The sequence below is a fragment of the Amblyomma maculatum genome, chromosome 2 (assembly GCF_055883805.1).
Source record: "Amblyomma maculatum isolate TAMU_Amacu chromosome 2, ASM5588380v1, whole genome shotgun sequence".
Classification (NCBI taxonomy): Eukaryota; Metazoa; Arthropoda; class Arachnida; order Ixodida; family Ixodidae; genus Amblyomma; species Amblyomma maculatum.
The window spans coordinates 105,292,336-105,364,424 of NC_139345.1; the positions used below are offsets into that span (position 1 = coordinate 105,292,336).

A 72,089-nucleotide genomic window follows, 5' to 3' on the forward strand; every position below is an offset into this window, starting at 1 on the left:
TCATGTTACGCCGCACTCAGGCCCAGAAATGCAGGACAATTTTCGGGGACGAGTTTTTGAAAGCATTATTTTACTTTATAACTATACTATGCATAACAATTAATGTATCTACAGATCCTCTGTCGACAGGCTAGCAGATTTTGTTATTGTTGCCAAAAACGCATCCTGCTGGTTTCGGTCATAATTGCACCTCACGAGTGCATGAAAAACTTCAGAAGCAAATTTTTGCTACGCATTGGAAGCTTAGACCACAGTCATCAATATGCGCACAGCAGTATCTTGCAACAAATTTGCAGAGAGTATCTATGTTAAATCGATTATAGTACCAAACACAGGCTAATTTTCGTCATCCTTGTTTTAAATCGGTGTCCAGTTTTTTACACGATCGATGCTTACCTGATATAAACTTTCTGTGGCTATGGGACTAGCGCACTGCAGTTTCAACTGTACATGTGGTGAAGTTAAACACCATCAACCAAATAGCACCATGGCTTCCAAGCCAAATAATCACCCCAAATAATTAATCAAGTTCAGTTACATGCTGCACAGTTAGCGCACGAAGCGTAAGCATGAACGGCGTGCTCTGACAGCTTTCAGAATGTGTCGGATACAGGTTAAGAAGAAAACGACATGCAGCTATCAAAGAACCCCCTCCAACCAATAGCTGCCGAGCTACACCATGACGTCACGGCTGACCGCCTTGCACTTACAAGTAGTGCTTGGAACGTGGTTTCTTCGAGTGAGTACGTGCAGGCGAATAGTTCCTAAATGCTTCGTAAGTTCCAGCAAAAATACGTACATTTACTCAATTCGATCGATAGTAGTTTGCTCATCAGAGTACAACAGGCAAAACACCGAATTCTGATTGTGAATTTCAACACTGTCGAGTATTTACTGAACCGCTTTGCTGTTCTGCACTTCATTGCACTCTCTTCCGCCATGGAGCCCTACGAGGTGACATCGCAATGTGTTCCATCCTTCTCGAGAGATGATTGTGAAGAATTAAAGTCCACGCCCCGCATTTGGTGCGACAAGAATAAGGGCTGCCGTATCATCTGCAGTTGCGGACGGGAGATGGTCGGAAATGCGTATGTTCGCTTGAGGTATCAGCACCCAAAGCGTAACGTGGAAAAAACGTGCGCTGTAGTGAGTGACCTCCTTGGAGTCAGCGTGTGATTGATGGATGTCAAAAAGGAAATGAAGGATAACAATGGAAAAATTACAATGCCCTTCCGGAAGCGCCCACGAAACGCAGATACGAGACGACGCACGGAGGTGTACGACGAGTGTATGACGACTTCATGAACTGCGCATTGTGGTCTTGTGCACATCGTTCTTTTTTCGCCGTAAAAAGATCACAACAGTGAAGAAGATTGCCGGCGATTCCAACGCTAGCGGCGACGTTACTCCACTAAAGCCATGGACTGTGCTCCGACTGCTCCATGATGCAGGATTCAGGAGAAGAGGGGCCGGGACTTGCGGCGTATGAGCGAGATGACATCGTCGATTGGTAGCAAAGATACCTGCACAAAATCGTGAGGTACAGGAACGGAGGCCAGAGAATATTTTTCATGGACGAAACGAGGGTGAATGCAGGACACATTCTCTCGACTGTGTGGCTAGACACGACTGTTGCTTCCCACCGCGACGCCTTCATGCCTGGTGTGACGATGGGTCTAAAGCAGCCGTCAGGAAAGGAGCAGCGCCTGATCGTGACGCATATCGGCAACAAGGACGGCTTCGTCGACGGTGGCTTGGACGTCTTTCGCGGTAAAACAAACGGCGACTACCACGAGGAGATGGACAGCACACGCTTCTAGAGGTGGTTTCATGCTTGTCTAGGGAAATTGCCACAAGGTAGTGTTATTGTAATGGACAATGCCTCGTACCACTCGCGTTTGGTAGAAGCAGTGCTTACGACTGCTTCTCGCAAGGAAGTAGTGCAGGATTGGCTGACATTGAAAGGGATTATTTGGCAACCGAAAATGCTGAAAAAGGAGCTCCTGAACTTTGTGGCCTCTGTAAAGCACCAATACATGAAGTATCGTGTTGACAACACAGCTGAACGTTTATGGTGTGTTGCGCTGCGGCTTCCACCCTACCACTGTGAGTTCAAGTTCAACCCAATCGAGCTCATACAGGCTCAGATGAAGAACGGTGTGGCATCCAGGAATACCATATCTAAGCTGACAACTGTAGAGGTTCTCCTTAGAGAAGAAGCCGCTAAGATGACAGCAGAACACTAGGCAAATGCGGTCAGGCATGTCATCGATATTGAAAAAAGTTTACGTAAGACAGAAATGGCAGTGCACATTCCAGCCCATCATCATCCATCTCGATGAAGATGACATGGACTCCGAAAGTGATGTGTCTGGAGTAGAGCCCCTCGAAGACTTGTAGAGCTAGCACCCATTCACGGGGGTCCTACAAGTTTTGGAACTCCTTTGTTACAATGCTGACTTAGCTACTGTTTAAAAAACACTGCTCTAATTTGCTGTGATTAATTCAGTGGTGTGTGCTGTATAGCCGGTTCGGCAGGATTGCCTTCAGATATAGCAATAATCACGGGAAAAGCTGCTTCAGTGCTTCATTCCTGACCCCATTTGCTGCAATTAACTCAGTGATGTGTGTGTCGTATGCGTGGCTCGGTGCCGACAGCATTCAGTTACAGCGATAAGCACTACAAAAGCTGCTTCAGTGTTCATTTTTTTTTTTAACTTCTGTGATTAAATCAGTGCTGCATGGTGTCGTATGCCTGGCTTGGTACTTACTGCCATTCAGATATAGCAGTGGATATGAGGAAAGCGGTTTGATAGTTTCATTCCTGATCTTATTTGCTGTGATTAAATCAACAGCACATACCGAGTAGCTTGCTCAGCCAAGGTCGCCTTCTGATGTAGCAGTGACCAGTGGGTATGATGAAAGCGATTTGAGGGTTTCATTCCTGGTTACCTCAACAGTGCCATACCGTGTAGCTCGCTCAACCAAGGTCGCCTTCTGATGTAGCAGTGACCAGTGGGTATGAGGAAAGCGATTTAAGGGTTTCATTCCTGGTTACCTCAACAGTGCCATACCATGTAGCTCACTCAACCAAGATCGCCTTCTGATGTAGCAGTGAGCACGAAAAAAGCTGCCTCAGTGTTTCATTCAAGATCTCATTTGCTATGGTCATTACGGAATATAATAGGCAATTTTAATGTCATTTTCAATGAGTTCAGTTCCATTCAAGAAGCACCACCTTGATTGTGTGGTGCTATATAGGGAAGAAAAGTGTCATTCAGAATGAGTCATTTTCTGGGAATACACTGTACATGAAAGCGCGAACTGATGGGCGAGTTGGTTTTGCATGATGGACGTGAAACAGCGTGACGGCTGCTGCACCCTTCCATCTGTGACACATTTCTTTTGGCAATGACATGACGAACTCTGGACCAACTTAACTACATACAGGTGAACGTCTTCTGAACCCACAAAGTGCACGCATTGTTTCCGCACCTACCTGCCCAAAGAGAAGCATTCGGTGAACCTGCTTTTTTTTTTTGTAAATAAGGAGATTTAGTGCCATGGTGGCAGTGTGCTCTGTGGCAGATCTGTGCACTGACAGCAAGCGCACAGTTACTCTGGGCTCCACAACACTGGCGTTGTTATTAACGTTTTGTGGAAGTAAGGCATACCCTCGAAAATCGCAAAAAAGATGAGCCGCATCAAAAGTACTTACGCATGTGTTGAAAATACCCTCGAAATTTCTGCGCATGCTTTCTGAATAAGTCACTGTTAGCAGCGGCCGCTTGACTTGGGGTATTCACTATTGTCCTCCGTAGTTTTCTAGTAATAGAGCGTTGTATCCTTCAGTATACACAACCATAACGATCATTCATCGTCATCATCACCCCGTCATCATCGCCCGTCATCATCACTCTGAAGGGAGGGCGCGCGGCAGAGATTGAATGCCATCATTGTCACATTCACCGCAGTGGGAAGAGTCGGAGATTAAAAGCAGCTAAGCCAGCTTGGTAGTCTGCCCTCCTTCTATATTTATTAGTGCTGAAATCCAGGAAAGTATTGTGAGCTCCTCCATCGATCCCTCCTGGAGGTTACAAGAAGAAATACAGGGCTCTCCAGGAAGATACAAGGAGCTCCGACAGCGAATCATCGGAGAGAGAAGAGGGCTTTATAGAGACACCATGGACTCCATCGAAACGAAGCGCGTCATTCAACGAATTTTTCTGACCCGGCTGTGTCATGAGGCAAGTGTAATTCTAAAATCGAACGCATGAACTATTCTTGAGTTAAAGGTTCTTCACGCCCGACTGAAAGCCTGCAACGACGGCTTGCGCTTTTTCAGTGAGAAGATGGAGGTTTCTGAAGAAAACGTTTTGGCAGAAGATGTCTTACCTGTATAGGAGTACGAAGAGACTGCCACAAGAACAATGACGCTCCTCTGCCACCAAATTGACGTCATTGAGGCGTCTGCTCCTGCTGTCGACAGCCGTTGGTTTATGAAAGCAGCAGTTGAGCTCAGCAGGATAGCTTGTTAGGATAGGTGGTTCATGACGATAGGAAAGCATGTACGCAAAAAAGACGATCACGAGAGAAGTGGAGACAGGATGGGACGAGCGCGCTCATACCCTAAAGGCCCTTTCAGGCATTACATAGGGGGGGAGGGGTCACATGAACAAAGTTGGTTATAACAGGCACATAAGTAACAATTGCACTTAAGGTTCAGAGAGGAAGAAAAAAGAAACAAGTCATTCAGGTCGCTATTTTTTTTTCTTTTTTTATATATATACAGAAGTTATATGACCTAAGCAATTTTACATGCTCTCAAGAAACGAGGTATGCGCGCGCTTAATACCAAGCAGTAGGCTGAAATGAACAAGAAATAACACAGCACTACACATCAAGGAAAACAAGTAATAAGCATTGCAAAATATTAAGAAAATTAAGTCAGTTTAACATTCAATTCCCTCCAAAGCCTTGAGGAATGAACTATGGTCAGGTATGGTAGCGACATCTGCTGGCAAACTGTTCCATTGTGAAATAGCAAGTAGCAGTGGTGAATATTTAAACATATTTGTGCGCGCATGTACGGGGTTGATTTTAAATTGATGGTCTACGCGAGCAGATATGTGGGGGGGAGGGCGAAGGAACGTTTTTCGAAAGTCTGATGAACCATGATATAGTTTGTGCATGAAATTTAGGCGGGCATTTCGTCGCCTAGTCTCAAGGGGCAATAAATTAAATCGTTGCTTGATACTGTTTACGCTAGTTGGGTAGAAATAATTGTGGGCAATAAACCTGGCTGCTTTACTCTGTAGAGATTCAATGGAGTTTGCTAAGTAAGCTTGATGAGGGTGCCAAATGATGGATGCATATTCAAGCTAAGACCTGACAAGTGTTGTATAGGCTAGGAGATTCGTTTTTTCATTAGCTTGATAGACAGTGCGTTTTAGAAAGCGTAATGTTCTAGCGGCCTTGTTGATAATGTGTTCAATGTGAGTATTCCAAGTAAGGTCAGAAGATAAATGTACTCCTAGGTATTTAATGGATGATACATGTTCAATGCCAACGTTTCCAATGAAATAGGTATGAAGGACAACGCGTCGCCTTTTAGTAAACGTTTGAGCTTTAGTTTTGTCAGTATTTACTTGCATTAGCCACGTTGTACACCAGTCAGAAATAACGTTTAAGTCATCCTGTAAGATAATGTGGTCACGAGGGCTTTTAATGGGACGGTAAATGACACAATCGTCTGCAAACAAACGAATACTAGAGGAAATGTTATAATGTAGGTCATTTATGTACATGAGAAAAAGAATCGGTCCTAAGACGCTTATGGGATGTACCAAGGATGACCACACTCAAGGCCCACAGAAGCCTAACGATGGAGCTGCGTTGGAGACACTCAACAAGATAGGAAAGGCAGGGAACAGCATATGTGCTCAGCCTCCTTCGAAGACCATCAATAGTGAAACTTCTGCAAAGAATATGCGAGGGCAAGACGCCGTAACAGTGGTTCCAGCTGACATGCCGACCTCTGTAGACCCTACAAAAGAATGTGAGGTACAAAGCGAAGAGCTTGTTTCCGGTATTATACACAAACAAAAAAACTGAGTCAGGCAATGCTACAAGCCCTTGTGCAGTGCATAAGGTCAACGGAGAAAGAGAACGAACCATCGAACAGCTTGAAAAAGCGGCGGACACTCTTTCACAGGCACAGAAAAAAAAAAAGAAAGACCACTGTACAGAAAAAGAACGCAACGGAAACCGCCCTGCACGGCGGGCACCAAGATGACTGAGAGCGAGTAGGAGTTTTACGAAGCGAGCCTCACGCCAGACGTACGGCGGGAACTGCATGGAACCATCAGTGATCTGGGCAACGAGACTATCACTCTTCCAGAAAACGCGGAACAGATCAGTGAACCCTTTTCTCTTTCAAAGTAGCACGTCCCTTGGAAAGTGCAACTGTTGTCACGTCTGATACTAGAAAGGACGATGCGCTTGTCTCCGTCCAACAGAACCGGAACCTCTGGGCATCGTGAAACATTGACGAGGGCCCATGGCTACGATGAAGCTCAAGAATATCAGCGATGATCTGATATCTCGGACAGATAGAAACACTAAGGGGACCACGACGCGAAACTGTAGCTGGACTAGCACTATGAACTTCTGGTCTAGAGCTGTTACGTCAGCAACTTGACACAATCCATCAATCGCAGGTCGTCATCATAGGGGATGCCATAGGCTGTGGAAACGTACCCAGATGCCACAGTATACACTGGACTCCTAGATTACCCGAGGTATTGATGTGTTATGGCCACTCAACCCAACGAATCAGCGCAGTCTGTTGCTGGCCATATATAGCAGAAGAATACTCGGAAGAACGTGAACATAGAGTGTGGGATACACTGTACGATTCGAATCTGTGCAGCCACCCCTCCTTGTTCTCCACTGTTGGTGTCCTGTTGTGGAAGATGGAAACCTGTCTTCTTAGAGCATCTCATGTCATCATTGACGAAGTTCACGAGCGAGAAGTTAGTGTGGTCATCGGAGGCCATTGAGGTGACACTGTTCCAGCTTTCAGCTACGACACCTCAGGGCGCGAAGCGTATTGCAGATTCGCGCAAGAATACGCAAATGGAACGAGGTTTTGGAGGGAAGGGCGCGCGGTAGAGATTGAGCGCCATGTTTTGACCGCCGGGGCAAAATCCGGATATTAAAATCAGCTAGTGGCGGCCTGGTAGCCTGCCCTCCTTCTACTATACATGCATCCAATTAACACGATCTTCTGCCTCACCTAATACCAGCGAACTTGTCTGAACCATTCACCTAATTTTCAGCCGCATGCTATGTTCGTCTTCTCTTGGAATCCGGTCAAGTAACTCTTAGCCACGATCGGTTACTTTGCCTTACGTTGCATGCATGTCCTGCCATTGCCAATTCCTTCTTGATTTCCATTAGAATGTAATTAACTCGCGTTTACTCTCTGATCCACCCTCCTTCCTCCATGTCTCACTGCACATATATGGAAACATGTTCGCCTCAATATTTTTTATATCAGTATATCGTAAAAACCAAAATAACTAAAGAGTGGCGCTCACATTTCTTATAGCCGAGTATCAGTATCGTCGGCCAATTTTTCCCCCATTTATTTTTCTGTTTTCTTTTCATCATACGCTTGTTTGCAATTTTGTTATTTTAAATTTCCTCTGGGGTACACTATCCCACTGTTACCTGTCTACTGTCTCTCTGACTTTTAGACGCCTAATCTGAAAGGCTTAAAAAGTGCCTTTTTGAGCAAAAAATTAACAGCTAGCATAATGTGTTTCCACAATAAATGTCGCAAGTGGCACCAGTGAGAAGTGAGAGGGGGGGGGGGGGGGGGAATTGATTGTTGCAATTTCCTTCGGGCCTAACTGCGCAAAACGTGCTAAAGGAACGAAACAGGGATGATTCGTTCCGTAGCCTGTTGAACTTTAAGGCAGCGCTGTCGGCCAAAGTCGTAGCCCTGCACCGAAAGGCCAGTTAAGGACTGCTATCGCTTTCTCCGGCGTCGGGCTCTTAAATCCTGATGTCTGTGCCATAAATAAGGTCTTGGGACCCTCGAAGTGACTGCGTTGTTACCGGCGATGACATTATAATGAACAACTATCACACATCACATATGCACGCTGCCACGTCATGCTGGTTTTTTTTTTTCCTTTATTTGTTCCTCATACAGTGTCTAAGAAGAGGCCAAGGCTAAGGACTAAAATCCTGACGAGGCATTGGCCCCTTTCACAAGTTTTTGCATCAAGAACAGGACTAAAGACAACACTTCGGTCACCACCACAGTTCGGTTTTCACCAATAGGCGCACTTTTAATCGGCATGCAATGCTGTGCTTAGAATATAAGACTAAACGCAACATTTTGCTACTGAAACTCATCAATTAAAGTCAGCTTGGTCGAGAAAGGCCAGCCGTCGCGGCAGTAGAGTGTCTTCATGTTTTTGCGAATATTGCTCTTTTTAATATATCCGCAATATGTATAAAACGACGCGCGCGCGCGTGTGTGTGTGTGTGTGTGTGTGTGTGTGTGTGTGTGTGTGTGTGTGTGTGTGTGTGTGTGTGTGTGTGTGTGTGTGTGTGTGTGTGTGTGTGTGTGTGTGTGTGTGTGTGTGTGTGTGCGTGCGTGCGTGCGTGTGTGCGTGTGTGCGTGCGTGTGTGCGTGTGTGCGTGTGTGTGTGTGTGTGCGTGCGTGTGCGTGTGCGTGTGCGTGTGCGCGCGCGTGCGCGCGCGTGTGTGCGTGTGTGTGTGTGTGTGTGTGTGTGTGTGTGTGTGTGTGTGTGTGTGTGTGTGTGTGTGTGTGTGTGTGTGTGTGTGTGTGTGTGTGTGTGTGTGCGTGTGTGTGTGTGTGTGTGTGTGTGTGTGTGTGTGTGTGTGTGTGTGTGTGTGTGTGTGTGTGCGTGTGTGTGGAGAGAGAGAGAGAGAGCAAGTGAGCGGAGTGGTGTCGGTGCTTTTAAAATTTTAAAATGTTTCAGCTATACTTGCTATAAATGCACAAGGCCAACCGTGACAAGGCAAGCATGCTATCGAGCAAGCGGAGTGATGTCGGTGATTTTAAAAAGTTTCGGCTACACTTGCTATAAATTTACAGCGCCCACCGGGACATAACTGCGTCAGTAGCAGTTCTTTTAGGAGAACGGCTGATTGGGCGAGTTGGTTAACCATGATGGACAGTAATATAAGTGCGCAGCAAAGACTAGACAAAGAGGAGAAGTGGACAAAGACGGCGCAGTTTGAAATCTTGCCATGTAGTGCAGCGGTGGAAAATGGGAGTGTCAGAGGCTTAATAAATGACTTCAAAGCTTCCAATGCAAGAACAAGGAGCAAAACTAGCCAGCAAGTCCACTCTCTTCGGTGGTCGCAATGGCTCCGCCTCGCACACCCTCAAAGGGCAACCCTTAGTCGAATGACACCGCATGTATAGTACTCGTCCTTTTGTTGAAGAGGTGCAGCTCTTCGTAAGTCTTCCTCTTTTTGTGTACTATTCTTTTTCCTTGAAAGTCAAGTGCCTCCTTCTCCTTTGTCGGCGACAACTCGGCACTTCGATCGAGCACTTTCGAGTGGTCGCTTCCTCGGCGATACTACCTGCGGCACCGGCACTAGGGCGGTCCCTTTCAGCGTCCCAGCCAAAGGGACCGCGGCAGCGCTGGCCTTTGTTGTCCGTTTTGTGCCGCTATCGGCGAGAAACAAACGGTCCACTCCGAAGGCGCATGCAATGGCCAGCTCGAACCTTTTGTCGCAATCACCAGTGCGCGTCCCTCACTCGCTCTCCGTCTGTCTTGCCGACATCATCCGGCTTATCCTCCTCGCTCGCAACTCTATTGAACGTGGTCACCTTAATCTTTGTTATTCTAACATCTCTCTCTCCCTTCCTTCCCTTATTTCTGCAGTGGGTGCTCTGACGAATCCGTAGCCTTCCTTTTCACCGGCGCTTTGTGCGTCGTAAGAGGCCGCCCGATTGTTTTCTCCCGAAGCGGCCAAAGCTATCGTCACTTCTCTGACTGATAGCTTTCCGTAGCCCCACGGGCCGCCGCCTTCACCTCTGTTTTCCATTGTGAGCATGCGCCCATATCGCGGCCCGATAACCGAACGGAAGAAGAGGATGATTCGAGCTTCGAGCGGTGTTTCGGCGGCAGCGTCCTTTTTTTCTTCTACGACGCTTAATCTACACCGCCGCCGGCAGCTTGCACAGTGTGGGGGCTCTTTTTCAGAGCCGCCGAACACTCCAGAGCAAGCGTTGTTGTTCTTACGCCAGTGTGCCCTTTCTTTCTTTTTTTTTTTTTTTTTTGCTCATCTGTGCGGCGTTGCTGCAACGACGGCACTCGAGCCCACCTTTTAGCGTCCTTACCGCCCTGTCGATTGTTTCGAGTGCGCGGTTCCTTTATGCCTGCTATCAATGCACCTTTGTTCGAAGCCGCGACCAACGGTCAGGCGGAAGAAGCAACGGTTGACTTCGCTTCTGAAGTTTTTGTCCGTTGACAGTTTGCGCAGAATCTCTTCTTTTACACGTGTAATTTGGTAACGCTAGGGCTTGATCTTGCAGGACATGAGTATAGCATTTTTAATGTGGAAAATGTAGAGTAAAATGCCGCAGTCTCTAAGCTGCCCTGTTTGAAGTGATCCAATTTGACCATTCCATCAAATCGGCTCGCCATTTTGGTCCGACATTGTCATGCCCACTCAATATATGATGTGTGAGTTGAGACTTTCTGTGCATTACACCTCTTCTAACAACTAGGTGTATTTTATAAGTGCAACAAGAAGTTTTGGTTTACCTGCGTTTAACAGGAGTAGAGGAGAATATTAGGGCGACACCAAAGCTGACGCTGTCCTGTGCACTGCTCTCACAGCGTACTGCTTTGTACCATTTTTGCGCAGTCTGTTGGGGCAGTGACGTACATAATTATACATTACAAATAATATAATTATAATATAACTATATATTATACTATACTATATTATAATACAATTCTCTGCTCGTTTCGCAGCCCCTGTAAACACCTCATCTGGTTCGCAAACCAAAGGTAGTGGAATCGACTCCCACAGTTTTGCTAACTAAAAATCAATCTCTCTGAAAAGATATCATTTTGAGACATACGGCAACGTTTAATTCAGACTGCGAGTCATGATTAATTACTGTCATTCCGTACGTGACGTCACGTTTAAACTGGGTGTCGAGGGGTTTTTGAAATTTGCACGCGGGGCATGCGTCTGTGGCGTCATCAGGGCGACGACGCCGGCTTTTCTGCGGCACGGGGTACCCCAGTACAGATATCTGGCTGGACAAGGTGGTAGGAATACATAGCTAACAATAGCGCAGAAACACAGACCCAGAAGACAGGATAGAAGAAAGCGGGAAAATAGGGAGCGCTTGTGTCCCTACGCTCCCACTTCTTTCTCCTTCCTTCCTTCCTTTCCTTCTTTTTTTAATTCCTTCTTTCATTTTTTCCTTCCTTCCTTCCTTCCTTCCTTCCTTCCTTCCTTCCTTCCTTCCTTCCTTCCTTCCTTCCTTCCTTCCTTCCTTCCTTTATTTATTTATTTATTTATTCAGTATTTCTGCGCTCTTGTTAGCTATGTACAGGGTTGTCCGCTCTTACAGGTAAACACTTGCTCTCTTCGAAGCGCCGTTGCCTCCAAAATGGCCGCGCGCCGAGGGATAATGGCACACGTTTTGAGGGCCCTGAATCGCTGGAGGTCATGCTTCAAACTGGCTGTCATTTCAATGCGATGCGGAACCGGGTAGGAAGTATTGGTGCTCTGAAAAAGGCGGTCCCGCGCTCGCGTGTTCACCCTAAGATTGGACGAATCTGTAACCCTATCGCACAAACAGTCAGCGCGGTCAGCCAGGCCAAGCAGGTTCTCGCTCTCATAGATGGCACTGTGGCATGTTGGCAATTCTCATATGCTTCTTCACACAAGGAACGGTTTCTTAGTTTATTCAACGAGTTATTCTTATTTGCTAGTTCCATCACAAGTTACCTGCACGATGCTAATGAAGGAAACTAGCACGGCATGATACGATGTCTGCTAAGCTTCGCAGTAATAAGTTCTGCGACCAGGAATAATTGCCCATCGTCCGCTTTCGTATACCCCTGCCTTGTGAAGCGTGTCGATTATATATGGAGAGATTTGCAGCGGAGACGGTGAAGTGCATGCTTTGTGCTGTGGAAATAATGTTGGTTTTTCGAGCATCTTTGGACGCACGAAAGACAACAATTTATCCGCAACGCGCCACATTAATCAGCAATGATCTTCCTGGCTCAATTGCATTATCAACCGACCTTTCTTCATTCCATGAGCACGCGCTAAGCTTGTACTGCTGTCATCATTGCTACCATGCTAGTCTTCTTTCCGTTGGAATTCTGTTACGTTTTGCAATCTTGTACTTGTTGTTCACTCGCCTATTGTTATCGACATTTACTTGATACTGTATATCCCTTCTTACACAATGCTCTCTGGGGCCTGTATGGTTCGACAAATAAATAAATTAAAAGCAGCAAATGCTGAAAAATTTTTCATTCATCGCGGACTGCCGCATTGAAATGTCAGCGGAATTATTTGAGGCACCACGGAAGTTCAAACAGTCTGCCTTGGTTTTTGCCACAAAGTGTCACCGCGAAGCTTTCAGTAAAACCACGGCAATAATTCTAGTTTACAACACATACATGCTCTACACCACGGGAGTCTTGTGTTCATTTACGCGGTGAACCATGAGAAAGCTGCGGTGCCTGACGTGTAAGAAACAAGAAACTTTTTTTTTTTTTTTTTTTTTTTGAGCTTCAACTCTCTTTGAACCAAGTTTCACGAGCGTTAGCTGTCGGCCATTTCGCGGCGAGGAGGAAAAAAGCCTCGAACCGGACCGCGCCGCGCCGCTCATCCTCTGGCATGTGGGGACGCGATGATGGCAGCGGGGGCGCCAGGCCTAGAGAGCGCATGCGCACAAAGTGTATTGAATAGCCGAAATGTGTCTAAGCTGGTTATCTGATGCGAGCGATGCGCTATCTTTGCCGCATTTTTTTATATTTTCTACACATTTTCATCCCCATCCTTGTACTTCCTTTTTTTATTCCCCTATCTCCTTCCTTTTCCTGATCGTCCCATCTCCACCGGAAGCAAGGAGCACCGCGGCGAGCAAAATGTTTTTCTTTACTCTGTTGCTCGAATTAGCAACATAACAGAAGATAAAAAGATTAACAGCGGTGGTATGCGCGCATGTAGTCGTATACGCTGTTACAGTTGCAAATCCTGCAATTGGACGAAGATGAGCGGCCTTTGAATTTCTAGCAACAAGCGAAAATGTTTCGCTTTGGCAGCCTTTCGTGTGATTTCCGAACACTGTTTCTAGAGAAGGGACAGGAAAAACTGAATACCAGTGCAACAAGGGCAGCCTTTGGGCAACAAGCGGATGATATTCTTTGCAGCAAATATTTACGAGATGCCGCCTGGAATAGAAAATAATATTTCGATGCAGTCATCTGGGGTTTATGAAAGTATGAAAGAACATGCCCCACTTGAAGACAGCGATGCCTGACAAATTTATTGTCAACTTATTTAGGGAAATAGCGCTACAGCATCTTTATTTTTTTAAACACGCATCTCGTAAGCTTTTGATGCCGATAATAAATGGGAATATATGGTGATGGGAACAACAGCAATTTCTTGAAGTAAGCAAACCTTGCGACCACAAATGGGCTATATATTTGTTAATAAAAGCAACTTTCGCTGAAGTCATTATGGGACATAATTTAAGGTCACTATTCTATAAGTATCAATTGTCCATTTTCTCTTTCATCTGGATGCCAGCATGACGGCAGCATCAGACAAACGTAGCTAGCGGCCAGGCAAAGAAATTGCAGGACAGCAGCTCCCGCCGTCGACAACAGTCATCGCCACTCCCCGAACATACCGGCAGACCGGTGGTTAAGTCATGTAGGCAATGCTGAAATCAGAGTAGTGGACCCAACAAAAGTAGCCAAGGGCAGAGTAAATGGATCCGAAATGGATAATTGATCCTTAATGATAGAACCCCAGTGGAGGTTTGAGAACTCCCGCAGTAAACAGTATATGAATGATCAGCTGACCCAACAAATGTAGCGCGATTAGCATTACTGCTAAACAGGACCTGAAACGGCTACATTCGCTTGCTTTCATTGCTCAAATTGCTACGGTAGCCCATCTCGAGAAATCATTTAAGGATAAAAAGTACATCGAAAACTGCCCTGACTTTTGCTTCACCATGCACCCTCGCGGCCAGTATAGTGCGCCACCGCCTCTCTGTGCAACATAGTTACACACCAACTGTAATCCGGCTTGTATTTCAGCCGGCCCGATCCGGAGCATAAATTTTGGTCATTTCTAACCGAATGGCTTGACGGCTGCTGAAAAACTATTTTTCTTTCAGCCAGGTACTTTCAGAAAGCAAAAATTTGCATGCGAAAGCTGCGAAATTCTGATGTGCCCTACTTGTCGCCTGTTCCGCGGATGGGACCGCACGTAACAGCATGGCGGTTGTTCTCAACTTGGCCGCTAGATGGCGCCAAATACATAAAATGGCAGCCCCCATGATAAAAGATGGCCATGTTACTGCACATCGCGAGATGAAATAAATAACATGCGACGCAGGAGAACGTGGCGCCATCTGGGGTTCGCCTGAGGCACTAGGTGCAAGATTACGCAAAATTCGCAGATGAACGCAGTGGAGCTAACGCTCTAAGAAGAAAATTGGAGGGCCACTTATGACGCCACAACGCGTTAATGGCTCCTGGCTATGGCTCCCTTGCGGTTCCTCTTTCTTGTAAATGTCATTTGCTACTCGCCTAATCCATAATTCCTTAATTTGTGCCTCTAGTACCTCACACATGCTCATTATAGCATGCAGTCGTCAGATACCCCACTATGTGCAACGCCTGCAGCTGATACAGACATAACGCCACGCTTATACATGCCGTACGAACTTGCTCGCTTATAACTTACGGGCAACATGTCTGAATTGGGATCGAATGTTCCCGGAGAATTCGATTCCCCTCACTCTCGAATTTCAAAAGAAGAAGCCCCACTTGGCAGCTCATGCCAACGCGGACGTACAGATCATGGTCCCAATATTGGTACTATGTTGGCGATGTTCAGTTCTACATAGAGCCAGTTAATTTCCAACACACTTTCAATGTTGGGCACATGGTTTGTGCTGCCTGGGCTCGCGACGACGCACAAACTGACGAGAACAAGATCTAGGGAAGCCACAGTAATCGTTAAAACTTTTGTCAGCGATGTACAAACTTTAGCGCAAGCACAGGCATCGATGACGTTGTATTATTCATACCTGATTTTCACTGATGCCGGCTGTATTCGATAACAGCACTTCAATTGTAAGATAGCGGCAGTGACTGTGAAAAATATTGATGTGCACAGGCGCGATCGAGAAAAAGATTCACAACACAATTTTTGTTTTCGTAATGACCTTCTCATCTGCTGTGCTTTCTAGGTATTCTTGTTCCATTAGCAAGAAGCAAGTGAAAATTCATCGAATTGTATTCGACATGAAGCACGTGGTAAAGCGGCAACGTCATAAACAAGAAATTTGAAGGAATACAAGCGCCATATACTAGTCTAGTTATACACCGCGATTTCGCTGGTGTACACTTAATTTTTTTTTTCACGCATAACCACAAAGCACTTTATTTTTGTGTCATGAAAGCAAAGAGGATAAGCAATAGTTTTGTGCAACTGGCCTATGAGCCGGTCGCTTGATGTTGTTTGTTAGCGCAGGGGAAAGCAGAAGTGGTTTCGAAACAAAGAGCCCACTCGCATGCAATGAGCAAAAAAAAAAAAATTATACAAAACAACTTGTCTCGAGCTTGTCATCCTGCGGTTGCAACTGAAGACAATATTCCCTTGTTTTTTATCATCACGTTGGAACAATGAGAAAAGCAGAAAGGCGAAACTGAAAACACGGTCATCAAGGCAGTTAATCGATCATAAAAGCAATGCGTTGAAAACAACTCCAACTAAGAACGCCCTGACATTTCATGGAGCTCTTGAACAAAGGCGGTTAAGACATCAAACAATATCTTCCATAAAAGCATCCACACTCTAAAAACAGAAGGAGTACTAGAACTCCATTTGGAGGAGTTTTCGCTTGTCCCATATACGACTCCTTTTTCCAGAGTAAAAGAACTCTCTCTAGCCATAGAGTAATCGGACTCCACTGATGGAGTACTGCGCTACTCCTGTGAATAGAGTAAAGGTACTCCTCCGAAAGGAGTAAAACTACACACTGTAGTAGCGTCCTACAACTCTTCCAGGAGGAGTTCAAGGACTCCACTGATAGGAGTGCCTGTACTCCTTCAAGGAGAGTTTTATTTTACTCCTCCTGATGGAATTTCATGGCCTGTTTTACATATCCTACCATTTTTTAAACCAGTTCCAGCCATATGTTTTGTAGGACTCACTTTGGCCATACCTTCCTCTGCAAAACGGTGCATAGTATTTCCACTACACACTGTTCAATGGTGAATGTACAAATTTTTTCCACACTTCTTGCACCATACACACAACAGTCTGTGATGTGAAATCGGTGCTTCAATAAATAGGGATGCAAAAGCACGCTGATGACAGCTTTTATTTTCTCACAATTGCTGTGCATGCCAGCAATACATTTGGGATGTGCTCTGTGAGGTCTAGGCCCATCAGTGTTTTCGACACCACAGTCTAATTGGCATTAGATGCCCAGAACACTGCTACAAGCCAAGTGATCCTGTGAGCAAAGTTTTAACCAAGTGATCCTGCCGCTCGACCACATCGCAGCTTGCCGAGCCGAGTGAAGCCGCTCAAGATATCCTTGCATTTTCCAGGTGCCTGCTTATAGAATAAAAACAATGCAAGGGAGGTTAAAGCAAACCATTATAAGCAACTAAACATACTCCTAATCTCAAGTTTTCATTTTAACCTACAGCTAATGCAACAAAACAAAACTTGGTGTGAACGCCTGGGGTCGCCACCTAGGTATGCCCTAGCAGTGGCACATCATGACAAAGTGTAGACTTTTCATTCCAAATCATTAAACAAAGCTAGTGATCTAGAAATCCACATACTTCGTTTATTCTGACTGCCAATTTGCTATACCTCAAGTGGGAATACCACTATGCTAGTCCCTCAGAGGCTAAACACAAGCCTGGCCGGCACTGGACCGTTTGTTGCTCGAGAATTGGCTTTGGATGTAGAACACATGCAGCTGTACTGGCGAACCTCCACTCCCTCTGGAGTTTACTGAGGCCGCTTCTGCAGAGTGGCATCCATCTACAACTAAAAACAGCGCTGCAGAATCTGAATTGGAGTAATGCAAAAGCACGGAATCTGCTGTTGGTTGCTTCTGTTTGCTTAATTCACTTATTGTTTACCCATTTTCTTTGGTACTTTCAAATTGTGCACCAATCCCTTCCTATGCCCTTCTTCAGCTAGACTTCCGGTTGGTAGTGCGACGTCACAGCCTCTAGCTCACATTATCCACTTCTTGTTTATTCATTTTAGTCTTTGGTACTTTCAAATTGCACAATCCCTTCCTATGCCCTTTTTCAGCTCTATTTCCAGTTGCGTGGTCACACCTTTGACGCCACTCTAATTGACTGCCTTAACTACTTTAGTCTTTGGTACTTTGAAATTGCATGCTAATCCCTTCATATGCCCTTTTTTAGCTCGACTTCAGGTTGTGTAATATCACATACTTGAAGTCACCTTAATTCACTGGTTTAATTATTTTAGTATTTGATACATTCAAATGTGGCACCAAGCCATTAGCTAATGAGACCATTTTTGCCTTTACTGTTTCATTTTTTGCCTCTTATTAATTACCTAATTACCTTAATGGCCTAATTCTTTGCACACATTACATCACCCTCTATCAATTAACACCACTCATTAACCTATACGATTTCTCCATCACTCACAACTGCTACGGACATGATTTTGCATGTTTTAACTCTAATTAATTACCTAATTACCTTATTGGCCTAATTATTATTTCGCACACAACACTACGTCACCCTCTATCAATTGGACTCATTAACCTCTACCACTTCTCAATTACTCACAACTGCTGCAGAGAACTTTTACATTTTTGCCTGTAATTGCAGAAAAATGAAATGAAGATGTGAAAAATGAGTGCACTCATGATACTGATGTACAGGGTCCTTCAAAATATGTGCGAACACGGCGAAGCGTTCGCACATATTCGCATATTCGCACATATTCGAAGCGTTCGCATGTGCCACATTGTTTCGATGCGCGACCGCGCCGGATGCGCTGACGCTCACGGAGCGCGGGCACGCTTCGCCGTGTTCGCACATATTTTGAAGGACCCTGTACATGTACGAATTAATGTGCCTTCCTGACTAAGCACAGGGAGCTGCAATCCGCGCTAATGCCCGAGAAAGCCCTCAAATAGCAAGCCATGTAAAGTAAACCGAGTATGGACTTGAGATGAAATGCATTTTACAAATCAATCGGCTTAATGCGCATAGTATGACGCAAACATCTGCACTTTTAAATGGTGAGAAGAGATATGTTGCCCCACACACACAAAATAAGTAAACAATGGCAATGGAAAGACACACATGATGTCCATCACGAGTGGCAGAAATAAGCACTATCCTTGAGATTGTACGATATGTCATGTTCAATGAAGTACCGCACATGCTCACCACTTCCATATCACCTCTGTTGTCTGCTAGCTACCCAAGCGCAGCCCGCACTAAATCATCCTTGTGAAAGTCTGGCATCCAGCAGCATATCGTCGAGAAAAAATGAACACATTCTGGAGCAACCAAAAGTAGCCCCCCTCCCCCCTACACACAGAAAAATGCAAGAGCTGGCTCCACGCTCGGGCGCCCCGTAGGCTAATGAGATAACTTAAGTGCACTCAAAAGGCAGCACGTATGCAGAAACTAAAATAAAAAAGAAGAGTAAGTGTGACAAATGTCTCAAACGTAATTTATATTCATTATTTTACCTGTTTTTGCTGTGCTTTTGGTCATTTATTTTTAATGTGACAGTATTGAAGGCCCCATTCTCCCCAAAATCTTGCATTATTGTTGACAATGTCGTGAGCAAATAGTCATAAGCAGGGTTCTAGCATTTGGTAATAAGCAGGTGACATTTTTGTGGGTCAGGCATTGAGTTTTGGTGTTAGTTTGTGTGGCATCATGAGGCCGCATGAGATGCCGAATTGCTAGGAGCTCCTTGTGATTGAAGAGTGAGATGGCAATCAAGCCCCTCCGAGTCGCACTTTTATACAATTGTTAAAGCAAGTATATATATGTCAGGTTGTCTTTCGGATAATGTGGTAGCTTATCACTGTATGTTAATAAATGTTTGAAATAAATGGATCCGTGACGAAGCAACTAGCAGCATACCCTTAAAGGCAGACTTTAGGTATCCCTGCAGGTTTTAAAGTTAGGTTTAATTTATTTTTCCGAGATTTTTAACACCTGCTTTCCTTCCGGACTTGGTTTCCATTTGTAGCACCGCGTCGATTTAAGGTGGTCTCTGTTCCTGCAAGGGTGGAAAAATGAGCTAGCTGGTAGTTCATCTCTGGGAAAAAAAAACAGCACTCTCTTGAGACAAGGACAAAGCGTTGTGTTGACATCTTTCTTTTTCAATGTCTTAGGAGTGCAGTTTATTTTTTTCCCAAGCTCTCTATTCTTACTGAGTTTTTTCATTCCACCCCAGATGCATTACCTACAGCAATGAAGAAGATGAATTTGTTTACGCATTATCGCCTACTGTTGTTTATTTTTTTTAACCTAATTTAACAGCTGCCACATGTGTGTGTATTCGATATGTCAGACTAAAGAGAAAATCCTCGACAGCTTGGTACCAGTGAGTACTTATGGAACTTGTTGGTACTGGTTTCACTACTTTTTTCTAGCTCTGAAGTAGAGCCCACCTATATTGGCCTCAGCTATCACAAATGCTTATTGTGAACGAGGGTGGAGCTACTGTCAAAATATGTGTTTATAGCCTTGAGTTTGAGACAAAAAGAACTACTGAGGTCACCCTGCTTTGTTATAACGAACAACAATGCACCATAAAGTCACCCTACTGTCAAAACATGCATGAAGATCAGAGTATATCCTAACTCCCATTATCATCCTCAAAGAAAGTGTCGAGCATGTAAAAAACAGTGCAAGAAACTATAAATCAGAAGCACTAGTAAAGTTAACCACTGCCCGAGCACATGCTTACAGGCTACAAGGTCGATCAGTTGGTCCGTCAGTGTGCCGGCTAGGCAAAACTTCTGAAGTGTGAGCAGGGTCAGGGTAGCAGCAGCTTCACTAATGCTATTCTACACTGGCAGTGATCAACCACTAACAGGGCTTTGAGAAGTTTGAATACGAGCCACGAAGTATGCTTTGTTAGCCGAACTGGTCACATGACAATGTGTCACCTGCCCAACTGGATCTGCACCTTCTCAATTACTGGAGCGTGCAGATAGCACACAGAGCAAATAATCTGCACCTCTCCTTTGTAGGTAGAGCAGTGCACACTCATCAATTGAAACTAGACAGCAGCCGATGGTGTTATGCTAAAGAGCCACTTCCTACCAGGCTTGTTGGTATGTGCAGATCTACTTGTGCAGAAAGGTTGCTTCAAAAGTAGAGCAACGGCGACTGGGTATCAGTTTATTTAAAGCTCGATGTGCAGCTAGAATGCTTTAAACAAAAACTATGCGTACAATTGATGTTCTGCATGCACATCTGCTTGGTTAGCCTTTAACTGTTGAGGGTTGATGACAAAAACACCGACCCACCTAACCACCAGCTGTCGTGAACACCTCAACTGCTTTATTATTGCATTCCTAAAGCAGCACACCCACAACCAATGACTGCATCAGGCGCCTGAATGCTTGGATATCTGACTTTATTTGTATTTAACAGTAAACAAAAAGACAATGTGAAGGTGTATGTATCCATAGATAGCTCTGTTGCTGACTTTCAGTGGTCAGTTTAAAGAATGTGTAAAGGCCAGCACTTTTTCACGTGTTTATGTACATAAAATTTAGTAAGGGTTACATTTTTCATTCAGAACTGATACTGGTGTCTTTCTAATGCACCGTTAATGTGTGGTAAAAACTGCAGATTCAGTTCTTACAAAATTAATGCAGTCATGTGATTTATTTCCCAGCAGATGACTGCGGTTTCACCCCCAGGGCACATATATGGCAATTTTGCAGTGATCTTAACTGAAGGTGTAAGGAAATAGCATCATGAAAAGGCAAGCAATTAGCTGAAAGAGCATAAACAAGACCACTGTAAAGGCAAATTGCTTTACGTTGCTAGTGGGGACGCAATAAGTATGCTTATTACGGTTGCCTGTGCATAGTGTCACTTTTCCTAGAAGCCTGAAACAACAGACGGATGCATTGCTACAGACATACAACAGATATCTTTCAGCAGGGTGGCAAGAAGGGAGAGGTAGACTGCAGACTATCTTTGCATAATGCAGTCTAGCACTTTGCCAAGTGTAAATAATACTGAGAAAGGGCAACCCTTTTATGCAATACATTTTCTCAAAAAGCCTAAACGACCTGATCATCCATACCAAGGAAATATAGAGTGCCTTTTACACTCGACTAAGGGCTACATTTATGTATGAGCCACTCCTTGTAAATTTGGAACCTGTTATTTGGAAGGAAATGGAATCTGCATAGTACAGTGGCCCTGCATACACCCCGAGGTACTGCCCCTGCCTGCTGCCATCATTATCATCGTCTAGCTCTGTGGTATATAATGAACAATTCAGACACATCTGTACTTTGCGCATGGCAGCAGTCAACCACGTAATGACACCATGAGGTTAGCTTGGAGTGTCACTTTAGCCTGTCTGTTTGCGTATTTTCAAATCTTTGCATGTGATGTCCCCAGATGCTGTTGTTGTTCAAAGGTTCAAATATATGGGTATTTGAGATGCAGAGACTGTAATTGATTACTTCATATACCAGGGAGATGAGGAGCCAGGTTTTAGTACTGCAGACAACAATAGCAAGAAACAAGAATAAGAGCTGGGGCGGCCCTTACCCTATCTGTAACATGCTGATGGGAATCTCAAGAAGACATCGGACCCGCCACATGCCCGAAGTGTTGCACACCAGCTGCAGAAGTGGATGTTCGCCACCTGCTGTGCACTTGTGCAGGGACCATCAAGGACAGATTCAGCAGGAAGTAGGACTAACTGCAACAAGGCAAGCGGACTTCTCCAAATGGCTCACCGACAACGATAAGAGCAAGAGCCTTCTTCGGTTACTTATGGAAAACAATTTAGATGGGTTTTTATAATATGCCTTATGGCGAGCTTGCAGAATAAAAAAAAACCTAAATGTATGTGCAATTAGCCAGTTATAGCATCATACTGTATTGCACAGCTGATTCCACCGAATATATTTGCAAAATTGACTGATAATTGCTACTTTCATGCAAGATCCACACAGAAGTTATATCTAGCAGAGTGTAAAAGTTTTAGGATTGCCACCACTTCCTTTTTTTGCATGATGCTTGCCATACCAAATTCAGTAAGCACCCTGACCCTGTCAAGCTAACGTCTAAGCTCTCTGGAGTGCTTATGTTCTTTTGACCGAGTCATTGGTTGTGGATAAGCCACTATAGCAACGCAATAATATAGTAATCGAGGTGTTCACAACAGCTGGTGGTAGGTAGGCTGGCATTCTTGTCATCGATCCTGAATAGTCAAAGATACTGCGGCAATGCTACCAAGCACATGTGCATGCAGAACATACATTATACATGTAATATTTGCGTAATGCACTCCACCAGCCCAACAACCTTTAAGAAAGGTGATATCGGATCGCTGTTGCTTGGACCACAAAGCAACCTTTCCGCTCAATTACGTCTGCACAGACTAATAACACACTGCTACCTACACTCTGCAGTAGTGGAGAAGGCAGAGATCCAACTAAGAAGGTGATGCATTGCAATGTGACCAGTTGGACCAACACAGCATACTGCGTGACAAGTATTCAAACTAATTAAAACCCTGTCAGTGGTTCATTTCCTGGCAGTGTAGAGAAGCTGCTGCTACCCTAATTCTGCTAACACATCAGCCCTTACACACATACACACTGAGTGGCTGACCTCGTAGCCTGTGGGCATGTGGTCAGGCGGCAGTTAACTTCACTAGCAATGCCTACCGCCTTAGTGTTTCTGCATACTAGGCACTTTCTTTGAGAGTGATAACGGAAGGTAGGATATGCTCCGATGTTCATGCATGTTTTGACAGCGGGATAACTTTATGGTGCATTGTTGTTCAATATAACAAAGCAGGGCAACCTCGGTCGTTCTTTTTATCTAAAACACAGGGCTATAGACATAAGAAAAAAAATATAATACTACAACATTAAGTGATAAGGCATAAACAAAGAGGCATGTCCTTCTTCATTACTGTAGGTCATGCATCTGAGGTGAAATGAAAAAGCTCAGTAAACAGAGAGCTTGAGAAAAAATAACAGCGCATTTTTGAGACATGAACAAAAAATGACAACACAGCACTTTGTCGAGTGTGCAATCATTTTTTCCTTTCCCAATATGAACCAGCAACTAGCCCGTTCTTCCACCCTTGCGAGAAATGAGACTACCTTAAATTCACACAATTATAAATGAAAACCAAATCCGGAAGGAAAACAGGTGCTAAAAACAGCCCTCGGATAAATAAATTAAAATTAAGACCTGGAGGGATACTTAAAGTCTGCCTTTAAGGGTATAATGTGGTAGTTTGACTGTCTTCAGTCTGCATTTCTACAAGGTGACCCACCTTTTCGTACCTGCATACTGCTATTCGCTTCGTCACTGATCCATTTATCTCAAACATTCATTAGCATACAGTGATAAGCTACCACATTATCTGAAAGACAACCTGACATAGATATATATATACCTGCTTTAGCAACATTGCACAAAAGTGCGACTCGGAAGGGCCCATCTCACCCTTCAATCGTAAGGAGCTCCAGGCAATTTGGCATCTCATGCGGCCTCATGATGCCACACAAACTAACACCAAAAATCAATGCCTGACTCACAAAAATGTCACCTGCTTATTACCAAATGCTAGAACCCTGCTCATGACTTTTTTGCTCACGACGTTGCCACCAACAATGCAAGATTTTGGGGAAACGGGGCCTTCAATACTGTCACATTAACAATAAATGACCAAAAACACAGCAAACACAGGTAAAATAATGAACATAAATTACATGTAAGAGACATTTGTCACGCTTACTCTTTTTTATCGTTAGTTTCCGCATACGTGCCACCTTGTCACTGGGCTTAAGTTATTAGCCTAAGGGGCGCCCGAGCGTGGAGCCAGCTCTTACATTTTTCTGTGTGTATGGGGGGGGGGGGGGTCATTTTTTCTCTGATGATATGCCACTGAATGCCACACTCTCACAAGGATGATTTAGTGTGGGTTGCGCTTGGGCGGCTAGCAGACAACAGAGGTTATATGGAAGTGGTGAGCATGGCGGTACTTTAGTGAACAAGACATTTCATACAATCTCAAGGATTTAACAAAACTTGAACTTGGGCTAGATGGTGCATTGTAATTTGACTGAAGATAAAGCGCACGGGAAGACGCACACAAGAGAAGAAGACACAGGACACGCGCTAACTCACATCTGGTTTATTGCAGCAATAACAGCAAATATATGCTGAAAAGGGTTCATGCGCAGTACATAAAAATCCCATAAAGACAGAGGAAAAAAAATATAAGGAATATTACAAAACATTATCAAGGAATATCACAAAACCCGATCAAGAAAACAGATCTCTGCCTTCCAGAGCCGCACCGACGTATCGCTGACACACCTATCTCCCCTTTTCCCGATATGGAATGCCTCCAACAGCTCACGCGCTGTCTTGTCACGGCCTCTGCCCAGAATCTTAATGTCAGCCAGTCGCGGCTCGCACGCAGTGCAGTTCGCGCAATGCGCTGCCAAATTTGACCCTCCACTCCTTAAAGCCCGCAAATGATCCCCTGCTCGATCATTAATACAGCGCCCTCTCAGTGTTTTTTACGGCTAAAACACATAAGCTGAATGTGCCTTTTAGGTCTGTTGTTAGTGAAAATGGTACTTGGCAGCATGTTTTAAGCAAGTACCTTCAGAAGCATTTAAATTCACTGCAGTTTCAAGACCCTTTTTAACGAAGAATTCGAATGAAGTGGTGAGCTTTCTCGAGGATAATAAGTCGATTGGCTATGTATTCTCTGTAGACGTGGAAGATTTATATTATTCTGTGCCTCATGCTGCCCTGTTCGTTGCTGTTAGAGATGCTATTGAAGAAAGTGGGGTTGTGCAATTTCAGAACTCTAGTGGTCTAACAGTGGATAATTTTATGCGTTTGCTTGAGTTTTATATTAGTGTTACGTTTATCTCTTTTGAGAACAGATTTTATCGCCAGAAACAAGGGATATGTATTGGTTCTTGTGTTGCCCCGGTTCTTTGTAATGTGTTTTTAGCTTTTGTTGACCGCGCCCTTGAGCAGAGCTTTAATGGGAAAGGTGTTCTAAAGGTATTCCGGTACGTGGATGATTTTCTGATTGTTCTTAACAAGCTACCAAACTCGACGTACACTGACGCGGTGGGTGGGATTTTGGACAACTTTCGGCAGAATGGGAGAGGTCTGGTTTTCACTCATGAACTTCCTTCACAGGGTTCATTGCAGTTTTTAGATATTAACGTTACTTTAGGGAATGATCATGTTTGTTGGTTGTACGCTCCGCGGGCACAGAAACAACTTTTGCCCTACTCTTCGGCACATTCTAAAACTGTTAAAAGAGCTATCGCTAGCCAAAGCTTAGGGTCTGCCCTCACGAAGTCGTGCCCGCATGCTGTGCAGTCGAGTTTTAATAGGCAAATACAGTGGTTGCTGTCTGCTGGGTACCCCTGCGCCGTCATTATGTCAGTGACGGAAGCCCTGCTCCGGAAAACCAAGCGAGCCATGTTTGGAAAGAAAACTGTTCCGGTGAGAAATACGGCTAAACCTGTTGTGGTACCGTATATGCATAAGGTTGCGCACCACGTGAAGAAAGTGGCGAACAGACATGGCGTGCCGGTGGTGTTCTCCGCTCCGAAGAAGATGGCGGAGCTTTGCTCACGCATTTCGCGTGCTGGAAAACCGAGCGGTTGTGAGAAAAAACATGCCAAGCGGTTTGTCGACTGCTGCATGGGGGTCGTTTATGAGATCCCGCTGACCTGTGGGAAGGCCTACATTGGCCAAACCGGGCGCTGTATTAATGATCGAGCAGGGGATCATTTGCGGGCTTTAAGGAGTGGAGGGTCAAATTTGGCAGCGCATTGCGCGAACTGCACTGCGTGCGAGCCGCGACTGGCTGACATTAAGATTCTGGGCAGAGGCCGTGACAAGACAGCGCGTGAGCTGTTGGAGGCATTCCATATCGGGAAAAGGGGAGATAGGTGTGTCAGCGATACGTCGGTGCGGCTCTGGAAGGCAGAGATCAGTTTTCTTGATCGGGTTTTGTGATATTCCTTGATAATGTTTTGTAATATTCCTTATATTTTTTTTCCTCTGTCTTTATGGGATTTTTATGTACTGCGCATGAACCCTTTTCAGCATATATTTGCTGTTATTGCTGCAATAAACCAGATGTGAGTTAGCGCGTGTCCTGTGTCTTCTTCTCTTGTGTGCGTCTTCCCGTGCGCTTTATCTTCAGTCAAATCTCAAGGATAGTGCTTATTTCTGCCAGTCGTGGTGGACATCTTGTGTGTCTTTCCATTGCCATTGCTTACTTATTTTGTGTATGTGGGGCAACATATCTCTTCTCACCATTTACAAGTGCAGATGTTTGCATCATACTATGCTCATTAAATCGATTTATTTGCAAAATACGTTTCATCTCTCAAGTCCGTACTCAGCTTATTTTACTTGACTTGCTGTTTGAGGACCTTCTCGAGCATTGCCGTGGGTTGCAGCTCCCAGTACGTACTCGAGAAGGCACATTAATAAGTGCATGTACCGTCTTTGCCAAAAGTAACCAGGCTGCATGTTTTGCTTCTTGCTTGTATTCTGAAGCTAACATGGATCCCCTGAGGATCATAACTTTTTGGCAAGTGAAGACAGGAGCTCTCATTTATGTTGCACCAATTTACAGCATCAGAAGTTTTATGAATTCTCTGCTAACCGACTGAGAAGCGGAACACGCAGCCTGGTTACTTCTGGCAAAGACAGTACATCAGTATCATGAGTGCATTAATTTTTCACGTCTTCATTTCATTTTTCTGCACAGTGAAAAAAGAATGTGTTTTCGGAAGCACTCAGAAATATTTGAGAAATGCCAAATGCATGCACTATCTATCGCCTTATTTTTTCCCAATCTTCCCCGTGTGAGCCATCATGCATGAAAAACAACATGCAAGGCCGTACTGCCACGCTGGTCATGCTAGCAGTTGTTCCCCACAGTGAAGGCACAGCACACACCATTGGCTGCTTTTGTACCAGCCCCAATTGCATAATGAATTCAAATCAGAGGTGTGCTGCTAAAGTTTTATTAAAGTAGAGGCGCTTTCATATTAAAAACATTCTTATCACTGCGGACAGGAGACTATGCACGGTGGAGCGTCGTCTGAAATGCAGGCTGCAATATCAAAGGACTTTTTTTTTCTTTGCAGGGAGGGGGGAGGGAGTTGATTGACTCAGTGACCGACCCTCAGAAGAAAGCGCTTGATGAAGATGCTACTGCACAAAAGCAATATAGAATAAGGCATGTTTCCTTCAGCATAAGGCATGGTCAGTCAGCTTATCAGCTTTAGCTTATCGACGCATGATTTTTCGCATTACACTGGCGACGACGCCAGCACGACCAGCACCTATCACCGTAGTGTGAGGTTTTCGGCCCCGCGACACCGACGGAACTGATCAATGGAAGGTCGTCAAGAGGTACTGCTTTGTTTAAAAGTTTTGTCTGCTCCTTTAATGTTGCAAGGTATGCTCTCGCCTCAAGGTAATGCTTGCTTACTCTTAGTTTTTGGACCGAAAGAGCAACGGCAATACCTCAGCAATCAGGAACATAATGCTAACCCCTCCCCACTTTCGTGGCGCGGGTACACGGCGGGAAGAAACGGACAAGTACCTTTTTATATGCGTGAGTGCTTGTTGCTAAAACAAGCTAAATCTCATAGTGCAAGAATAAGATGCTTCTGATTGTATACATTGAATTATACAGCATGAGCCCGTCCATTTCAGCCTCCTCGGCAATCTCTAGACGAAGCCCAAAACAAGTCCGAGGATCACTAAAGTCGCATATTATAGTAAAGGCTTTTCAAGGAAAAGAGAATATGCGAATAAAATATTTTTGCTGAAAAAAAAAAAATCTGTGACCACCATCCAAGCATGAATGCAAAAGTGCAGCCTACATAGACTACATCGCGAATAGCAGACGACATGGGAATGATATCTCATGACGTCAGCGGCCAATGGTTGCCAGACCAGAGAGCCAATTTCAATAATAATAAAAATTATTTTTAAAACTATCTGCTGCACCGAATGAACTCAAATTTCGAGGATTTATAATTTAACGTGTGAGGAGTGAAATGCAATAACTAGTTTATGCTCAGTTGTTAGCTGTCGTGACCACCTTAATGAATCAAGTGAAACGTGATAGTGCATGCATGCGTTACATCTTAAAATATTTCTGAGCAATTACCAAAGTATGTCCTTTCCACTGCGCTACAAAAGTAAATACCGAACACTCGGACCGTGTATCGCATGCTGACGATATACTTGCATGAATGCGCATGCCTGAGTGCACAGGGAATTGAGGTCTGCTCTAGCGCTCGAGAAGGTTCTCGAACAATGCTGTAAAATAAGTTGATGCTAGAACTTGACAGATCAAATATAATTTGCAAATCCGAACTCATTAAGCTCAATATGGAACGAACATCTGATCTTGTAAATTATGTGATGGGAGACAATGTCACACACATACAAAATATGTATGCGGCGACAGTTAAAGATGTAATAAATGAGCACTGCAGATCAGCTGAAATGAGCACCTGCCTGCACATTATTAAAGACACCCTTAAAACAAAAGATAATTTCACCCGAAGCTCTGCGGTCCTAGTCAATAAAAACAGCCGCAGACATTCCTCACCTCCCCATCACCTCTCCGTTGTTTGCTAGTTGGATGCGAGTAGCCAACATAAAATCATCCTGGCAAGTCTAGCAGCCAGCAGGTAGCCCGGAACTGTCCACCTGGAGAAAGACTAACGCCAGAGCAACCCTAGTAAACAAATGGCTGGGCTGTACTCAGGCGACCTGCGGACAATGGATAATCTAAGAGGCCCACTGATATACACAATGATAGTCAAGGAAAGAATACATATCATCAAATATAAAGCAAAGTCAACTAGTGTATTACAAAAAAAACAGCATTGAAGAACTGTGATTGAGTCCCCTTGAGTACAATTACATGTTTGGCAACAGAACAGATACAGTGACTTATAAACAAGAATCACTGATTCTCATGTGCTGCCAAGCAGAAGCACACCTGCTGGAAGGGCACAAGATCAACCAGTTCACTAATTATTGCCATTACTTAACACAAGACAATGACAACAAAATTATTAAACCAAGCATTGGCTGAAGGAAGTGCTTGAGAACAATACACTCAATCAGTGTCACATGCTGCATGGCAGCAATAGCAATAAATCAGTTGTCAAAATAAGGTAGTGATCCATTTTATGCAATTACCTACACAGATCATTCTCTTAAGATTAAATAAGGAGTGCAACAATTAACACACACATAGCATGGAAGGTAATAGTAGGCCTGTAGTAACTGCACTTAGCCACAAAGTGATTGGTCAAGAGGTTGTACATGGGTTGAATAGCATGCCCACATCTGCTATACTGTTCTTTAAGGATGTTACTCCACATTAGCACACTTCAGATGAACAGGCAGCATGAGCAGACAAACGGCCTTGCTCATATTTTATGTTCTGAAGACGGTCCTATACAGCAAACAATTGAAGAAATGCAATTTAAACACTGGCCAAACACACCCATTTATGGATCGTTCATTTCTCACTTTCTGATGTGAACGCTTTTTCAATCTGTAAAATGGACAGTTATCAACATGCATTGCTTAGAGCTTCAGCATGGCTACGGACCTATAAGGCTGCCGCGATACCTCAAGCGAAAAGATTCTGAATTAGAGGGACATCACTGGACAGCGCACTACAGAAAAGCAACTGGAGTGGCTGAGGCTTCAGAGGGCATAATCATACATACTTACCGGGATGAAGACCAAATCAAAGATGCTTCCCACTATCTCACCAAAAAGCAACCAAAAAGAATTTACAAATTGTTGCCTCAGTTAGTGACAGCCTGTTCGTAACAGGGGGTGAGATAAGGGCCTTAATGTGTCAGATAAATTTATTAGGCAAAGGCGTGACAAAGCAGGATTCAGATAGGATGGCTACACAAAAGCCCTAACTTTAAGGCATTACTGGGTGGGCCTGTACTGGGTGGGCCTAGAAACAAAAAGAGTGCTGCCTAGTTGCTAAAAAGTAAATGATTATACTTTTGTCTTTTGACCTGTGGCTTGCTTTCTTATATACCATGTTTGTTTTGCTGCCAAGGCTGTAACTTTCATTAAATACTGCTATTTTAAGGTATGATCCCCTTTATGTCAATGGCCTCAGGCCAAGCACTCAAAAATCCTTAAACATGTGAAGGGGGGGAGGGGGGGGGGAGGTTACCACAAAGACAGCCTCTCACCTCTTCCCTGCATTGATGGTCAGCTGAGCTCCCAAGCTTATTTTGTAATCATTGCCACCAGCTCCTTTCTCACCTGCTAAAAGGACCTTGCAAGGATAGAAAAAGTTGTCGGGCTAATGGTGTTGATTCATGGTTGACAGTGCTTAATTAACCACACGGACAGAGTAAACACATAAAAGACGAACAAAGGCTCTGAACTTTAACCTTATTCTGGAACCACTGATACTCTGCTTATATACCCATAAAGGCACCGACTAGTGGTGATTTTCGACACTTGTGACAAATAAAAACAAAAAGAAGTACCGTAAGAGCAAACCCGAACAAGGGGAGAACAAAATAGGCAAATCATTTTTTAAGCCGCCAACACGTGGAACAACGGATTAATAACAGAAAAAAAAATGCAATGGTTAACAGAAAATGGGTAACAGACGTAAGCTAACAATTACACAGCAAAACGCACGAGATGAAGTACACTAAAACTGAAAGAAAAAGTGCATGACAAGAAAGATGAAGCCAACAATTGACCGCTAAATGCAGAAGATGAGCACTAAATAGCTAAAACAAAGCAAATTAAGGAAATGCTCATGAGCAACAAGGGTGAAGTCTACAATTACATTGCGAAAGGATGAAGATGAGGTGCATAAAACGAAACAATAAAGATAAAATGTCAAGAAATGAATTCAACAAATGTTATAAAGCTAAAACCAGGCTAGATTAGAGAAGTCCATAAAGAAAGGCAATCTTTTTTTCCAAGAGTGAAATGGAGGGGGTACTAACACTATCATCCTTGAGCCTGAAAATCTTGGCAGCTTTAACTATTTCATGTGTCAGCTTATAACGATGAGTTTTTAACACAGTTTTTTTTCGAAGATTGGGTGGCATGGCTTCTTTAAGTCGGTTCCTGCAGTGGACGGGCAGATTCCTGGGGGATATACCTGATAAGTCATTTTAATGCTCCATTAGCCTTCATCGGCCAGTTTGGTCCATGTATAGCTTACGGCAAGTGAAAGGCTTAGAGTGAGCGCCTTCCGCACGTGCTGCTAAGGGTTTTCTGTGCTTCTTAGTGTGGCCTCTTTTTTATTTAATTTTTTTTGCTTTTCTTCTTCATTAACGATTCATCAAAGCTGCAATAGTTGCTCGAGGGCAGAAAACAACGTCAACTCCTGCTTTCTTTTCACTCGTCGTAGAGTTGTGGGAAATTTGGTGCATGTAAGGAATCCCTGGAACATTATCGTGTTGCCTATGTGCTTCAGCACTTTTTCTGAGACAGTGGAAAGGACTTGTAACGGGTACCCTGATTGCGTGAGCCTGCATACCTTTTTCAAGAAGCTTTCTTGTAATTTGTGCTCGCATGACTTGTTCAGGGCATTGACAAGGGCAGACTGGATGATATTTCTTCTAACCAGCTTTGAACAAGCGGAGTCATATTATAGGAAGGGCTAGTTGCCCCTTGGTTCAAATGCCCAGCTCACGTGACTGGGTGTGAAGATGCTTAGTTCCAAGAAGCACATGGAATCATTGTCTGGCATTTCTTGCTTTAATTCAAGGGGAGCCAGGATACTCTTAAAGACACTCAAAACTTCAGGTACTTCATGAAAAAAGGTTTCTACGTCACGGTCTAAATTAACTGAGAAGTCGTCCCCAAAGTAGAAAATTTTTTGAATTCGTGAGTTTTCAAAGTGATTCCTGAGACTACTGTCATGCATAACTAAGAACAGATCACTGAGCAAGGGAGTAAGTAATACATGATATGATGCAGATCCCGTGCTTTTGGATAAGGTGTGAATCATTCCTTTCTGCAAATGTTTATTTTAGATACACAGAAAACAATTCTAAGAGACCATCTACAGAGACACCACACTCACTCTGGGAGGATATGGTTCCATGTTGGTCAATAGCTTTGCGAACGCATTTCATGAGGTCCATCTTGAGGTATAGAATAAAACAAGCCTTTTGCATTTATAGAAAAGGCATGATAGGCTTTGTTTCTTTTCCCGTTCAAAAACCTAATGACTACATCTGCATTCTTTACCAGAAAGGGATCATCGATAAAAAGTAATTTCAGGTTGCCATGCAAATACATAGTGACGTCTTTCTGCCAGATATACCTCTCGTGCCCTCTGTGCGTTATTGTTTCGGAGGATACCTGGCAGAAAGACGTCTCTATGTATTTGCAAGGCAACCAGAAATTGCTTTCTATCGATGATACCTTTCTGGTAAAGAATGCAGATGAAATCATTAGGTCTTTGAACTGGAATAGAAAGAAAGCCTACCGTGTTTTTCTACAGATGTTAAAATTATTTTATTCTATACCTCAAGATGGGGGACCTCATGAAATGCGTTCGTGAAGCTATCGACAAACCTGGAGCAGTATCCTTCCAGAATGAGTGTGGTGTCTCTGTAGATGGTTTCTTGGTTATGCTTTCTGTGTACCTAAAATCAACATTTCTAGAATGGAATGGTTTACACTTTATCCAAAGTCACAGGATCTGCAATGGATCATGTATTGCCCCGTTATCAGTGATCTGTTCTTAGCTATGCATGACAAAAGTCTCAGGAACCATTTCAAACACTAACAAGTTCAAAATATTTTCTGCTTTGTGGATGATTTCTTGGTTCTTTTCGACTGTGACAAGGAAGCCTTTTTTTTCATGAAGTACCTGAAATTTTTAGTGTCCTTAAGAGTGCCCTGGCTCCCCTTAAATTTATGCACGAAATGCCGGACAATGATTCCATGCACATCCTGGAACTAAGAATCTTCTTTACACTTAGTTATGTGTGCCGGGCAATCCGCCTTTTGCGCGAGGATGTGGCACCATCATGCGGGAGCGGGCGGGAAACACATTGAGCGGCAGTGTAGCAGACGACGCGAGAGCGCACCATACGAAATGGCCACGCCAACGCTGGTAGAAAGCGAAAGCTTCCCCCCTTTTTTGGCCTCGGAGCGGAAAGTAGTGACAGTGATTGCAGCATATCATGTTCACGCAGTATGGGGGAAGGTAGAGCGTTTTCACAATCCACTCATAACGCACGTACGCATATACTATCTTCGTATTGTAAGAGCGTGTAGCGCGGGCCGTGTTCGACGCGTGCAGGTTTTCGGCAGACAGGAGAGCGTGGGGGCAGAGAGAGAGAGGGATCTCAAAGGGCAAAGCAGCCAGGGGTTTGTTGATGCTGCAGAGCTAGGTGGAATCGTATCCTGTGACTTTGAGCGGCACATATGCGCGGGGTGTCTTGAGTTACCGAGCACAATGCGGTCACCGCGGCACCGGCATGGTGCAATGGGCGTCGCTTCCTCCTCGCGTCATCTACAACCGTGCAGCTATAGGATTTCATCCACGAAGATCGGCAGAGAGTCACACATACACACCCCGTGAAAAGGGCATTGTCCTGGCCGAAATGCACACCTGCAGGAAACGCGCTGCATTTTTCTGGCAATGGATGATTCAGAGCTGTAGCCGGTTTCTGGCCTCAGGAGTCGGAACGGATGTGGTCGCAGTGGTGAAAAAGTTCTCGGTGCGCAGAGAATGGTCATTCTGTTGTGAAAGGATCTCCAACGTTCATTTCTGCCTCCGCCGCGATTTCTGCGGAATCAACAACTTGGTGACACATATGTGAATCTCCTACATATCGGATGCGCATCTCGGTCAGGAACCAACCCTGTTTTACGTCCAGAGCGATCCACTCTGCAAGTGAACGAGCATGAACCCTCCAGGAGACTCATTTATTGTGCCGGGCGGTTTCCTTGCCGTTGTGAACGGTTGAACGAAGACGACGATTATCAAGCTCCCTAACGAAGTGCATCTGATTGCGTACATTAAAGGAACAAAGTCCGGATGCATTGGCGTGCACGAAGGCGAGCCTTTAATTAAAAAAAAAAATACTGTGCGTCGTGCAAGTGCGTCATATGCTCCGAGCGGCAAAAACACAGATACTACAGGTATGTATGCATCTAAGCGAAATAGGCATGATGAAAAGTACCTACTGGTTTTCACCCAGGCTGTAGCGCACCAGTGATAGCTGCAATGAGGATTTCTTCGGTGCGTGATTGCTTCAGTTGCACCGGGGCCTGAAGGCGATGTATTTTGTCCCTTCTTATCTTTATGTGCGAAAGGGCTAGGTAGCTTAGATATCACAGGCGGCTGTGTGCGCTAGGCCGTAATATTTAGCATGTTTTATCGTGACTGCCACCTCACTAACAAGAAAAAAAATAAATACGGCGTTTTAATGCACTGCCGTTCGCGAGCCTCATGACCAGCTCAACCACTCGGCTCGCTGACGACGGTGCATCACAACACCTTTTTTTTTTTCTTCTTTTTAGTCAGGCGGCAGTCGCAATAAAACATGCTAAATATTACGGTCTAGCGCACACAACCACCTTTGATATCTGCGCTACCCGGCCCCTTCACAACAAACGACAAAATTCATCGCCATCAGACGCGCCGAACAAATGCTTATTGCGGCTATCACTGGTGGGTTACAGACTTGGTGCAAACTCCGGTAGATACTTTTCATCACGCACATTTCCTTTAGATGCATACATACCTGTAACGAAGTGTTTTTCGCACAGTCGAGAGCACGCAGTCGGCTGCCAAGGTCGCCCATTCACGTCTTGACGCTTGGTTGCCCTAATCCAAGCTTCACGCCGTTGCAGGTCGCGGCTTGCCGAAGGAAACCTAACAAAACGCGTCTTGCATCCCGGCACGCCTCGAGAGTGGCAGACGTAAGCGGCACAGGTGGTTGGCATCGTTTTACCGAGGCTGTGAACGTACCGCGCCTCCAGCCCCCGTGCGTTGGCTATGAGTGCGGCGACGAGAAGCGCCGTCGACGCCTCTCAGTGTGTTTTCATCAGTCGCCGCTGGGGCTTCGCGCATGCGCAGAAAACTCGCGCAAAAGGCGGATTGGACCAAGGGGAAACAATCCCTTCCTAACATGTAGCTCCGCTCGTTCCAAAGCTGGTCAAAAGAAATATCATCCAGTCTGCCCTTGTCAACGCCTTGAACAAGTCATGCGAGCACAAATTGCAAGAAAGCTTCTTGAAAAAGGTATGCAGGCTCACGCAATCAGGGTACCCATTACAAGTCCTCTCCACTGTCGCAGAAAAAGTGCTGAAAAACACCAAGTGCAAAAACACAACCACTGGCTGAAGTGCACAGGCCACGCAAAAAGGTTGCAGTGATTCGTTGCATGCACCAAATTTCCCACAACCTTACGATGAGTGAAAAGAAAGCAGGAGTTGACGTTCTTTTCTGCCCCTGAGCAACTATTGCAGCTTTCGTGGATCGTTAATGAAAAAGAAAAGATGCCGCACCAAGAAGCACAGAAAACCCTTAGGAGCAGTGTACAGAAGGCGCTCACTCTAAGCCTTTCACTTGCCGTAAGGTATACATGGACAAACAAGCCTTTTTGATGCATCAATGAAAGGCTAATGGAGCATTAAAATGACTTCTCAGGTAATCCCCCAGGAATCTGCCCGTCCACTGCAGGAACCGACTCAAAGAAGCCATGCCACCCAATCTTTGAAAAAAAAAAAAAAACAGTGTTAAAAACACATTGGTAAAGCTGACACATGAAATAGTCGAAGCTGCCAAGATTTTGAGGCTCAAGGATGATTGTGTTAGCACCCCCTCCATTTCACTTTTGGAAAAAGAGATTGCCTTTCTTTATGGAATTCTGTAATCTAGCCTGGTTTTAGCTTTGTTACATTTGTTGAATTAATTTCTTGACATTTTATCTTTCTTGTTTGGTTTTATGCACCTCATCTTCATCCTTTCGCTATGTTAATTGTTGACTTCACCCTTGTTGATCATGCGCGTTTCGTTCATTTGCTTTGGTTTAGCTATTTAGTACTGCTTGTGTTCTGCATTTGGCAATGTCAATTGTTGGCTTCATTGTCGCTGTTCATGACGCTTTTTTTTTCAGTTTTAGTTCACTTCATCTCATGCATTTTGCTGTGCTAATTGTTACCTTTACCTCTGCTACCCATTTTCTGCTCTCCTTCCACATTTGTATTTTTTTTGTACTTATTAGTCCACTTTCCATGTGTTGGTGGCTTAAAAGATAACTTGCCTATCTCGTTCTCTCCTCGTTCGGGTTTGCCCTTTCGGTACTTTTTTTGGTTTTTATTTGTCACATTAGTTTTTGTTGCCACAAGTGTCAAAAATCGCCACTTGTCTGTGCCTTTATGGGTATATAAGCAGAATATTAGTGATTACAGAATAAAATTGAAGTTCAGCACCTGTGTTCGTCATTTATGTGCTCTTTACTCTGGCCGTGTGGTTAAGAGCTGTCAATCATGGCTTACAAGAATGGGCATTTTCTGCCGCAGCATTCTTTCCCTATCCTCACGGCGCACATTGTGAAAGTGCACCTTGAAAAGCTTTGTAGCCCATTACACTAGCTTGGCTTCCTAAGGTCGCTGATATGAAAGTCACTGAAAACATTTCAGGCCTTAAAAGCCATTTTGCAAAAAAGGGTCCTGCACACTGCAAATTCTGATGAGTTATGGAAGGCCATCAAAAGTGCGTGGAAAGAGCTGAAGCCGATGCAACACTGTCGTGCCAGTGCTCTATGACTCCTTGCCATGCCAAGTCTGCTGTCATAGAGCTCGGTGATGACTTCCTCCGCTACTCAACTTCCTGTGTGCACTCAACATTGGTCCCCACCCTCATTTTCTTTTTTTTGTGTGTGTGTGTTTCAGCAAGCACGCAGCAGGTCACTGAAATGTTTACAGATTTTTTTTTTAGATGTATGACATTTTGCATTATTTTGCACAGCAACAAAGAATATTCTTTATGACTCGACAATTAATTTGTGAGCCATTCTTAGCAGCTTCTCTTTCTTATGAGCATGACCTAAATAGCAACTTTACTTCTTTGAGGTTTCAAAGTGGCTTTATAACAGCATGTCCATGCTGCAGCTATAAAAAAAGTATGCATACTGTTTATAAGTGACTTTTCTACAGAAGAAAAAAAGTATGCCAGGAAGTGAAAAATGAACAATTCATTTTCTTCGGATTAACTCACGATTAGTTCCTTGATTGGCTGCTACACACGACACTAATCTTCAGAACATAAAGTGCAAGCAAACACATTCGCATACTCAAGCTGCTTGCCCATCTGAAGTGCCCTAATATGCAATGACGTCCTCAGACAGAACAGCCTAGGAGACCATGGCAACAGCTGACCGCACTTTGTGGGCATGTGCTTAGCCTAAGGCCGCGGTTCCTCCACTTGTACAGCATAGGTAGGCAAATAAAGCATTTATCACCATTAATCATGGTAGTGCCTTTTGAGAATCACGTGACGGAAGAACACACTTACGAGCTTAATGCTGTTCACGGGACGCCTTTAGCAACCAAGCAAGCATCCACCCTGAGCAAGCAGCTGTCTTCCAGGAGAACATTTTCAAAAACAGTGTACACCTGGAAGTGCAAGGAACAAAATTGTAATGCCTCAGTCAACCGGACGTAAACGTGACTGCCGATGCATATTTGTGATGATAAAAAATGGAAGTTATTAAAGTATGTATGCACAAGAACACATACTTCTGTGTCTACGGAAGAAAATTAGCGGTTACAGCACTGCCAAAACAAATAGCGCCTACGCGCCTCCCATGTTCGAACAAGCGACAATGCCACTGCTCCCAGTACAAGAAAATAGCGCTTGGTAAAACTGAGGCTTCAAAATATGTGCTAATGAACAGAAGTCTACACGCTTTTGCGCGTTTTAAACTTGCAGTTGCGGAAAAAAAAATAGAAGCGAACCTTACCTGAATGACTCCATTATTGTCCGGAGACCGTTGATGCCGTTGGCGAGCGAGCATTGAAAGCAAGTTGCAGGTCATATCCTGTGTGCGCGCTGCAAATGGTGAACACTGCGAAGGCTTGAGGCTTGCGATGCATTTCATAATGATATAACAGGGTAGTTTAAGAGGTCAAGCCGGCGGTAATAAAGGATTTCTAAGCGAAATACGATGTAACTGACAGGCCGCAAGAACAAACAACGCACAGCTAACGCAGCGCTTGAACTGAACAAGGAGAGCAACAGTTGCGCAACGCAAAAAAAAAAAAAAAAGAAAGAAGAGGGAGCATGAGTTTGATAACTATCAAGTATTTGTGAATGCATAAATTATTTTCAAATAATAAAGTTCATTTGTGAAGTTAGATGGTCGTAGGTTATTCATTTCTTCAGGTAAATTTAGTTTGAGCAGTTGACAGTTTCGTAGTTGAAAACAGTAGCAGACGACACGCCTGGAAGCCTTTACCCTTGATAGCTGATTACTACTATTTAATGCGGTATCACGCAGACAGGAGGAAAAAATGAAAAAGAAGCCTGCTTCAATGTCCAATACGGACACTTGTGCTGCCCGAGCAACAATCGAAACATGTGTGGTACGGAAAGTTATAATTTCTTTATCGCAGGAGTAAAACAACCTTTAACGCTATCTAAATCTGCAGGAGTAGAATGTTCACTTTACTCATTTTTTCTTGGAAGATTGAAAGGCCATTTCACTCTTCCTCGCATATGGCAGGAGTAAAGTGAGATCTGCAGGAGTAATTAGGCTCTTTGACTCTTGAAATAAGAGTTCCAGTTCTTAGAGTGCAGATGAAACGCAAGTGTAAAAAGAAAGCGCCAATTGTGTTTTTTTACAACAGATGCGCAAGCTTTTCAGCGAATTAAGAGAATTCTCGGGCTGTTGTTTTGGAACGTATACGTTCATATATCGTTTAGCACGTTGTTTCTTGCCTCCAATTCACGGAATCGCAGCTTTTCAATACAAAGAAAATAATCTTATTTAAGGAACAACAGATTTTGCTTGCTAATCTCAGAAAGCGGCTATGATCGAAACACACCAAAATATGTCACCATGTCTCCGCGTTTTGCGTTCATCGTATTGCTGCTGCTCCGGGCAGATATAGAACCCCGGCTTTATACAGTACAGTATGCCATGGTCAGTGTGATTGCTGTCATTTGCAGAAAGCAAACGTTGACCCCGCACTCGCGGGCAGCCCACACGTGCACGCACGTGTCTGCAGGCGATTTCACACATGCCCTCACGAATATTTTTTAACGTCCATACCCTTGGCGGATAAGGCGCAAAATTTGCGAGAGATTGTAGCGCGAAATCATTATAATGACAATGGTCAAATCAAACCATTAGACTGTTGTGAAGCCTCTGATGATCTGAGGGTTGAAAAAAGAAAACTTTCGGAGTAGAGCGAATGCGATCTCAGGAAGGTTTCGCGCGTTCCGAGTACGGAACCCACAGCAGCTATCGCCGAAACCGATCGTCCTGCTCGCTAAACTGAAGCATGCTTTCCCGCCGTGCGTTGCGAATGCCCCCCCCCCCCCCTCTCTCTCTCTCTCTCTCTATTTTTCTTTTTTTTTTTTTCATTGTCCGTAAACTTTCCTTCATAGCGCCATCGCAATTACGCACCTGATGGCCTCATGGGGGCGCCGCGTAAACAAGGTAAGCCAATCTAACGCGTAAACACGCAAAACCAATCTAAACTGGAAAAATTAAGAAAAAATTGTTCCTAAAAGCACATCTACAGGAATGGATGAAATTCCAATCAAACTGATCAATGAACTTGGCCCAAGAAGTAAGGAAACGTTGTTAAAAGTTTTGGAAACAGTCATAACTAATAAGCAAACTCTGGACATCTGGCGGCAGAGCAAAATGAATTTGATTTATAAAGAGAGAGGAGATAGGATGCGCATAAAATCCTACAGGCCGATTACCATAACATTTGTTATATACAAGTTGGCCATGCAGGCGGTTAAATTAACTATGCAATCATGGATAGAAAGTAAGAAGAAACTCGGAGAACTTCAGAACGCGCTTTAGAAATGGTAGACGCTTAGATGATAGCCAGTTCGTGCTTACCCAATGCATCGCAATAGCTAGAGTGGGAAATGGACCTTTTTATTTGGCCTTCCTGGACATGGACGTGGCGTACGACAACGTAAACAGAGGACTCCTGTGGAACATATTAAAAGAAGGTATCGGTCATGAGATAGCAGAGTTCCTACAGGAGATATAGCGGGATAAAAGAGTAGAAATTACATGGGAAGGGATAAGAAATACGGAAGCTGTCAAGGATGTGCAAAGGATTAAGTCAGGGTTGTCCTCTGTCACCGCTGCTGTCCATGTTTTATATGATAAATACGGAACGGAGGATACAAGAGAGCAACCTAGGTTTTATCCTCTTATATAGATTAGGCGGAAAGGTCGTAGAGTTTTAGGGCATTTGGGTCGTCTCTGATGATTTTCAACGACTCAACTGATCAGAGTGTTAAAATACAAGGCCATGAAATACCTAGAGTAGCAGAACATAAATATCTCGGGGTATGGGTAAACAAAGGATTGGCATACATCGAAAAACGTGAGCAATCACTTAGGGCAAAAGGGTGCAGAAATGCCGCGGGAATGAAGCATGTGGCATTGTAGGGATACGACAGGTATCAGGTGTTGAGGGGTATTTGAAAAGGAAATATAGTGTTCGGGCTTACTTTCGGAAATGCGGTTTTGTGCCTAAAAGAAGAGGTACAGTCGACATTAGAAATAAATCAGACAGCCGTCGGACGATTAGCATTGGGTACCCAAGGCAAAACCACAAATGTGGCGGTACAGGGAGATGTGGGCTGGGCATTTTTCGAAATACCGGAAGCTCAGAGAAAAATACTATATGAGAAACGCCTGAGGAAATTGGACAGTAGAAGGTGGGCAGCTAAAGTATTTAAATACCTATACCTAAAAAGCGTTGACTCACAACGAAGGAAAAGAACTAGGAAACTAACCAGTAAGTATGCTAGTCACAAGGACGAAGAAATAAAGAGCGTTAAGCAAAAGTTGAAGGACTCAGAAGGTAAAAATTGGATAAATTATATGGAAAAGAAACAGTGTGTGGAACTATACCGAAAGTGGAAAAGGCAGATCAGGAAGAAAGGTTTCTTTGATAACTCAAGAGGCAGTGCCCTACTTTTTTGAAGCTAGATCAGGGTGTCTTAGAGCACGCAGCACAAAAAGAGAGTTAACAAAGAACATGACGCATGCGCTGTATGAGGTAACTCCACTGAAACAATTGACCATATTATACTCGAATGTAATGGTATCCATCCGGAAATTGATGAAGGCGCAATCACTGTTCCTGAGCTCTGCGGTTTAGAGGTACCAGTGGCCGGGTGGATGAACCTGCGGTGGAAGCTAGCAAAAAACGATGGGAAGACTGGTGGCTTAAAAGGAGAAAAGAAGCATAGGGTCAGTAATGTAGAAAACAAAAATTCAATATATAGAATTATGGTATAGTTAATCGATCTAAAACAATGATTAAGATATAGGGGGGGGGGGGGGGGGGGGAGCATGATAGCAACTGCTACCCCCCCGTTTCAAAGGGGACGCTCCTATATTCCATCCATCCGTGATTCTGCACCTGCTGTAGTGCACGCGCTTCGTTCAAAGCATTTCAAAGAGTGTCGTCGCAGCTGCTGTAAATGTTTCCGGTGCTTGTGTTAGGCGGTACCAGAATGTGCTGTCGTGTCAATGCATGACTGATGTGAACTAAAATGTTTTGTTTCATTTATATGCGCAAGACGCAAATGAAACGGAAAACCTCAGGGCTATATTCCATCTACGGAATTCATCACGCATTGAGTCGAGAAGCAATGTACGTCCGTGATTCGGCGAGGTGGGTGGACGGCGAGTGATAGGTCGGCTATATTAGGATGGGAAGTCTACACCTCAAAGAAACGTTTCTTGAAGGAAAAAGATTACGTCTGAGAAGGAATGCTTTATACACTTCCCATTTCCAATTACTGTATACCCTAGTATTTGCAGCAGAAGTTAATGCGAGAGCGGAAAATCGCAAACATATAGACAAAGGACGTGTTTTACAGAGTCGATGGTCACTTGCACAGCATGCAAAACGACCGTGATACCACCTATAACCGTTAAAAGCCTACGTGGATGGCTGAAAAGGGGAATTTCCTGATGGCCGATCAACTGAAATCCAATAAATCCAATAAACAGATCGCGCAAGCTTGGACAAGTGCGCGTGCTAGAGAAGCTATACGAGCATGTCCTGGTAGGCTATACAAACACGTGCTCCAACGCAACAGAGAACGCAGTACAAAGGACACACAGTGTTCTGAAAGGAAGAAAAGCTACAACGTTTTGAGTCTCTCTTCAGTCATCGCATGGGGGTATTGTGCATTTATAAGTGTGCAATATCATTTCTCGTTCGATGTATGTTAGAAACATATTCGGTTTTCTTTTCTGCCTCGGTGCTTACGAAATTCTCAATTTTTAGCAAAGCTGTTCTTGAACTGTACTTGAGCAAGTTAGCTCTTTGCATAAGCATCTGCAGTCTCCATGCCAGGTGACAGGATTGGGAGTGTCGAACTTCTGCTGAAGTAGCCAGCGCCGACGCCTTGGCGACGCCGGCTGCTAGGCGCCTTTTGTTTCATTGTTGTTGTTTTTGTTGTTAGACGAAAGCCTTTAATGTCTCACTGTTGTCAGCAGGAGCTGTCGGCAGAGGCTTTCACGCTTCGGAGGGAGATAGTCAAAAATAAATAAATAAACCTTGACTCCACTGGGAATCAAACCTCCATCCCTTGGATCCCCAGCCGAGCGCTTCGCCAACTGCGCCACACCACGGATCCTGAAACGTTTATCATAATTCCCCTTGTCTAGCGTGAGGATAGCGGGATTCCTCGAGTGAAAGGTACTGCGCCTTTAATTTCCTGTAAACAAATTATAGAACGCCAGTGAACTTAGATGCGTTCAATCGAATGCTGGTTGTGTTCGACAAGGGGCGCGCCATGTATGCCGTCACGACTGGCCATGACGTCACCAGGCGATTCATGCATAGACGAAGCTGACCCCGCCGGGCGTCCGATCCAGGTATTCATGCGTCGCCTTTTATTATTGCGAAAGCAATACTACTTCCACTTTCAAGCCTTTGCGGTGCGACGGCGGTGCACATGAAATGACCTTTCGCATGACCTCTGTGTGATGTCACGCCTCAAAGCTGGGCGACCAACTCGCGCCGTCCGTGAGAGACGGCGGTGCCGATGAACGGCGGCCTAACTCCCGCTCTCTCCGCCAGGAGCGCCACAGGTGTTATGACGTCACGCCTCAAAGCTGGGCGACCAACTCGCGCCGTCCGTGAGAGACGGCGGTGCGTTCATTCATAAACCTTTATTCATGAGGATGACCTGAGGCCTAGAGGGGAAGGGGGTGGGTTAGGTGAGGTTGAGGGCGCCAGACTCCGACATGAAGTCTAGCAGGGCACTAAGCTTGCGCTTGGCGTTGGTATTGGGGGCTGTCCAGTCTTCGTAGCTCTGAATGTGGTGAGCAGATGTGTAGCGTGCGCGGAGGCCAGCCGTGCCAGGACAGGTCCAGACCAAGTGCTGCAGGTCAACGGAGTCAGCAGGGCAGTTGGGGCAGCTGATCTTGGTTCGGCGCCATTGACTCAGGATGTCCGTGTGAACGGCGGCCTAACTCCCGCTCTCTCCGCCAGGAGCGCCACAGGTGTTGTGACGTTATACAGCTGTATAAAGCGGCGACCGACTCGCGCCGTCCGTGAGAGACGGCGGTGCGCATGACTACGATGCCGCCTACTGCTAAGGATGCTTTCGCAACCTACCGGGCTTAACCAAGCTAAGCCTCTGCCAATTTTTTGCCGTTTCCTCGAACGCCGCACCACAAAGCAAACAGAAGCACACCCAGATATCTGCTTCAGCGGCGTTTGGAATTGATTTACGGGATAGAAAAGGCGCAGTATCGGTCACAATTCTCCGCGGACACATGTACCATACCTTAAAGGAAGGAAGGAAAGTGGGAGGGAAAGAAGAGAGGGAGATAGAGGTACCGTAGTGGACCGCACTATAATGGCTTTCGCCTCATCGCACTTTAGTGGTCCAAAGTGCCCTCTAGAATTTTATTGCGAAAGCATTACTTCGCTATGTTCACAGATTTCTGTGCGCAGAACATGTCCGCAACAGTTGAAATTTAGAAGTGGTGGAGGTTAATGAGTGGTGTCAGTCGATAAAGGGTGACGTAATGTGTCCGAAAAAGCAATTAGTCCAATACCTTAATTAGATAATAATAATAATAATAATAATAATAATAATAATAATAATAATGTGCAATAGATAATTAGAATAACTGGTTAATATGAAGGGAACGCAGCATCTTTCACACTTGTTCTGTGGACACCTGAACCGCGCCGTATGGGAAGGGAGGAAGGTGACAGTGAAAGCGGAATGAGAGAAAGGGGTGCGTAGTAAATGTGACGTAAAGGATGTGACGTCTCGCAATCGGAAGTAGAGGCGAAAAAGACATGGTGAGGGACTGGAGCGCAATTTGAAAGTACCAAAAACTAAAATAGGTAAAGAAGTGAATTAAGCAACTAGAAGCAAGCAGAACTAATAGACAGCAGCATCCGGGCTTTCGCATCACTCCAATGCAGATTCCGTAGTGCTCTTTAATTTTTGTTCTGTTATTATTATTATTATTATTATTATTATTATTATTATTATTATTATTATTATTATTATTATTATTATTATTATTATTATTATTATTATTATTATTATTATTATTATTATCATCATCATCATCATCATCGTCGTCGTCGTCGTCGTCGTCATCATCATCATCATGCGACAGTGCAAGGAACCCGTTGAGGCGTCTTCGCTGCGGTATATCGCGATGATGCTTGGCGTGGAGGCGGTTACTTGGGCAAAAATTTTGGGCCGCCAAAAAAAAAGCGTTTTAACGTGATTAAACCAACTAGGACGTGCGAATGCTTTTGCGGGCAGATGGAAGCTGATAGAGACGACGACTTCGAATGCACCGCGCGAGAGTGCATTGCAGTTTAAGAAGCTCATGGCCGGCTGTGGCGATAGCCGCGAGGGCTTCTTTTTTTTTTTCTTTACTGCAGCTGAGCTGACAGTCTAAAAACAACAACCATCCTTTGGCAGCTGTTACATTACTAAAAGCGCTTGAGATTATCCAGGACAGCTAACACAGAATACGGTGATAGTGGCTCTTTTTGAGCCTTGAAAACTTCTCGAACATATATGACACTCTCAATAAAGTTAACTCTTACAGGTCGAATATCGACATCAGCGTGGTCGTAAGCTCATTTCACCACACAAGGCACCATGCTTCATATTAACGAAGAAATTCTATATCCGTAGCATCGAAACCGTACGAGAGCTTTACTGGGTCTGGACCTCGCCAAAGGATTTGATAATATGCAACATGACAATCCTTGACGCCCTCTCTAGCATTCCTGACTTCGAATTAATCCACTCCGCTCCAAGATTTTTCTCTTTTCTCCCGTGCTCGGCAGGCAAGCCACAACATATTTCTTTTTAATTGAATTTGATTACGATTTCACACACTAAAACTGCCGCGCGAGTGTCGGACTGTTTGCTTTCGCATACTCGCAATATATGAAACAGAATTTCCAGTCGCAGCTTACGAAAGCCATCGGTCGGAAATTCGACCGTAAGCTTATTTACGCGTCGACGCCTGGCAAACGTTGTGAGTTGACAAATTGTCGCCGAATTGCGAGACTGATGACGTTCCAATCTGCTTGAAACACACGATTGACATCTTGCGCTATCCATTGGTCGGGAGTCGAAGCGTGAAATGACACAAGCAAGGACATCTGTGAAAGCAGGTCACACTACCGGTGTCATAGCATGGGTGTCGATGCCTTTTATTTCTTGGAAAAAAATATAATTTTTCAGTGCTATGAGGCCCTTTTCAGAATGGGCGACAGGCCTCTGCACTTTCTTCTTGTTTCCTTGGTCTAAACAGCGTCATCTACTCAAGTAGGCTGAATTTGGAAGCATAGTCCGGGTGTCTGAACAGCCTCGAAATTTTTTAGTGCTTAATCCCGCCCCCTCCCTCCTCTTTCCTCCTGCCTTTCTTCTCACATGCTATTTACATACACCGCATCGACATATATATTAAGACGTACAAAAGATAATAAGAACAGTTTCGCAGAAGTTATTGCAGAAACGAGTCAGTTTTTTGTTCGTCCCATATTATGCTAAAATACTGCAAATAACCACTATTTTTAGCAGGAGCGCTTTTCTCGTAAGAAAATAAACATTCTCTACGAATGAAGTCCTCGGAGAAATAACAGTGAACGAACCGACTAGCCATTCGGCTTTATTAATCTAAAAGCAGAAAAAATGATTAAGATATTGTCTGGACGTGGTATCTATTTTTATTTAATTTTGTTTTGCCGTCGGTGTATAACACCCCCTGAAAAATATGTGTGGCTACTCCACTGGCTCTAACAGGTTTGTTGAGTGCTTTGTTGCCGCTATCCGTACTGGCACCCGAAAGGCGTGAATTCAAATCCAACTCACACTTATACCTTTCCGTGTGCTATGGACGGAAGAATGGACAAAAAGAGGTGAAAATGTACCCACTACATGTCTTCCTGCATTAAAGCACATAGACAGGGTTGATATCAGAATTCATAACGGATTCCGTAGATCTCAAAAAGTCTGCAAATTTGTGCAAACCAAGATATGTACCAAACTTAATGCTCTTATATAATTCAGTGTAACGCTATAGATATAGTTAACCACAGAAAGCAGGCGCGGGTAAATTACTGCCCATAAAAACTGCCAATAAATGTCCTACAAAGAAAGCCTAGATTAGACACCATTGATTATATTGCCGGAAGTACACATTTTCGCAACTATGTGTAAGAATTTTTACCGCGGATAACGAAAGCATTGTTCTCGTTTAATAACTTGTTATACAACCACTCCCTGCTACATCCGACAACAAAAGGGCCTAAAAGTGAACGCGCGCCTAATAACTCCTCGCCCCTAAAGCCTCGCCCCTAAAGCCTAGCCCATAAAGTGGATAATTTAATAAATTATTTTCCAAACGCGGATAATCAAATTCTTCGTGTTGTCTTTCTTTCCCACGTGGAAGTCAGTAAAAAGATGAAAGCAAGTACGAAAAGCGGTAGTTGCCAAATGATTACTTAACCTTAACTCCAGTCAGCAGTACGCCGCGCCGAAAGTCTAACGCGGTCCCTTTCGCCTGATCCGCATATACTTGGTAAAGTGCGACCAAGCCGAGGATGCGTTTTCGAAAGAAGACCAATTTTTTATTCAAGTTGGATAAGTTTAAAAGTTGAGTCAAGCACAAAGCGTGTCACAGCTCACGAAATAGCTTACAGTTCTGGCAGAGGGGTCTCACAGCAGGTCGAATGTGTATACATCCGGCCAAAACCACATTCAAGGAAAACCATATGCAGCGAACTTGTGTGCGTAACTGAGCGTGACTTCTTTTCATGCCGCAACGCTACTTTGGCGTTAAGTGTGTGCGTATGCAGTGCTGGCGGTAACGCGTTACAAGTAACAGCATTATCGGTAACGGGTTACTTTTTTTCGGTAACTAACTCATTGCCATTTCGGACCTGGGACGGGTAACGTGCTTGCGTTAACATTTTTTGGTGAAGTGAAGTGTCACGTTACTAGTTACCACTTATTCCAATTGCCCCACTCCCCGCCCCCGCTCCCTACTTCAGGAACAAAAAAAGCGCAGAGCGCCTAAGTTATGTCGAAAATAAACAAAATGTTCAGGTACTCTCGACGACCCTTTGTTGCGGCTCGCATGCAGGCCAGAAAACACCTGCCCTTGACAACGCACCCAAGAACAACCATAAAAAAACAAGAAAAGAAAACATAACACCCACAAAGCACGAAACTCGGGCACGAAACCGCATTCACACACTTGCCTTCCCCTACCTCCTCTTCCCAAACCACTCGCACATACAACTCTCTAATGAGTAAAATCATACCCAGCCACAATTCTAGGGTAAATGGCGCTGAATTTCTTAAGAAGCGCTGACTCCCGGTTGAGACGATAGGGCCGCAGACACTCAAAGCTTGACTAAACCGTGAGTTCTTGCAGCGAAGGCAGACTGATTAGAATTTATGGGCACTTAATTACGTCAAAGTAACGTGCGATACTTTTTTTTTTCGGTAACGATAACGCGTTACCTATTTTTTGTAGCTAACCTGAGCGGTAACGCGTTGCTTTCTTCTTTTTTTTTAGCGTTACGAGTGACGTATTTGGTTACTTTTTTCGGTAACGCCTACAACACTGTGCATACTATGAACTTGATGGCTTTGGTATACAAAATGGCCGTCAGTAAAATTTCGTTTTCAGACAAGACGAGAAATCATGACACCAAACGCGCACCCTGCATTCAGCATACTTTTGCAAGCTCTTGTCTGCATGCCGTGTTGAAACATGCCCATGGCTTCTTAACTAAGCATGTCGCGATTTAGTCTCTATTACGGGAACTCGGCAGAGCAATTGATGTTTCAACGATACTTCCTAAAAAAAGCCTTCATTGTATAAAAAGCTGCAAGAATTCCTCTTTTTTATTTGTGACCTCAGTTCCTTCCCATTCGAGGCCACTTAAATTCAACGATGCTATCGTTCTTCTTCACTAAGAAAAGATGCCTAGAAAACAATGTTTTTTCGATCTCACATGAATGCTCCATTTCGTTCTATTTTCTTGAACCTCATAATTGGCATTCGATTGCGCGAATTGTTGGCGCATATTTTGCATCTAAGTGAAAGCAACAGCAAGTCTGTTCAAACGAAGTGCGCGCAGTTGACGCGGCCGTGGCATTTCTAGAGTTCATGCTTTATGCGCAGTCAACAAAGCACCGGGACTGCTTGTGCATGCTTCTAACGGAAGCTAGAAACAGACGGAGAAACTCGAGTAAAAGTTTTACGATGCGATTGACCGGAAATTTGATACTACTATCGATAAACTTTTCAGCTAAATCTAAGCGAAATTTCTACTAACAAATTCAAGCCCATCATTTTAACATAGAATTTATTTAGCGCAACTGATTTCATTAAAAAATAAACAAGTTTGAAAAAATTAATCATTTCTTTAGGTTGGTGACATTATCAGAAAAATTGCCCATGCCTTTCATAGCCTTAGAAAGAAGGCTAAAATATAGCCTGAATATCGTTGTTACCAAAAAGCATGTTAATGCAATCTACAGTTTAAAAACTTCGAAAGTCATCCATCTTTGACCGCAAATATAAATTAATTATTGACAATTATATTTCATCCTGCAAACAAAAAACAAAACAAAAAGACGCCTGTCAAACACTGGAATATCTGCAAGATGAAAAGCATGCTGCATCATTGCGCTTGAAGAGAAAGAAAGGATCGCATAATTGAGTACATGTTTTCAAATATACTTTTTTTTTTGTTATTAATGTCTTCGACAAGAGAAAAAACATCAAGCATCGTTTTTCGTTCCAGCATATTCCACCTCCTTTCCACCCAAAAGATTTGAATGCATTGTATTCAATCAATGCACATGTCTCTAATATCTATGCCCTCAATGATATTACAAGGATGTCGAAAATGCGATTATAATGCATGTTGTTCAGTAGACTCTTCTTCTTCCTGCGTCAAATACAGTGCCGTACTATGGCATGGCGAAAATCATCGAAGTGGCGCGCTTTGCGGCTGTTAGTTGGCAGCCATATGAATGCCCAAGATAAATGTTAGGCAGCTTTAGAATAGGGGGCGCCAAGGCTTGGGGGACTAAGAAAATAGCGTGCCTCGTTGCGATGTACGAGCCGACCGGCGAGTTTTAGTATATGGGTTTTCCCGAAGCACTCCCCTGATGGGGCTGGGACAGGTAGGTCACCGCCGCTTGCGGCGGGGGCTAGCCTGCCACAGAATTTTTATCTCTTGTAGACCGTCATTGCACCCGCCACTGTTTCGGTGATGGACGACAGCTGTTGTTGCGGCGCGCGTCTTTCTCTCCCTCTTCCTTTTTTTTTTCTTCTCTATTTCCTCTTCTGTCTGCAAGAGGCAGCGGAGGTGGCTCAACTACAGAGCCAGTAGCAGGCCTGTGCATTTTATTTTCCTTCTTCCTACAGCCACAACAACAACAGCCAGGCTTGCCTTCATCGATTGCAGCGCCCTTACGGTAAACCATGAAAAAGCAATTTAAATATATGAAACAACGCTACTTTATTCCCTCAAAAGTATTATTATTGTACAAAGCTAATCAAAGTACCAGTGATATAAACTGTTGTTTGTTTTGTTTTTGTTTTTTCAGACAAAACGGAATATGCAAATCTTACCCAACCCAGGCTAAGTCGGAAAGGCTTATGACCACTTTTTAATCTACACCAGCTACAGCAGCGTGGCAAAACTTTAATACTTCCAATGGAGTTTTGCTATACTAACGTAAGTGATGTAGGTTTTGAAAAAACGACTCTTTTATTTGAATCTTCCGCGCATTTCGACGTCTGTTCTCAATAGCAACCAAACAAAGCAAACTTGCTAAGCCTAGCAGCTTGGTATAACCGGAAACAATCAGAAAATATGATGCGTTTTGTCGCTAAAATTTGGTGGTGTGGGCATATTTAGACATATAGCACAAGCTTTGTACGCCTTTCGTTTGTCGTGAACGCACGACGTCGTGCAGAGGTATACAACGACGAATCGATGTTCAGGCGAGCGACCGCAGCTTCACCAGACACAGCCATGTTACCTTAACCCAAGCGACCCTAGGGCTAGGAGGCTTGGAGCGAACGCTATTTACGAAAAATGGGATCCGCCCCTAGCGTTAACCCAAGACCCCAGACATGCATCACGTTCTGCGCATGCGCATTTCGACGCCCCAAGTTCCTTGGGGGCGCCATTCTAAAACAGTCTATTATGGCTTAAAAACATCTTCGCGTTTAGCACAATCTGATTAAACATAAAATAAGACCACTATGAGCGCGTATAGCGGTGCTCATCATGCAACGTGATGCAAAACATTTCCCGCTTCAAAACTTTACGTGGGCACGTGATGTCCCGTATTGGCACAAGCCCATCGCTATCTCCACGGGCTCATGTTTACTTTACAGGGAGTTCAATGATGGGCAAAACCGCAGAACATACATGCAGATATGTTATCGTTATAAAGTAACACTGACAGGGCACCAGGTTCTAATCACAAAGAGATCATTATCACCGCGAAGCTTTGATATACTATTAAAGACCACAAAATAAAACATAATTGGCGCCGCCAGTGGCCGATTTCTGAATTAAACTGGCTACATTGACACCCTTTCTTTTTTTCTCTCAGCGTGAACCACAGGGACAGCGCTGCTCTGCCAAACAAACTACAGCAACCTGTCCTTTTCTGTACAGATGACAGGAAGTTGAATCTACCGGATCTAGCTTTCTTGTACATAAATGCAACTTTTGTTGTTGGCGAAGGTAAATATATAGACAAAAAGAGCCAGACAAACAGCATTTTAAAGAGAGCCATAATTAGACGACGTAGTCTTCAGCGTCCCTTTAGGTCGTAGCCAAACCAAATTCGACTTTGTAAACACAAAAACAATAGAACGGTGTGTTTGTGTATATTCCCTTTTCCCCGTAGCGCTCTTTTAAAACTGAATCCTTTGAAAAATAAACAACGTACTAAAGAATACGCCGACTTCTAACATTTAAGCTGCGTCGTCTCTATTCCTTAAAACATGCCGGGTTTCCTAACATCTTATTATCGAACAAATTAGCTCTAAATATTGCTAAAATGCATCGAACCGGCATTTAATAAAAAAAAATCACTTTTGCTTGTTTCGTTCTAAAAATTTCCGCCAGCGGTAAGGTTTTGACTCGGAGAGTTCGACATAAATCCACCATGCAGCACTCCTATAGTTTGCTAAGGCCTGAGCAGTACAGGTTTTACAACACCTGCGGGAAGAATAACCCGCCTGTATAATGGAAGAAAAGGGTTTTGCATTCTGATTTTTCTTACTTCGACACATCTGGTTCGTAAACAATAGATCAGACTAGGGTTTTCAACCACCGCAACAAATTGGCGCAACAACATGTTCCGGAAGCGTTGGGAGCAAATTCAAGAAACGATGACACTGCTGGGAGCACAGATTGTGAAACAAAAATGACAAACCCACTTAAGACACCTTTAGTGGGACTGTGGTAACATTCGAGGACTCAACTGCGTTGCCGCTGTATATCTGTGCCAGTTTCTCTGCTTCCCGTTGTCAGACGGGCGATAGTTTGTACCCCAAGGTGTCGCATAGCCTATTGACCCATCATCATTCATACGTCATCCACGACAGGCCCCTCCACCCCGGTCACTAAGGAGAGAAGGTTTATGGTTTAGAATGAATGACAGCCTTTTCTTTGCTGCATTCTTCAGCACATTACTCGAGTCGACACCTGACGGAGGACCCCAAAATGTTGGGCTGGGCAAAGGGGTCATTTTAAGTCTGACATCTGTGAGCAGTACTCTGCGATTGATGTTTCGCGGTCAGGTGCCCTATGCAACATCACCACTGTCTCGGCCAATCAGGAATTTTCTTCTCTCAGGACTGCGGAACTTTGGTGTGACCGAAACTCTAATGCTACCTATCGCATTAAAAAGAGGGCAACCGCCATTCGACGAAATCTACCCGGGGCATACCTCTGCAGTATCTTGTTCTCCAGGCGAATATCAAAGATAAGTAACAGTGTGCATCGAAGAAATAATGCAGGTCGCATCACTGCCAGCAAACGCATAAGAGTACGGATACGAGGTACACGCTCATCCTGCTTTGCATCGTCACTTTTCGTTAGAAAAAAGCTGCCCACGAGACTTAGATGTTCAGCATATGGAGCTTGTCATATGGAGCATATGGAGTTATATGGAACGGTGGAGCAGTGCCACCGTTCATTTCCCTCTGTTGTTAACAACCAAGCTGCTGACGCCGCGTAATAAACAAAAGTGCCATTCTAACTGGTTGAAGCCGATCTTGACCACACACTCCACTTGCGGCCTCACTTATTACGGCGAGAAAATGACCTAATATTCCTTGCGTGGGCAACTGTGTACACACGTCGGGACACCCGCTCGGCTTTCCCGCTGTGCAGTTCTCTATGCTTTAACGCCCAGCTGCACAACAGCAACTCTATCTTTGTAAAGGTTTTCATTGTAGCCTGTGCAAGAGGTGGGCATGGTTTACCTCGGTTCCTTTCTGCGGTGGGAACCTGTGCAGCAATTTTAACAACTTTACTTTTTACTCACACGAAAATTGGTATACTTGGAGCCGTAGATCCCGAAATAAGCTCGCAATGAGACGAAATGTTCTCAAGCGTTTTGGACTTGACGTGCATATGTCATATCTCAGAGAGTTTCACTGCCGCAAAAATACAACTATATGTTGCAATACGCAGAGGATGTGAGCGCCTCATAAGTTATGCTGACAGAAGAGTTGTGTGCGGCCTGTATACAAAACGCGGCACAGTTTGTTACTGAACACATTCGCCTACCGAGACACGCACGAAAACAACTATCCTTTTTAAGGTTTGTAACTGCCCGTAATGGGACTGTAGCGGGCGAAACAAATGCAGTACTCGATAAAGCAGTATACCCATGGCAAACATCGTGCGCAATTTTGTCGTGAAGCTGGCGTGTTACTTTTGTTTTGTTTTTTTAGCAAGGGTTACTAAAGTAATCTGAAGATTCTTGTCTATCCAACAAAAATCAGTCACCAGGCACTGAGGCTCATCTAGTAGTCAGTATCGTTTACAATGGACAACATACGTGGCGTTCAGCTCTCGATAGCCTAAACCATGCTTTCATGACGCTTTTACAGTCAGAAATAGGAAGTGTTCAAAATATTTTATCACACGTTTAAATTACGAATTTCAGAATAACATTTTACCTGATGTCGTATTTTATATGTGTAACCATATATTATTGCACACTGGTCTTCTTTAATTAATGAGCTGTTCTCAACATGTAACCTCTCACTGAGAGTTAAAAAAAAAAAAAAAAGAACCTACAATTCTAACATGCCAAGCGAGCATCGTGGCGTATAAGGCAAGCCGTAATAGATAACAGAATTATTCGGACCGTCTGGTGTCAGTTTTTGCGGACTGGAAGGTCGCAACACTCGTATCACATTTCGCCTTTATAAAAATGCACCCACTGTGGCGCCGAATCGAACTCGCAGCCTCGTTCTAAGCAAAATAATGGCCCGACATCACTGACCACCTTCGAACTTTGACACTTTCGACCAAATTTTAATGCGATTTCAACGTTGTACTCTTCCGTCGCTGGCGTTGAACGCGTGCTGCACGCTACCAAATACTGAAGGGGTATCCTATAATGAGCGTATACTTATTTAAAAAGCCATGTTGCTCAACTACGAAAAATTGTTTTACGCCGGAAGCTAGTGAGTACACCGTGCAAAAGAAAACGGCGTCAAATAGCGCATATTTCTTGTTCATCACCTCATCGAAGAGAGCGTTTGTCCTGGAAACACCTCTCTTTTCTGTGTTTCTGTTTGCCTGAGTAAGTATTTCGCCACTACGGTGACGTGGTTGTTGGCTGCGCGCGCAAGCAGATGTAAGAATGAAAATATAAATGAGCGAAGTGCTCAGCAAGAAAGGCGAGGAGGTTTCCCCGCTTATGAATCCGTTTGTGCACGCTGTTCGCGGTTTTGGACTCGCAGGCAGGTGTATGAAGCGAGCGTCCGTGTATTCAAAACGTTCTACAAAACAGAAGAGCACAGAACGAAACATAAAAAAGAATGCTCTAACAGCTCCCTTATTTCAGCACAATAATCTTAGTAAGCTGTAGAGGCATGTCACAACGCCTTGGTCCTCCAGTACGCGCGAATGAAGCGACCGAGATACATATTCACAGCACTGAAGTGTGAGCAACGCAAAACAACTAAAACGGTCGGCGCCTACACGGAGAGTATTGCCAAAACGAGTTAAAATGACGGAGAGACAAGAAAATGAACATTTCGAGGCCGCTCGGAAATCCATCTCGCGCGGGCTCAAATTAACCGTGAAGTTCATAAAGGCGTCAAATGGGAAAAGTCGTGCCACGATGTCGAATGGAGTGTTCCGGCACCGGGAGTCGAAGATGATAAACGCGCGAAATCGACCGTATCAGCCTGCACCCGGCCGAACTCGTTTCGTTCGCCGCAGCACTGACCCGAACCGTGTACAACGACTTACGAAGCCTTTAAGGAATATCGAAAGAGGGATTCAGAAAAGACTGAACAAAGAAACGGAGAACAGCGAGAAGAACAGCGCCAAGTCGTAGAGGACGGAGATGATCAGAAAGCGTACACGTATAAGGCACGCCATGGCACAGAAGTATATACGCGTACCATTCCCCCAACGAGAAACGAGCGGGTGCGAGGAAGCGTTGTAATATGGTCCGCAAATGGTACGCCTGCCCCGCGGGCTCTGACTGAGATTGAGATGAGGCCGTTAATATCGACGATCAGAAGTAATGTGGCACAGCCGGCACAAAAGCGGCAGAAGCGGAGTGAGGAGAAAGCGAGGGTTGTGCAAGCACATAATGGTGTAGAAAGACAGAGGCATGTCATGTAGTCGTGTATACCCAAGCCCTTGCTCACAGAAGAGGGAAAAAAAAAAAAAAAAAGGTGATTCTCCGAACTTTGACTTTTATGAACTCGCCATGTTGGACTACGGTATTTACGAACCGATGAAGAAAAAAAAAAAAAAGTCAAACCGTTCCCAGATTGAACTATCGATTGCCTTTAGTACACAGAAGAGCTTCAAAACAGAGAGGCGAAGCTAATTGCAATACTTGCCTGCAGTACAATATCTATGAAATATTCAACACCATTCCTTCCTGTCTTCTATTTCGACGTCATCCTGAATGCTTAAAGAGTTAGATAAACACCATATGTGCTGCAGAATAGCTATATAAGCGCTAATTTTCGGCACATTTTCGACAAAACGAGGTCTTTCCATTTATGATAAACTTTGGGACATTATAGATCCACTCACAGGTTTTATATCCGAGCCCCCCACGCAACTCCTAATTATACCATCCCAAAAGCCAGCCAACCCGAGCCGGCCGAGCCAAGAAGAGCTCGCAGCGCCCCTTCGCAAAGGCCTCGGTATAACCGCACTACCTTTCCATGCCCATGCAAATAAACTTCGGCGAACGATGGAACACCGAGAGCGATTAAAGAGCTTAACGGCTATTCCCGCCGACAAAAGGCTTTAATTATACAAAGCCCCGCTGCGCCCGACCTTCTTGTGAGCTACTGCAGGTCATGGAACCAAGCCGCCGGAGATCGCGGAGGCTTCTAGAAATTTGTTTCGTTTATATAGTCTTTAGGCCCAGCTCGGCGAGCTCTAAGCGCCTTGAATGGGCACATTTTTCGCCTCCGCTCTGGCGGTGCGGTGTTGCCGCCTTCGATAGCTTTAACGGCGCACACAAAGGAGGGTTCGTCCGCGCGCCACGCGTGTAAATGAGCCTTCTCGGTTGAAGCGCCCCGGCACCGCGGCCTCCGCTCTCTGCTCGTTTTGTCAGCCACACTCGACGCTTATGATGCGCTAAGCGGCGCTCGAGACGTGCCTCAACGCGCTAAACAAACCGCGATTCAGACAACTTGCAAGAGTTAGGTTATGCAAACGAAGCGTAACACCTCTGTAAGAGCACCGGCCACTGGAGTGACGGTGAGTCGATTAGGTTATTAGCATCGTTAGATATATTTCAATTTATAGTTCATGTTTCAAAATCAGATAGTTACTTCGAAAGAAAGCGAAATATGAGGACGCGTCTTCAGATGAAGTGAAGCTAGCAATATATCGCTATAAAAGAACAGGGTCTGCTGGGCAATTGATAAATCTTTACAGCTTTGCAATTCTCGGAATAAGCTATGCATGTTTTTTTTGTTTGTTTTTTTTAGACATGAGAAGCAATCGAACAAGGAAATAAAAGAACGCGCCCATGACAGCAGCGTTGGACGGATAAAAACAAACTAATTGACGTTGTTCATATAAGACAAGACTTGAGGATGCCTAAACAGCACGAGGTAATAAAAATATCCGAGCTTAATATTCATCGTGCGTGGTCGATAGCACGGGAGACATAATGCAGCGAACTTATAAGAGTAATGTAACGCGAGTAGAATATAGCCGGCCTCTCAATATATAAGTTCTTTTTTTGCGACAGTTAAAATTATGACGATGCTGTATATATTAACTCGATCAGATCCGTGCTCATGACACGCCGCGCTCTTTCAGGGTAATTTCAGAATGACAGCTGTATGACGACCACATTTCGACTCTTATGAAATGTTTCGTTGATCACCGCTGAAAACACAAAGTGCCACGTCATGCAAAGACTGATGAACTCGTAGATATCGCGGAATGTGTTACGCAGTCGCCACAGAGGCTGCTGCGCCGAAGAAAATGCTAGACGCGAGGCATGTCGTTACCTTTATGCATATTCCTGATGTTGCAAGAAGATAGTGCAACGCATCGCGAATGTGTTTCGTGATGTGAGCCCACGCTAAGGGCGTTCAGTTATTTTCTGCTTGTGCAAGAGAGAAACTGGCGAGCGAGTGCAATTCAAGCCCGTGCATGTCGAGGTATGAGCGATGCATATTTATTTATTTGTTTTTATTTATATATTTATTTACACTCAGGGCCCAAGGGCATTACAGATGGGAGTGGGGGTGAACTAAAGAAAGTAAAACACAATACAGCAAAAAGCAAATAATAATAATAATAAAATATCATAAAAAATAACACAAAACTAAAAGGTCATTATACATTAAATGTTAACGACTGCGCAACAAGATATAAAAATACAAAATGTTAAGCGCAAGCTCAGTGCGATTTCAGCTATCAGAGTGGCAGCAGGTCGAATGAGCCTGTGCAAAAGGTTTCACTGAAACTCCATCTGGAGCAGGAATAAATTATAAAGTAAGAAAACAATCGGGAGGAGATCGATGAACTCATGTTCGCAATTTGTGCAGAGCCTTTCACTATTCAGTGAAACCTTTAAGTAAGCATACAAGTGGGAAACAGCACCAGTTGACAATGCCACTGATGTTTGGCGCCTTGCCATCAGCAAAAATGTGGAAGAAGTGCAAAGTCTGATGTTGGCGAGTGGACGAATCACAGACAAAAATCTTAACAGGAACAATGTAGATCATTATTTCATGGAAAACGGGGCCTGTCAAAAGTTGGCGCAAGATAGGTTCCAAGATTGCTGAGTCTCTTTCAAAAGGACAGGGCTGTCGCAATGCTGTCAGGAGCATTTGGAGCTACCCACAGGGGAGTCTGAACACTGCCTTATAACACGATAGCGTCATATTAACTTCGGGCTAACTGGAAAATCCTGATTGGTCGAGAGGGGTAATGGCGTATACAAGACGTATAGTAGTCTCGTCGCCTAAAAGAAGAAAAAAACATGAGTAATGAAGTGGTCAAATCGAACCTCTAACCCTTGGGCCACGAATCAGATACCCCTCCCTTTACGGCACCGGGACAATTTCGTTCAGATAGGTTACAAAAAAAAAAAAAAAAAAAAAATGAACTATGCGCTGGCAACAAAAGTGTCGTTGTCTGCGAGAAAGTTCGGCAAGGGACCCCGTGCGAATGTATACGGACCCTCACTTATCGCGTCATACTCTCATTATGAACTTAAGTTTACCACAAGTTTACAACGCTTGGTGACAGCGGACAAGACGGATTTACCGCGAAGACCGCGAGTCTGAAATAAAGATCATGCAGTGAAAGCAAGATTTCTCCGCTTCTTAGCAGTTCAGGGCTGCAATGTCAGCAGGAAAAGTCCTGGTTAAAGATTCCTGGGGCGCGAATGAACTTCTGTTTTGAAATTCATGTCACAGAAGGCTACCACAACTGAAGAGATTTGGGCTAGAACAATCACTGCTTGGCGGGAGATCATTAAAGAGAGGAGGCGAAGCGAGGAGACCTGCCAGCAAGCGTGCTATCCCTTCATGACCAAATTCCACTGCACATGTACACCTATATAAAGCCCAAACTCGAAATTAGCAGGGTACGCGTTCACACAGCTAAATAGCACATTTACTGCGCAGAGCTACCTCCCATTAAATATTTAAAAGACTTTTAAACATTAAACTTCTCCTTTAGTGGTGTAACGCCACAATATTAAAGGTTCCCGTCAGCGGCTCCCTTTCCATATATTCGTTAGTGCAACTGCACGTTACTACTGTGGACCATATATATATATATATATATATATATATATATATATATATATATATATATATATATATATATATATATATATATATATATATATTGGTGTGCCCAGTGTATGCGTGTGAAAGAAATTTGCTGGCCGCTTCCTTGAAGCGTTTGGATTGGACAAGAGGCCTCTGTCGGAGGAACTGCTGCTGGGCGCTTGACAGGACAAGGGGAAGGGTGTCCAGGCAGTGCGGGTTCTACCGTCTTTTTTTTTTTTTTTTTTTCCCTGGGCTTGAATCGCGCTTGTAAAGCAACCTACTGTGTCTGTATATATATTTCATATGCCTTCTCCCACATCGTCACCCATCATGATCTTCTTTCTTCTCCCCTTCCCCTTCCCCAAGCAGAGTAGCAGGCCAGATTTTAATCATTCCGGCCAACCTCTCTGCCAAATTTCCTTTCAATAAACCCATCTATCTATCTGCACGTTACTACTTTACTACTAGTTTAATCAATAAGCCTTTAATTTGTGCCTCCATTGTCTCATAATTACCTTTAAGCATATAGTCGTTGCCTACCATATAATGTAAAAGACCACCCGGTACTGGTATAAAGCCCCGTCATAATCAAGCTGTACAAACGTGCGTGCGTGTCCTATATGGGTAGCATGTCTGACTTTGAATGCAGGGGCTCCTGACGGCTCGATTCCCCTCACCCCGTCATCTGAATTGATAAGCCCGAGTTGGCAGCTCCCAACGAATTGGCTATGTAACACAACCTCACGACCAGCCAATGCCCGTTCATGACAGCTGCCAGAGTCCTGCCCGCAATTTTTCGCTCATAATGCCAATGCCGAATTTTCAGGAGAACGAGGCATTTAAAGCTCTCGAGTTAAAATATTATCGCTAATTATTTGCTTCCATACATGAAAAATTGTTCGAAGTTTTTTTTTGTTTATATGTTCTAAAGAATAGGTAATGCTTCTATGAAATCTTCCGCGCTTTATGAAGGTTAACTGTCTGAAATGATGGAGGAAATTTGGGAGAGAGAAAAATAGACAAACAAGGACCTTCAGTTTTGCCTTCAATGCTTCCGACATGCATCAGCATATTTTAATCCCTTGTTTAAGTACATGTGGGGCATCGCCTATAACATCTTTTCTACGATTGCACCTATAGCCTGCCCGTTCCATATGAAGCAAGTCAACAAGGAACCAGTTAGACTGTCAGAACATAAGTGGGTGGCCAGGACGAAACTCTTTCAGGTGCTGCGCCACGATCGCTTCCATGTGATTGAAATGAAACAAGTCAAAACAGGTAAGTCTCCAGCCCCAATGAACAGTTGTTTGCCTGTTGCAACAACACTAAACAAGGTTAGCTGTAGACTAGGACACCCCCTATATGCTTGCTTTTTCTTCCTCGTCTTGCCCGTCGTTTTTCTCCGTTCGCTTGCTACTGTTGCAATGTATGTACATCTCGTGTTGTAATTATGTGTGTATCCCACACCTTCCTACGGCCTGTAACACAGGCCGACAGTATCTGCTAAATAAATCTCTACGGCCTGTGTGCGCACAGAAAGAGCAGGCAGAGGAACATAAAATGTTTGCGAGGAGCTTATGTCTGATTCGCTTGAGAAAGGGAGCATGTTAGCTATCCACTCAGTGATCTAGTTAAGCAAGTCAGTTTAGTGAATTATCGGATCATTTCTGTTAACCCTTGAGTTAACTGTTAACTCTTGAGTGAGTGAGTGAGTGAGTGAGTGAGTGAGTGAGTGAGTGAGTGAGTGAGTGAGTGAGTGAGTGAGTGAGTGAGTGAGTGAGTGAGTGAGTGAGTGAGTGAGTGAGTGAGTGAGTGAGTGAGTGAGTGAGTGAGTGAGTGAGTGAGTGAGTGAGTGAGTGAGTGAGTGAGTGAGTGAGTGAGTGAGTGAGTGAGTGAGTGAGTGAGTGAGTGAGTGAGTGAGTGAGTGAGTGAGTGAGTGAGTGAGTGAGTGAGTGAGTGAGTGAGTGAGTGAGTGGAGTGCAGCAAAGAAACTGGCTCCGGGACTACGCAGCAAACGCCACTCCAGGGCGCAGTACAGCACCGCAGACCGGAGTGGCGCGCAGCTGCTTACAAAGACGATGCTCTAAACGATCTCCATATTCATAAGTAGAGTTTTGATGCTGATGCCCGAGGGCACAATAGAGACAGTCGCGGATCATGCGGGGATACTTGGCCGCCCTTTAACCCTTAAAGGCGTTCGCCCGAGGGTGGGGCAAACGCCTTCGCCGTTGCCCGTACACAGCTGGCGGTTGGGCGCCGATAAGGGCGACCCGCTCCAAGAGCGGCCGAGATAAGCCTTTTCAAAAGCAGCTTTATCTGCGCAATACGGAGCGGAGCTTTCGGTTTTTCCAACGGCCATCCCGCGATAACGATATTCCGCTGCCGTATGTTGCAGCTGGCGTTTCAAACCCAAAGTTTTCAAGAGTGCGCGATGAAAGGAGAGGATATAAAATGTAATTTTTAAATATGACTCGTATATAGCTTTGATCCGTGAGCACCATTTCGACGAATTTGTAAAACCTCGCGGAGTACAGTGTAGTCCGAAACTATGCCGGGACATGCATTCTGTCAGGGCAATTATACGCACAAATGAGGCATGAAAACGCAGAGAAATGTGTAATATGCTTTTTCTTGCTATTATTGTTCAACCTCGTTAATAAGTGCGCTGAGCAGGCGACCCTGGCTTAACAGCTAAAACAGAACGGACACTCTAGCCAGTGTCAAGCGAATTAAATAAATATGGCTTGAGCACAAGCAAAATACATTCGTTGAAGAGGACAAGCTGTCGGGTGAGTTGGTTTTGCATAGTTATGGCAGCGCGTAGCCGGACAAGGACGAAGACGGAGCGCCTCTGCGTCTTACGTGTTCCTCCGTCTTCGTCCTTGTCCGGATACGCGCTGCTGTAACTATACATTCGTTGCATCATGCCTGCCATTTATGTATGACTACACACTCTTGCCTTATATATAGATAACAGCTCACGAAACGACCAGTCGCATACGCTATTTTAAATCATAAATCGTCAAGCTTAACTTTTTTTCTTTATTTTCCGAAGCATTCAGTGCGGAAGAATCTGCCCCATATATGTGAGGTAGACTACGCATCCTTTGTAGCTGGTACGTATTCTTCAAGCTTCTTGCTATTCCTTTGGCGTTTCTGTTTGGCTTATATTTTGTGGTTGTGCCGTTATTCTCGCCAACTACAGACTCAAGGGTGCTCCTCCGCGCAGTCTCATACTTCCGGCCTCTATTCTTGCCTCCTGCGCCTTAAATGACTGCCGGTAGAACCCGGATTTCTTTGTTTCTCTTTGAGCATTTCATCGATGAAACAAATTTATTAAACATCACTCAGATGCACGTTGTCATAAAGCCTCGGAAATGGGCCTGATGGAGGTCTTGCGTCCCCTTCAAGTTCTGATAAAATAGGTAACATATGAAAAAGTTAGGCTGGTAACAGACTAACAGAAGTTAGAATCGAAAAGGAAGAATTGTGGCTTTATTGAAAACAATTTTAACGACACATATTGCGTATAGCAATACAATCGAGGCATACAATGTAGGGAGCACTCTCTGTTATGGCACGAGATATGTAAAATATGACACAATAACAAGAGACACATATAAACTTTCAAAATAAAGTAATAATCAATTTAATCTAGTCACCCTTCGTTAATGAATGAATTTAAATGCAAACAGATAATTACAGCGTTGCATCAGTTTTGCATAGTTTGTTCGTGCCCGAGAAGTGTATCAGAATTTTTACGAAGACGCTTGTTGCATGCATTGCCATTACCCCTCAAGTCTGTGATCTCTTAGAAGAAGCTTGTTCTTCATACTTTGGCCACCGCATTTCTTTTAATATCTCCTTTCGTTTAACTCGTCTTAGTACGAGTTATAAAATGAACGAATATTCAAGCACGTAAATCGTATCGAAGTGTGGGAGTTGCGTTATATATCTGTGATAGTAAGAATGGCTTTCTTTTTGCTATGCAAATAGCTTGTTAGTCTAGTGATAGTATTAATACCCCAGTAAAATTACAACGGCAGAAGTGTGACATGAATAACGAATTATGAATTATTGGTTTATCGGTCAATACCACGGCGTCACTGGGTGTGGTGATGTCGCGTAAATCACGTTCGCTGCTTCTACGGCATAAAATAAAAAAAAAAATCGACGCCATTTTAAACACGTGCGCTGCGGGAAGCCAGCTTTTCGAGCTAAAAACGCGTATTTCTGACGTTAAATATTTCGAACTGCACTGTCGATAAAAAAAATTAAAAACTAGACGCATCTTTTATGTTGACGCCATTCATTTTCTTAATATAATGTTTGTCTCTAAAGTCAAAAGTGCTAAGTTGATTACTTTGTTTTGGATAATTAATGGCTTAATTACTGTGATATGTCATTACTGTCATTAACTCAGGTTTCCGTACAACTTCACCTGCAGAGACCGCACTGACGTATTTGTCACGCGGTTTAAAATAACGATCTGCAAACAGTTGAAAAAAGCACCCGGTAGAATTGCGACAACCACACTTAAAATGTTAATGGTTCGAAATGGTATTAAAATTTTTTCATCTGAAACGCTAACCAGTAATTACAGGCCATCGAAATTTAACCTTTGATGAGAAATGAAGTTTTTCGGCATGCAAGCATTATATACTAGTGAGGTTTTTTTTTTTCAACGACAAGATCAAGGTTTCCTTGCGAGTTGACTGAAGTAGTTTGCCTTGCATTCTTTTTTTGCGCGCATCGTGCAATGACACGGCACTGCTAATTACACCCTGTCGTAAAGTTAAGACTTCTTATTTTCTTTTGTTCATTTCGATATAACGCCTCAATTCCTCCTCTAAACGACAAATTTTATGGACTCCTCCTGCCCCACATCACAAGGGCGTGCATCGGGTAATAAAGAAACTATGACGCTGAGAATACGACATTGAAAGAAAAAAAATACAGAGTCCGGTACCTTATCACCCTGATGAATCACAGTAAGTACAGACAGCGATAACGGACAACGCAGAATAGGACGACTAACGGCCCTCGTATATGTGCTCCCTCCGTTGTTGTAGTTTTTTTTTTTTTCTACAGTGCTACATATCGCCAACAGTTTTGTTGCAGCCTGCTAACTTGGCCTGCAAAAAAGCCGTGCAGCTTTGCTCTAATTTACGGTATACTTTCATAAGAAATTTTACTACAAGCCAATCATCAAAATTCTGCAGATTAAGATATTAAAGATTAAAGACGCAATAAAAATAAATATAGCAAATCAACGCCTAAGCCCACTGACATTAATACAACCAGGCCGAATAAAACGACGATTTACACCACTGCAATCCCTCTTTCTAACTGCGTATGCCGGGTCATTGTTTAAGCTTAACAGATTTTTCGAAAAGCAGTCAGAGATCCGACGATGTGGTCTGTTCAGTCGGATTGCACAGCAAAGCAGACATAAAAAAAGCGACATAGCTTACTTAAAAACGCTACATTAGATAATAATTGATCAACTTTTCCTCCTCTTTTTTCGGGGAGGGGAGGGGGGGAGGAGGGAGAGGGGTATTGAAAATCAATGGCCATCAATTTCGAAGGTAGACCCAGTTTTTGAACCTTAAGATCGAGACAATGGTTCCAAAATAGCGCACATGCAAAAAAAAAAAAAAAATACCTTCCTTTGAAAGCTCACTTAGTCGGCTTAAACACTTTTGACGTTGATAAACTGGCACTGGTAATGTTTCTAACGCAGCAAGTACAGACGCAGTTTCTATATTTTATGATGTAAAAGGAAAAAAAAAACTGATTTCGGCTACAATACGCTTCGCAGCGAATTCCTTTTGTAATTGTGCTATGTAGGTAAGCCAACTCAACGAGCTTTTAAATGTGCATCTTTGATGTTCGCTATTTCATACCACGTCGCCAAGTGAGAAAATGATAAACTTTAATAGCGTGCATGGTCCAGTCAAACACCAAAACATGTAGACTACCCCACCGAGGTGGCGCAGTGGTTACGGAGCTCGACTACTGTTCCCAAGGACGCGGGATCGAATCCCGGTCTCGGCGGCCACCTTTCGATGGAGGCGAAAAGCAAGGCGCCGCTTTTCACAGCACACCTTGACATCGCACAGCAAGGTGTGCTGTGCGATGTCAGTGCACGTTAAAGAACCCCAGGTGGTCGAAATTTCCGGAGCCCTCCACTACGGCGTCTCTCATAGCCCGAGTCGCTTTGAGACGTTAAACACCGCAACCCAACCCAACATGTAGACTGATGGGGTTAACTGAACGGCAATTATGTTGCAGCACAAAAATAACACGCGACGTGTGACTGTGCGGCGAACAGATGCAACAAATTACCCTGGGACAGGCAAGGTTGAAGAGGCCCTTGTTTCACTTCGCACAACCTACTTGAAACTGAACATCTGCGGAGGCAGAATACAAGGAATCAGTTATCTTATCTGAAGTGGAGCGCTGTTTTGCTCTTTGTCTTTCTCAGAGAAAAACGACGGGGCGCGCGTAAGAACCTGATAAACTTTGGCCCAGTCGTAAAAACTCACTCCGAGGACAAATACGTGGTGGAGGATTTACGACAACGTCGAGCCGTCCTGACTGTCAAGACTAGCTCAGGACCGCCGCAGAGCAAACAGAGCAAGAGTTATGGACCGACGAAGTTTTCTTTCACAAATGCAACTTACTGAACAAACTGCGAAGTAGACGCGCATTCATACAGTCGCATTGGCGCGCGCTAAGCTACGCTATCCTTTCACCTGATCTTTCAATCAGCCAAGGAGGGGGCGTTCCGTTAAGTACAAAGTAACCTACAACAAGTTGTGCTTGAAAAAAGAAATGCATTTATTAAATGTGACTGGCTTGATTTCGTAAAAACAAGTTAGCCACCATCAGCGCTCAATTTCTCTTATGATAGTTTCTTTTATGTCAGTCATGACACCAACCTTTTTATCTTAGAGCATTGACTATCATTCTCACTGTATTCGTAGTAGAGTGCAAAGTAAATTAGGTCCCAAATGAAGCCACGAATACCGTTCATTTTTGGTTCCATCTGACTGAAAGTTTTGTCACGCCACATTGACTAGCGCTGCTAACACCACGATCAAGGTGAAGCATTGACGATTATTACTATTGTTATTATTACTGCTTAGTTACGCTGAATCTTTGGAGGCCTAAAAAATCTGCCCCCTTTCTGTCAGTACCGCGCCGAATGCGTAACTGGCACACAACCTGTTCCTCATAGCGATATCCGTTCACCAAATGAAAACTGACCTGCAGGAAAGGCTACGGAGAAGTATTATTAAGTGTGCAGAAAGCGCGTCTGTGCCAGCAAAAAAACGCTCGTGCGTACTGCCTGCTTCAACAAATTTATTTATTAATTTATTTATTTATTTAAATGCCCTACCCAAGTGGGCATTGCAAAGGGGGGGGGGGGGGGCATAAAATAGCACAATACATAGTCTTGACGCGTATTAATTAACAAAATGCACTTAAGAATTATACATAACATACAGATAGTACACAGTACTACATTCACTAGTGGATGCATAGATGTTCAGGGAACAGCACATAACGCTTAAGAAGACAATAGTGAATACAATACTACGGTGATTACAGACAACCAAGGTGCCCTGAAAGTTTTATTTGAAACTGTGATAAAGTAGGTTCAGTAGCTATATCACTCGGCAATCAGTTCCAGTTTTCTATAGATAACAGTAGGGGTGAAGTTTGATATTTTCACGTAGCCGTTTAGGCCCGTAACCAGAAGGTTGGGTTTTAACGGGGGGTTGAGCAGCTAGCAGGCGCAGAAGAGCAGGTTCGGAGCACCAAGGGACGGCAGCTAACTTCAGCTTCTTCTCGAACGCCACGGGGCCACTTCTTCGAGTCCGCGCACGAGACTCTCGATGAGCAGCCGCCTAACGGCTGCTGTTGCACACGCTACATTATCCCCCTCTCTAAAAAAAAATAAATGTCAACTTGATGAATTCGAAACCAGAGAGAAAAAAAAATAAAGCAAGAAACATGCGTTAGGCGGTGCGCTAATTTTCTCGCGAAAAGTACGGCTTCATGCGCACGACATGGACAACCTCGGATTTCTGCTGGCGACGAGTAGAAGAAAAGCCGTCCGGAAGCACTTCGTACGTGACGTCGCTCAGCTGACGACGCACTTTGTATGGCCCAAAGTACTGCTTCAAAAGTTTTCCAGATAGTCCCCGACGTCGAATCGGAGTCCAGAGCCACACTCTGTCGCCCGGTGCGAAAGTCACTATACGGTGGCGGTGATCGTAACGCTGGGCGTCTCGACCTTGCTGGTTCCGGATGCGTGCCCTCGCCAGCTGTCGCGCTTCTTCTGCGCGTTGAGTGAACTCCTCGGCGCCAACTTCGAGGTCACGGCCGTCGTGAGGCAACATGGCTTCGAGCATTGTCGAAACTTCGCGGCCATACAATAAGGAGAACGGCGTCATTTGCATTGTTTCCTGCTGCGCCGTGTTGTACGCAAACGTGACGTACGGGAGGACGTCATCCCAAGACCGATGTTCAACATCCACGTACATGGGCATCATGTCGGCGAGAGTTTTGTTCAGACGTTCTGCCAAGCCATTAGTTTGTGGATGGTAGGCGGTTGACCTGCGATGGGTAGTGCCGCTTAGCTGCATGACAGATTCCAGTAGCTTGGCAGTGAAAGCAGTGCCTCGGTCCGTTATTATAACTGTCGGGACGCCGTGCCTCAGGACTATGCGTTCGATGAAAAATTTCGCTGCCTCGATTGCCGTACCACGCTGGAGGGCCTTCGTTTCAGCGTAACGCGTGAGGTAATCTGTAGCGACAATTATCCACCTATTGCCCGAATCAGAAATTGGAAAAGAACCCAACAGATTCATGCCAACTTGTTCGAATGGGTATCTTGGCACTTGAACAGGATGCAGTAAACCGGCCGGTTTCACAGGCGGTGTTTTCCTTCGCTGGCAATCATGGCATGTTCTCACGTAATGTCGTACTGCGGCCGCAAGGTTTGGCCAGTAATAACTCTTCTTAATTCGGGCCAGAGTTCGAGCATACCCCAGGTGACCCGCGGTGGGCTCGTCATGACATGCCTGTAAGATTTCTTCGCGAAGAGACTGTGGTACGACGAGGAGGTAATCTCTTCCTGTCGGAGCGAAGTTGATCTTGTATAAGACATTGTTTCGCATGCAAAACGATGAATGCGTTCTGGCGAAGAGACGGGGAACTTCTGTAGTGCGCACTTCCAGAAAATCGATAAGTGGTGCCAGAGCCGGATCGTTACGTTGCTGCTGCGAAACAGTGAGCGCGTCGACGGCTGCGATAAGCGGAAAGTCTGGTTCTTCGTCTTCCCGCGCAGCCTCGACAGGTGAACGGGACAAGCAGTCAGCGTCGATGTGCTGACGTCCAGACTTATACACTATGGTCATGTCGAACTCCTGTAGCCGTAAGCTCCATCGTGCAAGGCGTCCGGAGGGGTCTCGCAAGTTCGTTAACCAGCACAAAGAATGGTGGTCACTCACAACCCGAAAGTGCCGGCCATAAAGATAGGGTCGAAATTTCATCACCACCCATTCAACAGCCAGACATTCTTTTTCGGTGGTGGAATAGTTCGATTCCGCACGGGACAAAGTCCGGCTGGCGTATGCGATAACTCGCTCGGCACCGTCTTTCCACTGGACGAGTACAGCGCCTAGACCCACGTTGCTGGCATCTGTGTGGACCAGAGTCTCGGCATTCGCATCGAAATGGGCAAGCACAGGTGTTGTCTGCAAGCGGTGCCGTAACTCGTCGAATGCCTTTTGCTGTTCGTCCGTCCAGGTGAAGGTGACATCATCCCGGGTGAGACGTGTCAACGGAGCGGCAATGCGCGAAAAGTTTTCAATAAATCTGCGGTAATAGGCGCAGAGGCCCAAGAAACGGCGAACTGTCTTCTTGTTACATGGAGTAGGAAATTTGGTGACGGCTGTTGTTTTAGCGGGATCGGGACGAACTCCCCGATGGCTGACGACGTGGCCCAAGAACAGGAGCTCTTCATAGCCAAAGTGACACTTTTGTGGTTTTAACGTGAGGCCCGCAGATCTGATAGCCCGTAGCACAGCGGAGAGACGTTGGAGGTGTTCCTTGAACGTTGGTGAAAACACAACAACGTCGTCCAGGTAGACTAGACACATCTGCCTTTAAGACCAGATAGAACTGCGTCCATCATTTGCTGAAATGACGATGGAGCGGAGCACAATCCGAAAGGTAGGACTTTGAATTCATAAAGTCCATCGGGCGTGACAAACGCTGTCTTCTCGCGATCACGTTCATCGACTTCTATCTGCCAGTAACCGCTCTTAAGATCAAGCGATGAAAAGTAGCGCGCATGGCGCAGCCGGTCTAATGAGTCATCAATGCGTGGTAACGGGTAGACGTCTTTTTTTGTGACCTGATTGAGCTTACGGTAGTCCACACAGAACCTTAAACTTCCGTCTTTCTTCTTAACGAGGACAACAGGCGAAGCGCAGGGACTCCTCGATGGCTGTATGACACCGTCATTTAGCATCGCATCTACCTGCTGGGGAATGACTTCGCGTTCCCGCGGTGACACTCGGTAGGGGTTCTGTCGGACTGGTCGGGTGCGGTCGTCGGTTATTATGCGGCGCTTAGTCAAGGGCGTCTGTTTAACCGCGGAGGCGGATGAGAAGCAGTCTTGGAACTGAAAGAGTAGCCCGACGAGTATTTCCTTCTCTGCCGGTGATAGAGCGGGATTCACATCAGGGTCGAAGTTAGGCGTTTGGCTGGCAGACGTGTTGGTCTCAAGAACAAAGCAGTCGTGGGCAGCTTCTGCGACACCTTCAAAGTAAGCTACCGTGGTGCCTTTAGCGATGCGTTACCGTTCGTTTCCGAAGTTCGTAATCAGCACGTGAGCTAGACCATTAGTCAGATGAACTATACCGCCTGCAACACAGACTCCATGATGTAACAGAAGCTCTGTGTTCTGTTCGGCAACACCGGCAGCACAGGACTGGTCGTCGCACCTGACTGTGACGAGAGCAGACGAACGTGGCGGCATGGATACATCCGTGTCAACGATGCGTAAAGGTGCGTGGCGTCGTTCTGAGCCAGCGGTCATCGTTGCAGGCGTCGAAAACGTTACAGTACGGCGAGGAACATTAATAATGGCCCCATGCTCACGTAAAAAGTCCATGCCGAGTACGAGGTCCTTGAAGCAGTGCGGCAGGATAACAAAAACGGCTACAAAGGCTGAACCGCCGATGGTTACTCGGGCAGTGCATCGTCCGATCGGCGTCATAAAGTGACCGCCAGCAGTACGAATTTGCGGCCCCAGCCATTCAGTTTTCACCTTGGAGAGCCGATCTGCAAAATTCTTGCTTATTACTGAAAAGTCTGCTCCGGTGTCTACCAAAGCGGTTACTGGGTGTCCGTCGACGAGAACGGAAAGGTCGGCGCTAACAACGTGATCGGCTTGAGGTTGATTGGGAGTTTCGGGTTCATGGGGCGGCGGAGGCATCGTAGTCACAGCATCGGACTGAGTCGTCACGGGAGGGTCTTCGGGACATCGATTCCGTTCGTCAGCAACCTGCCCTCTTGAGGTCGCCGCCTTCAGTTTCCCCGGTGTGGGCTTGGCGACCGGCGCCTCGGCACATGATTAAACTCACGGCGGCCGGGTGACCAGTAGCGCACGGGAGAAGACTGTGTACTGTCGCTCGAAGAGGTTGCACGGGTTGCCAGATATTCTTCGATTTCTGGAGGGCGTTCGCCGACCCGGGGACGCGGGGAATCACGAGCAAAACCCCGAAGACCGAGTTCACGGTATGGACAACGACGGTACAAGTGGCCGGGTTCTCCGCAGTGGTAGCACAGCGGCCGTTGGCGAGGAGTGCGCCAGACGTCTGCCTTCCGAACCGGTTGCTGCATGACGGGGCTCTGCTGGGATGGCGGCTGGTAGAACAGTGGCTGAGGAGCGGACGGCTGCATGACGAGGCTCTGCTGAGATGGCGGCTGGTAGGACGGTTGGTAGAACGGTGGCTGCAAAGTGGGTGGCGGCTGTGCTTCGAAACGAAGCTGTTGGGCAGGAGGCACTGCAGGCCGACGTAGAGCCGCTGCGTAGTTCATAGAACGTGGCTCCGACAGTGACTCAGGCGGTGAC

The 72,089-nt window shown here is 44.7% G+C and overlaps 1 protein-coding gene and 1 long non-coding RNA gene across 3 annotated transcripts; one reads left to right on the forward strand and one right to left on the reverse strand.

Annotated features, from left to right (window-relative positions):
- Window positions 1-1,670: 1,670 nt before the first annotated feature.
- Window positions 1,671-2,246, forward strand: LOC146199475 (uncharacterized). Its single transcript, XM_084592134.1, has 2 exons — window positions 1,671-1,770; window positions 1,843-2,246. The coding sequence occupies exons 1-2, from the start codon at window positions 1,671-1,673 to the stop codon at window positions 2,244-2,246; spliced, it is 504 nt and encodes a 167-aa protein (XP_084448260.1).
- A 14,399-nt stretch (window positions 2,247-16,645) lies between these two features.
- LOC146199476 (uncharacterized) lies at window positions 16,646-38,886 on the reverse strand. Of its 2 annotated transcripts, XR_014705085.1 has the most exons (4): window positions 38,612-38,886; window positions 38,164-38,264; window positions 29,215-29,326; window positions 16,646-16,899 (listed from the first exon to the last, which is right to left on the reverse strand). It is a non-coding gene; the product is annotated as an uncharacterized LOC146199476 (long non-coding RNA). The 2 variants fall into 2 exon arrangements; XR_014705084.1 differs by lacking the exon at window positions 29,215-29,326.
- Between the last annotated feature and the right edge of the window lie 33,203 nt (window positions 38,887-72,089).

Excerpts from the sequence above, each read along its gene's own strand:
- LOC146199475 (XM_084592134.1), top strand. The coding sequence starts at position 1,671 with ATGGGTCTAAAGCAGCCGTCAGGAAAGGAGCAGCGCCTGATCGTGACG. Across the intron at positions 1,771-1,842 it reads TGGCTTGGACGTCTTTCGCG|GGAAATTGCCACAAGGTAGT; the intron begins GTAAAACAAACG and ends ATGCTTGTCTAG.